General features: G+C 44.8%; 1 protein-coding gene across 1 annotated transcript; it reads left to right on the top strand.

Annotated features, from left to right (window-relative positions):
- Positions 1–31,549: 31,549 nt before the first annotated feature.
- LOC105486527 (putative uncharacterized protein encoded by LINC00299) lies at positions 31,550–61,645 on the top strand. The gene is made up of 5 exons (XM_024794326.2): positions 31,550–32,410; positions 44,128–44,249; positions 46,979–46,989; positions 57,113–57,223; positions 59,667–61,645. Exons 1-5 carry the CDS (start codon positions 32,223–32,225, stop codon positions 59,751–59,753), a joined length of 519 nt encoding a protein of 172 aa, XP_024650094.1. The 5' UTR covers positions 31,550–32,222; the 3' UTR covers positions 59,754–61,645.
- The last annotated feature ends 10,444 nt before the right edge of the window (positions 61,646–72,089 follow it).

Here is a 72,089-nt window from a genome sequence, read left to right as displayed (position 1 = left end):
AGAGAGCAGGACATCACCAGGGAGCAGGACAGGTGGATTTTTAAGTTGCAGGCGGAACCAAGCGTAATCTGCCCTTCTGCATGTAGCCTTATTCCAGGAACCTTCCCACCATGCCCTGCTCCCTAGTGGTGGTTCCCCAGGTCGGTTCTCTTCTGTTTACAGACCCGCGAATGACTCTCTGCCTAATTTGCGCCATTTTCCCTGCAATATTTGTTTTCATTTTTTTCTCCTGCAAGCAGATTTCTTCTGCCATATGCTCATTTAATCCTAATTGTGGTGCACGAACATCTTGTGTACTTAGTATCTGGGTCCCTGGAGGCTCCACGCAGCCGAGTGCCATGTGACCCGTGAAACTGTGTCAATCTCATTGGGCAGCTCCTGATAACTTAGACCTCCCATTCCTGATTAAAAATAGGGCAAGTCCAGATTTCTTTTTGTACCTTCCATAGGAATGGTACACTGTTTGATTGCTCCCAAATTACATCATACTTACACATGTGTGAGGAAAAAATATTACTGTGGTTTGAGTGTTTGTGTCCCTTTAAAATTCATGTTGAAACATAATCTCCAATGCAATGGTATTAAGAGGTGGGACCGGCCGGGCGCGGTGGCTCACGCCTGTAATCCCAGCTCTTTGGGAGACCGAGGCGGGCGGATCACGAGGTCAGGTGATGGAGACCATCCTGGCTAACACGGTGAAACCCCATCTCTACTAAAAAATAAATACAAAAAAATTAGCTGGGCGTGGCGGCAGCTGCCTGTGGTCCCGGCTGCTTGGGAGGCTGAGGCAGGAGAATGGCATCAACCCGGGAGGCGGAGCTTGCAGTGAGCTGAGATCTTGCCACTGCACTCCAGCCTGGGCCACAGAGTGAGACTCCCCCCCCCCCCCCAAAAAAAAAAAGAGGTGGGACCTTTGGGGCAGTGATTGAATAGGAGGGCTGCGCCCTCCTGAAGGGTTAATGTGCTTAGAAGAGAGGCTCTGGAGGAAGCTCCCTGTGCCTTCTTGCCCTCCTGCCCTTCTGCCCATGTGAGGACGCAGCAAGAGGTACCTCAGTGAGGCAGAGAGCAGCCCTCACCAGGAGCACACCTGCTGTCACTTTGATCTTGGACTTCCCAGTCTCCAGAACTGTGAGCAATAAATGTCTATGACTTATAAATTAGCTAGTCTAAGGTATTTTGTTATAGCAGCCTGGAACTGAGAGGGCTACGTAATGTGTTTTTAGCACTTCTGTTTCATTGAGTTCAGGCTCTAGAGTTTGAAACTGGCAAGTAAGGGCTGAAAGAAAGCATATCCAGTATCAGGAAAGTTGATTTTTAAAGTCCTCATTATGAAGAGTAGAGGTTTCTCAGGCCTAGCAGTTTGACAACATGACAACAGCATGATAAAAACAATCCTTCCCAGTAGGTCTTTTGGGGAACAGCCAAGGCACGCTTGCTTTCAAATGCACACAATGTCAATGGGAGGTTTGGCTTCCATCTGCTTGTCATCAGCCTACCTGACACTGATGGTGAAGGACGAGGAGGAGAGCCGGGCAATGAACAGATCTTCCCTGGACAGAGTTGCTGTGTTCCCTCCTCAGGGACTTTGGGGCAGAACTGTAGCATCTCTATGTGATGACCACCTTTCGTGGTCTCTATCATCGGAGGGGTTTGGTGGCACCAACTTTGGTTTTTGTCCAGCCCGAGGTGGCTGACTGAAGGCTATCAGTTCAATATGTTATGTCATTAGTTTAATGTGAGGGTGTATTTTTTAATTTATTTTGAAATAAATGAGTACCAGGCTCTTTCACACTTTTGGGATGTTCGTGGGTTCTCTGTGCCTCAAATGCTCTTCTTTCCTCTGTGTATCTGTAAAACTCCTACTTATACCTAAAAACATCCCACAGCCAGAAGCCTTCCCTGAAGGCTGTTTGTATAATCACCACCAAACACACAGAATTGATCCACAAATGGTATTTTAAAAAAATATTCTCCCTTTTCATGTACCGTTTAGTGCCTTTGCAGGCCTCAATCAGTTCAGCTTCAGTTTTCACTATTCCAGACTCTATTTTCACACAGAAGCTCCTCTAATCTTTATTATTTTGTTGCCTTTCTTCTAGTTCTCTAATCTCTTTATGTAGACATATTCACCAGGAAAAAAACGAGGCATATCATGGGGAAATTAATTCATTTACCATTTCACAAAGCTTTAATCTCATCTTTTTTCCTAAGAAGTATGGATCATCAACTCTGTAAAGGTTGATAAATGCTTTTTGCTTACATTTATGGTTATGTTTAATAGTTTGGTTTGCTGTACAGAAGGGCAGAGCACTCTGGGCTTTTATTCCTTAAAACCTTCCTTGGTTGTTAAACAACCTTCCTTCAAATCAGTCACAGTAGGAGTATTTATACCATGGGAATTGGCAAACACTTCAAATCAGGTTTTGTTTTGTTTTTTCTTTCCTTTTTAATGGTGAGCCAGTTTACTATCATACCACAGGTTATAAACAAGAGTTCTGGCAGCCATAGTTGCAGATGTGCCTTTTAGATTAACTTATAGTTCATGAAACATTGATATTCTGTGAGACCATGCTAGGTACTCATTTATAAATGGGTTTTTACGTAGTTGTGGGATAAACACAATTAAAGATGATTTTCCTAATCAAAGGACTTCTTATAGGCTTTAAAAATGATAATGTGCTTTGGGAATATTCTAGAAAGAGGGGGAGATGTTGAAAATGAGATGTTTCCTTCAATTATTTATCCAAAGAACTCTTTCCCCAGAATACCTATCTATTATTATGTCACTGGCCCCTATGAAATCCTGGCTTAGATTATTTTTCCTGAATGTATTATTTTAGATACATCCTGCTTGCTCCCTCCTTTCCTTTCCTTTTTTCTTTCTTTTTTCCTTCCCTCCTCTCCCCTCCCCTCCTTTCCCCTTCTCTCCTCTTCTCTCCTCTTCCCTCCCTTCCCTTTCCTCTTTCCTTTCCTTTTACCTTTTTACTTTCCCTTTACCCTTTTTCTTTCCTTTTTTCCCTCCCCTCCCCTCCCCTCCTTTCCCTCCCCTCCCCTCCTTTCCCTTCCCTTCCCTCCCCTCCCCTTCCCTTCCCTCCCCTCCCCTTCCCTTCCCTTCCTTTTCTCTTTTCTTCAGCTTTGTGTAAGCTTCCTGCAGACCAGAGCTCTCCATGGACTAAGGGAACTCAAAGACTTCCTGGTGTGTTTCCTCATTCATTCTGTATTCGTCTGTTCCTGTCTTTCCCAATTCTTACCCAATGTCACATTTGTGACAAAAACATTTCTATTACTAACACACAATCTTCGAGACTTTATGAAGTATCTTTTTTCAAAGTCTAATAGACTTGTAGTCTTTCTTTCTCCCCCAGGTATCTTCTTCTCTTCTCTAAAATTCTAGTTAGGTATTGCTGTAAGAAGAAGCTATGTGCACTGTTCCCCATAATTGTGCTTATCTGTTGGATGGTTCAGTCTATGTGCAATGCGCACAGCAGCTCTAATCCAAATGCAATGTAGCATGTGGCTTCTCATCACCATGACTCAGTGCCTCTGCTTGCACAAGGCTAGGACTATTAATACTGCTTAAATGGAATCAAATAATGAGGGTGATATTAAATGTTTCTTGTAAGGCAATTTTTTGTTATGTTATTAGATTCGTTTGGTGGCCCATTGATCTGAATTGTGAGAAACAGAAGCCATATTCAAATAGAATATTAAAAATTACCAAGAAAAAATTTTAATATGGAAATAAAAATGAGTGAAGACACATACATTTTCCCAAGAAGATGTGATTTACAAGGTTCTTGGGGTCTGTGCTCTGGTGAGTTCCAAGTGTCATACTGAGATCTTACCTGGGGGGAAGGGAGCTACGAGTGACCTGAGACTCCTTCTGAATGACCTAAACAAGTGACATTCCAAGTGATAGATGCCCTTGAGGTGTTAAGGATGGTGGTGACAGGATCCTGGACCTCTCACATAAATATTCATGAGCATGCAAGCTGCTACATGGAGTCAGTTTGGCAATATGTAACAACTAAAAATGGGCTTAGATCTGATGATTTCACTTTCACAAACTTAGACTAAGGAAATAACATACAGGGTGTTTCCTGCCGTACCATTTATGAATTCAAAAAGGTGGAAAGTAATGTTTAGCATTGGGGGATTTGTAAAGCACATTATGCTACATGTATAAAATAAATACTATACCAGTTATGCAAAATAATGAATAGTGATCTATATTTATGGAAATGGGAAAATATGCATTATATATTGCTAAGTTTAAAAAGCTGGTCATGAAACAGCCAGTTCATATAAATACATTTTTTGGATAAAATTTGCATATTGATATATGTAAAACCCACAAATGTATATGTGTGTGTATATATATGTGTGTGTGTGTAGGAACAATCTGAAAGTTTATATATCAGGGTGTTAATGATGGATATCACTTAGGAGAATCAATATGGGTTAGCTTTCTTCTTTGTGTTTTTGTTTATTATCTAATTTTCTAAACAACATTACTGTTATTTTAGTATATAGAAAAAAATAAGCCTAAAGCTGTTGGTTTTGTCTCTCAGGCCTGGGCTTATTTCCAAGACCCTGAAATCTCTTATTTCTCAGAACCAGGAGCCACCTTTTTCTTCCTGCTGGCCCAACTGTCTGTTCCCTGTCCCCAGGGCCTGCCTGGCTGTGGGCAGAGGCCTGCAAGCTAGATTTTCTGGGGCTCCATGTTCTGGAGCTGAGTTTACAGTAGGGCTGCTCAGTTTGCCTTTCTGGAATTCTGCCTTGTCACTGAGCCCCAATCCTAGCCCTTGATTTTTTTTTTTTAAATTGCCGATTTCTGTCTTTAAGTCCTTGCCTTGTGATCTATCAGCATCCCAGGTCTCCCAGCACCTTCTCCTCTGTTGATCTTCCCTGGTGTTGATGTGCGCCTCCCACCCAAGGTGTGGTCACAGGAACCCTGCAACCTGCTGACTGATGCTCTGCAGAGCTCCCTTCCTAGGGCCTGTCACACATAGAGATGGTCCCCTCACTGACCATCTACCATGTGCTGTGACCAGCAGACTGGACTGCCTCTCTGTCCCTACAGTGAGTTCCTGGACACATCACCACGGTGCCTACTCATGCTTACGCATCTCCTTACAGCTTAGGCCTTCCCCGGTCTGTCCAGGAATGGTGTCCATTCTCAACTATGAATCCTGGAGATTCCACCTCCTTCTAGTCTCCAGACAATTCAACCCAGGACTGTTACTAGGTAGGTGTTTGTATAACCATCAATACTTTTGGATGAATTTACCTAGTTAAGGGAATTCTGTGAGAATCAATGATATGCTGGGTGCAGGGAATCTTATTTGAGAATTGTTAGGATAGTTATTTTTTTCACATGTAGTTATTATTTTTTAAAATTCAGTAGTTTTTTGGGTACAAGTGGTTTTTGGTTACAGGGATAAGTTTTTTAGTGGTAATTTCTGAGCAGTTTACACTGTACCCGATAAGTAGTCTTTTATCCCTCATGCCTCTCCCACCCTTCCCCTGAGTCCCCAGTGTCCATTATATCATTCTTATGCCTTTGCATCCTCATAGCTTAGCTCCCACTTATAAGTGAGAACATACGATATTTGGTTTTCCATTCCTGAGTTACTTCACTTAGAATAATGGCTTCCAGCTCCATCCAAGTTGCTGCCAAGGCCGTTATTTTGTTCCGTATTATGGCTGAGTAGTGTAGAATGACGGATCTTTTTGAGAATTTGGTGAAAGGATTCGTGCCCTGGCATTTTAGGATGTGCTGAAGACTTCTGGGTCTCCCATCATTTCCCTTATCCCCGTTCCCTGTGGGGGCTGCTTTCTGATAGGGAAAAGAAGATGCTTTGTCAATGGGCTGTTACTACCTGGGAGGATTTGTCTGTGAACAGCAGGACCTCGAGATGGTGTCCCAGCCCCAATTTAGGCTGTTGTGATGGCAGGAAGGCATTTTTAGCCTAGTGCCCATTTTCACCACGTCTTCCTTATTCCCACTGTGGAATATCATCTACTCTGCTTTTCCCTGGGTTGCCTCAAAACTCAGACTTCTTCGTAAGTGCTGGCTTCAGTCTGTGAACTCCGCTTTCTTTTGGTGCTTTCTCCCCCATCCCGTCTTCATCTCTGGTGCCTTCACTGTGTGGATCCTTGTTATGGTCTGAATGTGCCTCCTCTGAAATTCAGGTGCTGCTAATGTGATGGTGTTAAGAGGTGGACCTGTGAGAGGTGACTAGGCCGTGAGGTTGCTCTGTTGTAGATGGTTGGATCAGGTCCCTTTACAAGGGGACTTGATGCGGGGAGTTTGTTTTCTCTCGCCCTCTGCCTTCTGCCACGTGAGGACACAGCAAGAAGGCCCTCGCCATATGCTGGCACCTTGATCTTCGACTTCCCAGGCCCCAGAAGTGAGGAATGAATTTCTGTTTTTCCTTCATTGCTCAGTCTCTGGGATTCTGTTCCAGCAGCCCAAACAAACAAAGAGAGTCCTTCAGCCCCCATGTCCACGAATGGCAAAGATTTATGGGGGTGGGGTCACAATTCAATCCACCCTCTCAGCCCTAAAAAAATTCATGTCTTTCTCACATGCAGAATGCATTTCTGCCCATTCTTTTTTTTTTTTTTTTTTCTTTTTTCTTTTTTGAGATGGAGTCTCACCCTATTGCCTAGGCTGGAGTGCAATGGAGTGATCTTGGCTCACTGCAACCTCCGCCTTCCAGGTTCAAATGATTCATTCTCCTTCCTCAGCTGGGATTACAGGCATGTGCCACCACACTTGGCTATTTTTTGTATTTTTAGCAGAGATGGGGTTTCACCCTGTTGGTCAGGCTGGTCTTAAATGCCCGACCTCAGGTAATCCACCCGCATTGGCCTCCCAAAGTGCTGGGATTACAGGCGTGAGCCACTGCGCCTGGCCCATTTCTACCCATTCTATTTGCTCAAACAGTCAAAAAGCCCCAGCTTACCACAGGAGGCTCTGACGGGTACCTTGTGTGCAAGGGAGGCTTTTAAAGACAGATTTACAAAATGCAGAATCCTTTTGCACCATGAACTCAGTTGATACAATTTCAAGTAGAAAAATCAGGCCTGACACAGACAGATAAGATACTAAAATAATGCTGTTTTAAAATTGAAAACAAGGCCCGACGGGCTTTGGTGAGAGGGTGAAAGTCACAGAATTTGTGGAGGAAGGAGTGGGGCTAGGTCACGAGCCCTTTTGGGCATCTGCTCCTCCCATTCTGCAACACTCATTTGTCTGTGTCTTGTCCAGCAGGAATTGATTTATTGATGTGTGGCCTCAGAGTCAATGTATTTTTTTTTCCAGTAAGATGTGTAATATGCATGGCATAGTGCGGAACAGATGAAAACAAGTAACTAAAAAATCAGAACCTGCCTAGAAATAACCATTTCTGGTTCTCATAACTGTCAGTATCTTCTTTTTTCAGACTGTTTGGAATTTGATTTCAAGGATTCCTTTGTTTTGAAATGAGCTTGAAAAGCACACGAATTATGCTTATAGAGGGGATGGAGAAGTCCCGCTTTCTGTCCAGGAGAACCTGGGAGGATGTTTTTGCTCTCTTCTCCCAGCTCACTCTGTCACTCCATTTGTGTCATGGCTGGGCCAAACAGGGCTGTAACTCCCTGTGCACAGTGGCTGCTTTTTCCTTTGGCTTGGTCGAATATCCTGATAAATAACATGCAGTCTACAGCTGTTCAAATGACGTTCCTTTTTCTAAGCAACACTTTTGTGTCCATTTCCACTATTGTAGGCTTTGCCTCAATAGGTAAATAATGTACATGAGTACAGTGGGACTAGGTGTTAGGTGAAATTGAACAAGTGGCAATGGAAAGAGATCGTGAGGTGTGAGCTGCTTTGGAGGAACTAGATTCTCTTCTTGCTGGGACCCAGATACTCTTTTGGCAGGCCTGGCATACAACTTACTTAAAATCATTTTCTCTCTCTCTTCTCATCCCTTTCCCTTCTAAAATTCATTTTGTAGATCAACACTATGTGTCCTGGGTCGAGTAATTGATACAAATGCCTTTTCTCATTTAGAGACCACTTGCAAAAGAGAAAATTATTTTTCCAATAGAAATTGGCTTTGAAACCCCGTCTCTACTAAAAATATAAAAAAATTAGCCAGGCATAGTGGCGGACGCCTGTAGTCCCAGCTACTCAGGAGGCTGAGGCAGGAGAATGGCGTGAACCCGGGAGGCGGAGCTTGCAGTGAGCCGAGATTGCGCCACTGCACTCCGGCCTGGGCGGCAGTGCGAGACTCCATCTCAAAAAAAAAAAAAAAAAAATTGCCAGGGTGTGAGCTATAGAAATGGTGCTATTAGAGTATATCCATTGTAAATTATGCAATCGCACCATTTAAAGCTTATTAAAGTCACGCTTTACTATGCAAAGCAATTTTTGGTTATCACAAATGTGACTTATTTGTTTTGCATCACTATGAGGTTTATGCTGTTGGGTGATGTTCCCTAAAGGAGTCTTGCAGTTAGACTCACAGCATGAAAGTGAACGGTGCATGGATACCTGAAGGATTCCTCTTGCAAATACAGTGTTATTTATCATCTACCAGTCAGCAGAGAGGGAAAACATAAAGGATCACCCTTGGAAATTTGGAGTAGAAAGCAGGTGCATCAAGTCCTCATCTCTATTTTTTTCACTGTCTAAATGATTCGCCCTGTCACTGGTCACTGTATTCTATCCAGCTTCCTGCCTCAGTTTCCTAATCTGCACATGTGTCGTATGATTATTGGAGGGTTAAGTGAAGTAACACATGCAGTGTTCTTGAAGCGGAGCCTGGCATGCAGTAAACACATCATAATTGTTAGGTATTATGGTTATTATAATACCATTAGCAATCCAGACTGAAATTGGATCCTACTCCTCAAAGAGAATGCTCAGCTGAACAGATATCATGAAAAAGCAGACTTTCCACGACCACCACATGCCCCTGGGACATAGGTTGCAGTGCGTAGGAATGTGGGTAACCAACAAGGAAGGACTTACAAAGTGGACATCATGCTTCTTGGAACCTGAAGACCATACAATTTGTTTGAAGAAAAACCCATTAGGAGTGGCCAGGATAGTCGGAATCAGATGCCTTCCAACATTATATGGAGAGGTGAGGTCCTGGCAGAAATTGCACGTATTTTGATCATTTAGAACAAAACCTCCCAGATTGTATGACTTGAACCTCATATGTCAATCTTATTACTAGACACACTGTCGGCTTAGTGTCACAATGCTCATGATGATGTGTTTTGACAGCAACATCTGTCACCCCTCCCGTGGCCTCTGTTTATTTGGCCGGTGTAGCTGACGTTGTGGGGATCCCCTTTCCTTCAACTCTTTCTTGTCCACTTCTCCCAGACTCCATGGACTGTCTGAGGAAATGCTGCTTCAGATGGAGGAGGAAGGACCTCTGGTGCCAGCTGGTTTTGCAGCTATGACCTCTAATCACGTGCTTAAAATCCATCTGTCAAAGAACATGGGGTTGCATTACAAACATCAAAAACTATTTGAGTATCCGTCACACACAAGGCCCTTGGGAAGAGTAAATGCACAGGATCTGTAACGAGACTCAGTTACAGTTGCAGTAAAGGTGAGAATTGCAATAAAACCCAAAGCCAAAGCTCATTTCTCTGAGAAGGTGCAGCCACCTCTCCTAACCACACTTTTACCAGCATTGTTAACAAGTCCATCTACGGGTATGTTCTGGTTTCATTTGTAGTAAGATGATGCATGAAGCTTTTCTTGTGCAACTAAGACCCATAGTTGACAACAAAATGTGTTAAGTGTTCTCATATTCTAAAGAGAGCGTTAGAAATTAATGTTGGACACCTTCCATAGGCCTTATAAACACCAGCCACCATCCTGCCACTGCCATCCCTACGAAGTCAGGTGGCTGGCGTTCTTGGGTGCATGGAGTCTGTGGTGGTGCGGGAGTCCCACAGTAGAGGGTGGTGTCTCTTTCCTTGAAGTCAAGGGCAGGACTCCAGGGGAATTATTAGGGTCCATGGAAGTGTCTGCAGCATGAGGAGCCTGGCAGCCTTCTCCCTCTGGACACTTGCTGAGCTCCAGAAGTCCTGGGGCCCGTCTTGGTGCTGCTGTCAAAATGGAATCTGGGGGAGTCTTTAGGAGAGCTTCACACAGGTTCCCTGCAGTCAGAGGATGTGCTCTGCCATAGAGGCTGTTGTCTATTTTGGGTCCAGAGATTTCTGAAGGCAGGAGGCAAGCTGAGACCACAGTGTTATATGCCTGGAGGAAAGATGCGGGTCACCCTCACCCCATTCCAGTTTTCTGAGTCCATTAGAAGGTGTAGAAGAAGTCTCAGGTTCTTGTGGCTCCATGTGGGAGAGCATGGAGGTTACTGGAGGCATGGGATCCTTGAGACTATGGTTACAGGGTGCCCAGAGGAGGCATGGCTTTCCTTGCTCAGGAGGCCAAGGTGTAGCTGAACGCCATATGCAGGAGACCACACAAACCAACCACTGGGAGGGCACCTCTTTTTCTTTCTTTGTGAGACAGAGTTTTTCTCTTTTTGCCCAGCCTGGAGTACAATGGTGTGTTCTCGGTTCACTGAAACCTCCGCCTCCCGGGTTCAAGTGATTCTCCTGCCTCAGCCTCCCAAGTAGCTGGGATTACAGGTGCCTGCCACGATGCCTGACTAATTTTTTGTATTTTTAACAGAGACAGGGTTTCACCATGTTGCCCAGGATGGTCTCGATCTCTTGACCTCATGATCCACCCGCCTCGGCCTCCCAAAGTGCTGGGATTACAGGTGTGAGCCACCGCGGGGAGGTCACCTCTTTAGCAGAGGCGCAGGCACCAGATGGTTCCCTTGGAGATGATTCTCTTGATGGCCCCTCTCCCATGGCCAGACCCTCCTCCTCATCCACTTTCAGACCTGGGTATCAGCATCCTGCTGCTAGTTCCTGGGTCTTTAAATCACCCTGTTGGTTCCCTTAACCTGCTCGCCCCTCTGGAAACAGTCTTTTCAATAAGTTCTTCAATAGCCCTTGGATGTGCCATCTTGGTCCGCCAGGACCCTGACAGATGCACCAGCCTCCTCACTCAACCTTCCTCCCTCTGACCCAGCCTTCCAGACCTGGCCACGGGCCGGCAGCATCAGCACTACCTGAGTTTGTTGGCAATGCAAAACCTCTGGCCTACCCTGTTCCAAGGGAGTCAAAATCTGTATTTTCAGAAGACCCACGTGACGTGTGCAAATTTGAAAAGTGCCTATGGGAGATGGGGAGGAGGGGTATGAAGATGAAATCACCCCCCGCCCTACATTCCACAATCTGTTCAGATACTAGCCAGGCAGACTCCCCAAACACCTGCTGCCCACGTTCTTCTTTCCTGTCTCCCATGGGCAGACACGCAGCACATCTGATCTGGACTTACACTGCCTGGGTTTGAATCTTACCTCTCCTGCTTGCTAGCTGTGCAATTCTGGGAGAGTTCTTTAACCCTGCCTGTTTCCTTGTTTGTCCAGTGGGGATACTAATTGTGGAGACGATTAAACAGCATGACACGTAAGAGGCGAGGGAACTAGCCATGTGGCTGTATGTGGGAAGAACAATCCCAGCAAGGAAGGCCAGCAAGGGAGCCCCCTGAGTGGAGGGCAGTGCCTGCCACAGCGTCCCTCAATGGCTGCTGAGGAATATTGGTAGTGGTGGTGTCATTTTGGGTAGGAGGTAATATACAGGCTGGAAAATCCACTTTTCTATTTCTATTCATAAATAGAAGACAATCACCTGAAATGATAATCACGGCAGCATTTGTATTTACTTCAGAGTCAGCGAGGCCCTTTCAGAGGCACAATACAGATACTTAGAGGATAAGAAGTAAAGCCATGGAAAGATCACTCCAGCCTGCACTCAGTCAGATGGAGCGCTTCCAGAGTCAAGTTTACTGTAAATGAATCCCTGCTTCCAAATGTAATTCTGCAGATGCACTTTGATTTCACAGCCGTTGATCAATAATTCATTTGGCTTGTGACTACCGATGACATGATTTAATATGTCCAGCTAAATTATGTTCCCATAGGAACACTCATGCATACCAAAGGAAAAAATTACAGTTATCACAGTGCTGGCCTCTAATTGAAGCAAGCCTGCATGCAGGCCTAGATTTGTTGTTTGAAGGAAAAAAAAAAGTCATGTGATCAAATCAATAGGGGACCTAAGTGCAGAGAACTCTTTATGAATCCAGGACTATGGAGGGGCCTTCTATTAATGTCACTCCCTAATCAGGAGCATCTGGATTGGGCACTGATATGGTTAGGCTTTGTGTCCCCACCCAGATCTCATCTTGAATTTTAAGTACCATAATCTCCAAGTGTCAAGGGAGAGACCAGGTGGAGGTAATTGATCATGGGGCTGGAATTTCCCCCATGCCGTTCTTGTGATAGTGAGTGAGTTCTCACGAGATCTGATGGTTTTATAAGGGGCTCTTCCCTGCTTCGCCAGGCACTTCTTCCTGCTGCCTTGTGCAGGTGCCTTGCTTTCCTTTCCGCCATGACTGTAATTTTCCTGAGGCCTCCCCAGCCATGCAGAACTGTGAGTCAATTAAACCTGTTTCCTTTATAAATTACCCAGTCTCAGGCAGTTCTTTATAGCAGTATGAAAATGAACTAATACAGGCATCGTTTATAAATACCTACCACCGAGATTAGGACTGGAAGGGCAAAGGTAACAAGCGCCCAGGAGAGTTACAATTGTTTGGAGTAATCCCTAGTACTCACTCCAACTTCCTAAGAAGCACTGTCCTCATTTTTACCTTTGATTGTGATCTCTGTTTAGTTCCCTGCAATATTCTCTTGGCCTCTCCTTGTCTAGAGGTTGTGAGAGATGTGGAGTGAAAGGGCAGAAGTAACCAGGCACAGGTTTGAGGACACCTTAATGGTGGGAATGTTACTTGATCTAAAGATATTCCAAGGCTTGGTTTCTATTAAAAAAGGGAGTCTGGTATCCAGGGGATTTTGTGTGAGACTAAATTAAACTCTGGAAAGAGCCAGAATAACACACCTCCTCTGTTTTCACTGTGTTAAACACTTTGTGTCATGTCTGACATTTTTTCCCCTACATTGGGATTTCTCTTTCTCTGCTGTCACTGTCCTTGAAAGTAACAGCAACCCCAGTATAAAGTAGTAGTTAAAAGCATTGGAATTGGCATCAGACTGTCTGGATTCAAATTGTCACTCCATTGCTCACTGGCTGTGTGATCTTGGGAAGTCACTTAACTTCTCTGTTTCAGTTTTAATATCTGTAAAACAGGCATAATTATATCATCTTGCCCCTATGGTTGTTGTGAAGAGTAAATGAGTTTTAATGGAATTCGATTCTTAGTGCAGTGCTTGGTATATATTATACTTAGGATATAATAAATATTAACAATATAAAAATATACATTTATTATTGTTATTTTTACCGGTGGTTTCCTAACTGGTCCCTCTACCTCCAGTCTTTCTATCCCAATCCACCACTGTTCACATCACTGCCAAAGTGAAATTCGTTCAGCCACATGGTAATGTGACTCTACCAACCTCCGAACCCCCGTGTCCTGTGCATTCAGCTGTCAGAGGGAAGTAGAGGGTGGCAGGGTGAATTGCAGGGGCCTGGGTCAGCAGGGGTAGAGATCAGTCTTCTATCTGGTCTATGGACCAAAGAGTCACATGGTTCTAGTTAACTTCAAGGGAGACTGGAAGTGGAGCCTCTCTATGGCACCAGGAAGAAAACAGATGAGGTTTGTGACAAGTTCTGGTCTCCGTCCCAGGCCTTGAGGCAGGAAGAACTGGACTGTTTGACGAACAGAAGGAAGGCCACTTTGCTTAGAGTTTAGCAAGCAAGGGGGTGAATGAAAACAAACGAGGGCAGAGGTTAGGCTGGAATAGCTCCTGCAGGCCACGTTAAGGAATTCTGACTTTATTCCAATATAAATTGGAAGTCTTTATAAAAAGTTTTATGCCAGGGGGTGATATGAACATATGTATGTCTTAAAGAGACCTGCTGGTGTGAAGAACTAATCAGGGAGTGGATTAGTTTCCCATTGCTGCTGTAATAAATTACCACCAGCTTGGTGGCTTAAAACAGCCCATATTTCTTCTGTTACTGTCTGGAGGTCAGAAGTAGAAATCGAAGTGTTGGCAGAGCTGTGTTTCTCCTAGAGGCTTCAGGAGACAGTCTGTCTCCTCGATTTTTCTGTTTCCTCGAGGCCTCCTGTGTTCATTGGCTCATGGTCCCTTCCTCGGTCTTCAGAGCACATCACTCCAGCCTCTCATTCTGTTGTCCCATCACCCTCACTCCCTCTGACTGTAACCGGCTGTCTCGCTCTTATATGAATCCTGTGATTACACGAGGCACACCCAGATTATTCAGAAAAATCCCCCTACCTCAACAGCCTTTATTTAATCACAGCTGTGAAGTCCCTTTTGCCAGTAAGGTAAAAAATTCAAAGAGGTTCCCGGGATCTGAAGGTGATAACATTCAGCTGGCCCAGGAACAATGATGCTGGCAAGACGACTGGTTAAAATATCGTCATCATTGTCCTAAACCATGAGGGGATAAAGAGAAGGGCATGGCCTTGAAAGCGATTTAGGAGGCAGGATCCACAGGTATTGGTCCTTGACTGGTCCTGGGAGATAATAAAGAAGGAAAAACAAAGAAAAAGCCCAGGCCTCTTGCTTGCATGTAATTCATGAAATAATGAATGGAATCATTCGAAGAGTCTATTCGGCAGCTAATGATGAGTGAAAATTCTGAAATTGTCTGTAATTTATAAGGTTTATGACAAGGAAGGAACTCATAATTATAAACTGGTTATCACTGGATATTATACACTGATTTTGCCTGAATCATTAATTAGCAAATGAATCAACAGCTGCTGATATCTCATAAACAAGCTATTCTAAATTATTCTTTAAAAAGTACCATGCAGTAAAAGGAAGACCTATTGAGGTGAAGATTGAGAAATATTCCTTAGAGTTATTTTTATGTTTCAGGACATATTTTAAAAACTATATTTGTAGATTATCAACTTTCACTCAAAAAGCCAAAGTAAAGGTTGAGTTACAACAAATTCAACACCTTAATTTAAAAATTGATGTGGAATAAAAGTTGTCTGTTTTCCAATGTCTCAAGGCCATTTTGTGATTCTTGTTACCCTCCAATGGTTATGGGCCTTAGCTTTGATTTCACTTTTCCTCCTCTTCTTTTTTCAGTTCTGTTCCAGTGATCTATTGCTGCATAGTAAACTACCCCGCATGGATTAGTCTGTTCTCATTCTACTATGAAGACATACTCTAGACTGGGTAATTTACAAGGGAAAGAGGTTTAATGGGCTCACAGTTCCACATGGCTGGGGAGGCCTCACAATCATGGCAGAAGGTGAAGGAGGAGCAAAGGCACATATTACATGGTGGCAGGCAAGACAGTGTGTGCAGGAGAACTGCCCTTTATAACACCGTCAGATCTCAGAGACTTATTCACTATCACAAGAGCAGCATGGGAAAATCCTGCCCCCATGATTCAATTAACTCCCGTGGGTTCTTCCCACGACTCACAAAGATTATGGGAACTGCAATTCCAGATGAGATTTGGGTGGGGACATAGCCAAACCATATCACCACAATGTAGTGACTAAATACAATAACCATTCTTTAAATTTTTTGAGATGGAGTCTCACTCTGTTGCCAGGCTGGAGTGCAGTGGCGTGATCTCAGCTCATCAAACCTCCACCTCCAGGTTTCAAACCATTCTTCTGCCTCAGTCTCCTCAGTAGCTGGGACCACAGGCACATCCCACCACACCCAGCTACACTTTATATTTTTAGTAGAGACGGGGTTTCACCATGTTGGCCAGGATGGTCTCGATCTCTTGACCTCATGATCCACCCGTTTCAGCCTCCCAAAGTGCTGGGATTAGTCCTGAGCCACCGTGCCTGACCAATAACCATTTTATCATGCTTTATGATGTTGTGGATAAGGGTTTCAGGAAGGGAATAACTGATGATCCTTCTGTTTCACTTGGTGTGGACCAGGACTGCTCAGTGGAGTTCACTGGGGGCTGGTCTGAATCATCCCAGACAGCTTCATTCCCATACTTAGAGTCTTGGCAGGGTGGGCTGCAGGGTTGGGCTCAATGGGACCCTCCCTACCTCCATGTGCCTTCAAGTTTTCTTCACACAGTCTCTCCAGCAAGGCAATAGAGACTCCTTACATGAGAGCTCAGGGCTCCAAGGGGCCAAGGTGAAAGCTTCACGTTCTCCTAAAGGCAAGTCTTGGAACTGGCCTACAGTAGGGTTGCCAGCTTTAGCAAATATGAGACAATGCCCAGTTCAGTTTGAATTCCAGATAAATAACACTAATTATTAGTATAAGAGTGTCTCAAATATTGCATGGAACATACTCATGCAGAAATTGTAATTTATCTGAAATTCAAATGGGGCTGGGTGTTCTGTATTTTTTTCTGACAGCCGTAGCCTGGAGTCACTTTCATGATCCTCTGTTTGTCAAAGCGGCCCCTGGTCAGCCCAGATCCAAGTGGAGGGAAAATAGAACTCATCTCTCCGTGAGAGAAGTGTCAAAGAATGTGTGGCTTTCTTTAATTTGCCACCCCCACTGAAGTTCTCCTGAGATTTACTCACTGTTTGGGACTTAGAAACTCTAAATGCTGATGCTTTCTGTGCCTTCATATGTGGTCTTGGGTGCTTCGTGACTCAAGGTCACTATTTGCCTCAAGTCACAATAACTTTAACAGAGCAGGCAGCATGGCACCCATGGAAAGTTCCAGATAGATCTGCATGGGAATCCTGCGTTACCTGAGGCAAGTACCTTAATCTCTTGGAGACTCAGTTTTCCCCACTTGTTTCATGGTTATCAAAATGACCACACAGGTTACAGCAAGGATTTGTACCTTTAAAAAGGATCTTTACTTTTAAAAAGAGGTTAAAAAAAGAAATAAAAAACAAAGCACCCAATAACAAAACATTTTTTCCATCAAAGGGGCTCCTATTCCTATTACTTTTTAGCAAGTAGAAGAGATATGAAATCGAGAGAGGTGGATACTAATAAATAGTATCATTAGAATACTAGTGATAATAAAATTTATGAGTTGAGAAAACTATTTGAACCCCACAGACTTCTGGCTCCCTTGCAGTGTTGAAAATGCCAAATTGTTGAGTGGGTTTAGCATGAAAGTGAATGCAACTCTTCCAGCCTCTCACCACAGAGTCTCTTCAGGAACAATATTTTAAATGTTTGAATATTTTTAAACCAGTGTCGATGACTGTGGAAAGGAAGGATTCAATGGGGCAGTCACCTTTCAGAGGACATCGATTTTCTGTAACCCCAACAATAGCCTTTCAATGTATCCTAACTTGCTATAAATATTAAATTATTTATCTTTTTAACATTTTGGATGATTTTATCTTGTCCATCATACTGCTGTTTATAGCCTGCAAATTAAAAATGGTAAAAGGCCATTTATGTGCACAAAAGTGCATTTCCACATGGTTGCTTTGGTTGTGATTGCAAAGCTCATGGATGTACCATGGACCTGACTTACACCTGCCTATTCTGTTCTTACATGGTCAAGCTCTGTATACAGTGAGTGCTCTTCAGATCCTTGGGAGGAGAACTGGGGAAGGACAGCCGGATTTATTTGGAGTCTAAACATTCATTCATTAGAGGCCAAATATTTGACAAAATGCATTTTGAAAAATAAAAATGAGTTTTAGGACCTGTCATAGCCAATAAAATTCACTTAGATGAAAGACCCGATGTGTAATAAAAATGTCTCATTTAAGAAATTAAATGATCCTGTCATTTGTAACAAGGATTAATAGAATTTTAAAATGGAATGAGCTCAAGTGAAGCTCGGTGAGTCACAGTGGCCTTTCACATTTGCAATATTCCTAAGATAATTATTAATTAACACACCAGAAACGATTTTAATATAACATTATGGTGCAGATTTAAACACCCAAATGGAAAATGCTTCTTATTAAGGTTTCTCATCCTTTCTTAGAATTAAAATGCTAAACTAATTAAAACCAAAGGTACTTTAAAAACAGTTTGCTTCCAAACAGATTTTTAATATATGCCAAGCCGAGTATCAGCCTAGAGCTATTTTTTTGATAGAATCAGAAATCTATTAAAAATGAAATTTCTAATAGATGTCCTAATAACCTCTACTCTATCTCCATGTAATCTGTGTGGCATTCACGCCATTAAAGAAGAACTTGGGGCTAGAATTTGGAATGGTGTATTTAAGAGTATTTGTCAAAACTTTCTGAAAGATAAATCACACTTTCTGACTACTTTGCTTGAAATATCTCCATGAACTTCTATTGCCCCTAGCATCAATTTCAATATCTTCAATATGACCTAGAAATCTCTATGGGATCTGACCTCTACCTGTTTTTTCTCCTTCATCTCATTTTGGATGTTTTTGTCATTGTATTTCAGACATTTTAGACTTACAGTTTTGTTTTGTTTTTCCATGTACCTAGCTTATTCCTGTCCCAAAGCATTCTTGTATTTTCAATTCCTCCTGGAATATTCTTCCAAAACTTGTCATGCAGCCTGTTACCTTCTCCCCATTCTGGTTCTAGGCTGTACTATGTAGTATAATTCCAGTCTAACTCATTACCTCTGTTATTTTCTGCCCCTTAACACTAGAATGCAAGTTCCATGCAGGCAAGGCGCTTTTCCACCTGCTCAAACTCAGGTCCTAGGTACCTACAAAAAAGTTGGATAAACATTTGTGGAATGAACAAAGGCACCTATGCCCTCCGGAAATTGTAACAAGAAATGATTACACAAGAGCTGGCTAAGAAAAAGACATCAGTTCTTATAGAAGTTGCTGGTGTCTCATTGTGAGACCTTGAAGAAATTTAGATAAAAGTGTGTGGTCAGGAAGTGGGAAACATACATATAATATGCTGGGCTAATCTCTGAATCAGAGAAAGAACAAGCAAAAAGCATGACATTGAAATGCACAGCTCAGAGCAACGCCAGGCTTGAGTGATTGGCGATAGGAACTGCTTGGTTGACTCGTCTCTTTCTTCTGCTTCTTTTTTTAAAGGCCCAATTAATTTTATTTCTAGGTTTGAACGTGTTGGAAAAATGCTTGTTGAATGGTTATTTGGGAGTCTGAATTTTCTGTGTTTTTTTTTTTTTTTAATTGCTCATGGTTAATGTTGGTTCACATTAGCTCACGGTTGTGAATAAAGGACTTATTTATAAGTTGACAAGATTGCTCTATTTTGCCCTGTCCCCCTCTCTTTCATGAGAGAGTCACTCTAGCCTCACCCCATCACCTCTACTCAATCCAGCTTTCTGATCGGCAGCGTCTGGTACCCAGTGTGTGGATGAACCTCATGCTTTTGTGGAAGCTGGCTGGAGTTCTGGAGGAACATTCTACAGAAAAACGTGTCTTAGAAATTTTGGTGAAATTGTAATTTTTTATATTCTAGGATAATGATTGCCCTTTTTCATCCTCTGTCTGAATTGCTCATCCATATATATCCTTAAATTATGCTTCTTTACTAATTTATAAGAAAGGTCTAAACCAGTAACATGTAGTACATGTCATCATAAGTAAGTTAAAATGGGACTAACATGTTTAAAAAAGGGCTCAATATATGGTACCTGTTAATAATAATAAATGCAAATAAAATGCCTAAAGGAAAAAGAAAATTTCATTATGGTTTTATAATTTTTCCATTGGCCTTACCAGATTAACAGCAATTATTATAGTTTTCCTTGAGTGTTATTCTAATATAATTTGAAAAAAAATAAATTCTAATCAAAGAGAATCTGTTTATCTATATATGTATATATTCTACATATAATAGGTATACTTAATAGGCAATTCAACAAATGTATGTTGAGCATCTCTGTGAGCCAGGACCATACCAGACCCTGGGGACACGCGAATGAGTAACAATTCCAGCCCCTGGGAAGGTCAGCCCTGTCCAAGAATATACATTAATAGAAATTAGCTCTACCACTTCTGAAATCTTAAAAATGCAATTTCTGATTCTCAAAACATTGAGTGACCACTCTCTGTTCACCGTTAATCAAATTTTTTGTCAAGAAGGCAAACCACCAAAGAAAGAATTTATAAGAGTAGCCTGCTGTGAACATTCTCATATTGTTCATTTCTGAACAACAGGGGCAGGGATCCGGGGACCTGAAATAAAGAAATGATCTATTTTAGGAAAACAGCTTGATCTGTGGAGACAGCAAGGATTTTGGAAATATGAATGACCCCACTGGAGTCCCTCTCCAGCCTCTAGGAGCTGTTTGATGCTAGTTAAGTGAATCTCATCGACTCTCCTTTACAGTTTCTGATAAGCAGAAGTAATATGGATCCTTGCGGTGTTAGGAGAATCGTTCAAGGTGATGTACATAAAATGCCAAGCACAGTGCCACTCCCTATGCTGAACTGCTCAGCTCTCGGAAGTGATCACCATTAGACAGGGTACTGATTTGTTCGCAGGCGTGTGTCTAGACCCTTCACCTGGCACCTGTGGTTGGTCTGTACTCTACGGCTTGTTCCAGGTTTCCTCTGCACCTCCTGGTGACTGCCATACAGCTTCGTTCTGTACACATTTTACCTGCGGGAAGCTTGGTTGAACAGTGAACATTTAGCTCTCAATTTCTAGTGACTTAATGGGTAGGCCGTTTTAATTATTTATGCAGTGAACATTGAGAGCCCTCATAAACAAAAGCTCTTTGGAATTCTCAATTGTTAGGAGTGCAAAGGAATCCTGAGACCAAAAAGTTTGAGAACTGCTCATCTGTTGGATCAGGTTTAAGCCGAACTGGCTCTGTAGAATGAAGATTCTTTCCTCTCATTCATTTATTAAGTTATTTCACCAACCCTAACTGAGCGTCTACTTTATGCAAATTATTTGACTATGTTTCGGGGAGGGATAACATCGAGCAATGGATAACCCATTCTTCCTGCCTTTGAGAAACTGACTACGAGTCGATCTGGATGGTTGGACACGTATGTTGTGCTCTGCATGTTAGGAGAATGGTTGCTGGACCACTTTGCAGGACAGCGTGCTGTGCACAGCGCTGGTGGACAAGCTTTTGGTGTTTCTGGGCAGGTGTGTCTGCACAGCAGTTGAGGTGGTGATGCTGGTGACACGCAGGACAGCAGCTGCTGTTTCTGCTTTTCTCGTCATGGGCAGGCCAGGTGTTCCTGAGGCTCCTGGCAGTGGCCTTAGGGTTAGCAGTCCCGTGTGCAGAGCCGTGAGCGTGCAGCCCTGGACGCTGACCGCTGACCACACTCCCAGCAGATAACTGCCTCAAGCCTGGCTGCCGGCAGCTCTGCTTGTGGCCAGGGCTCTGGACAGAGTTTGGGTTTGGCAGCCTTAGACGGTTAACTGCTTTTCTAAATTCTGCTCCTCTTTGAAACAGTGTTCCCATTCTTGACTCTAAAATATAATTGCCCCTTAGACTGAGTTCTGTGCACTTCTCACCACTCAGTGTCGGAGGCCACATACGCTACCGGGAAACTTCCCTTTTCACCCTCCGCTTGTTTTGCGGCCTGGTTCATTCTTCTGTTGAATGCATGACCCCCTTTTCTTTCCTTTAAATTGGTAGCAAAGGAGAATAAGAACAAAAGAGCATTTTAAATAATTTTATGAGGAAATTCAGGACCAAGTGAAACTTCCCATTGGATTAGCCCATGGGAAATCTCATCTTTTGTTAGTTTACACTGGATTTTCCAAATAATTTTCAGGGCTTTAACTTTTGTTTGACCATTTGATGAATGAAAACATTTTCTCCGAAGTCGTTATGTAAAAGAAATGAGCGCAGAGACAGATATGTTCTTTGGGCTAGTTTTTACTTTTCTTAATATCCTTTCTCAGGTAGGAGTCTTGTCTGATAAACGTATCATTTATATTGTTATAATTTACCCTCCTCTCCAATCCCCATGAAAATAATGATAATAATACTAATAGTTGCATTTAGGGTTTCTGCAGTTTGCACTTATGGTCTTAGAAACATTTTATTTTATTTTAATTTAAAACTAGTATTTAAAAGATAGCAAACCACAGAGCACTCTGCTGTGGCAGTCCTGCTAAGGCACTTTTTAAAAAATACATTTAAATTTTTAAGTGTATTTTTAAAGTGTATCCTAAATTTTTAAGTGTATCTTAAATTTTTAAGTGTATCCTACACATGTGCAGGATGTGTAGGTTTGTTATATAGGTAAATGTGTGCCATGGTGGTTTGCTGCACCTATCAACCCATCACCTAGGTATTAAGCCCAGCATGCATTAGCTATTTATCCTGATGCTCTCTCTCCCACCACCCTACCTGCCAACTGGCCCCCAGCGTGTGACGTTCCCCTCCCTGTGTCCATGTGTTCTCATTGTTCAACTTCCACTTATGAGTGAGAACATGCAGTGTTTGGTTTTCTGCTCCTGTGTTAGTCTGCTGAGGGTAATGGCTTCCAGCTCCATCCATGTCCCTGCGAAAGACATGATCTCATTCCTTTTTATGGCTGCATAGTATTCCATGGTGTAGATTACCACATTTTGTTTATCCAGCCTATCGTTGATGGGCACTTTACCAACAATAATTCATTTAATGCTCACGGCAACCCTGTGAGATAGAGATCAGTCTCCCCCATTTTACAAAGGAGAAGACCCAGGCTGCAGGGGTTAAAGGACTTGGGTAGGGTCGGGCGGCTGCTGCAGTGGCAGAGCAAGATTCCATTCTACTGTGTTCCTCTGAAGCTGACAGTTGTAACTAGAAAGTGCCCTGGAGGACCACCTGGCGGATCAGAGCACCTGGAGGACCACCTGGCGGATCAGAGCACCTGGAGGACCACCTGGCGGATCAGAGCACCTGGAGGACCACCTGGCGGATCAGAGCACCTGGAGGACCACCTGGCGGGTCAGAGCACCTGGAGGACCACAGATCATCCAGTGAACCAAGATCACCAGCAGATCCCAGTCACCTGCTGGGTCACCAAGTGCCAGTGCAGCCGTCCTGCAGGGTTAAACATTCACTGGGTGTCCACGGCCAGGATATTTACTTGTTTTCAGGATCCTTCTCTCTCACATATACTGGAATCCTTCCCTGCTCATTTCTGAGATTAAAATTGCTGAAAAAATTAGTTCCATCAAGACAGATTGGGTGGAGACAAGAAGATGGAAGGTTCCCAGGGAACAAGAATGTTGGACAGGGTGATTCCCAACTTCTCCCACTAGTCCCTCTGCACGGTCACAGGCTCCATGGTCACTGGCTCTGTAAGAACACTTGCTCCAGAGCCTCGCCTGGGGCCCTGTGTGCCAGGCCTGAGTTGGGCACCGAGGACTTGCTAGGGTCACTAGATGGGGGCCGTTCCTACAGGGCTCTGTGTTGGGAGTCAAAGGTAAGATTTTCCTTTCCATCCTCCCACCTAATAGTAGAGAAAAGAGCATGTACTGCCATTGGGAACCCTTGTGCCTATTTTCTTTAAAACATTTTATATATCTAAAGGTTGCAATAAATGTCATTTCCTGTGTAAACCAGAGCTGGGGACCGTGGGGTGGACTTGCTCGAGGGTGCACCATAGGACAGTTAGGGTGAGTGGTCACCTGCAAGGGGTGGGGTGGGGTGTGTGGGGGTGTAGGGGCGAGGGTGTGTAGGGGCAAGGAGTCTGGGGGTGCAGGGGCAGGCCTGCACAGCTGGGGCTGCCTTTGCTCGGAGCCTCTCTGTCTGCACAGATGTTCCCGTGGCCTACATTGCCGTGGTTTGTGGCCAGCTCTGCTCTTGATGCATCATTTATGGGCTACCCAGATTCCAGGGCCACATGGCAGCCCGCCTGTCTCCCAGCCAGAGCCCCAGCTGTCTGGGGGCATTTCTGACAACCGTATTGCCACAAGCAAGCCAGCTTTGCACTGTCGCTTAGAGTGCTTGTGACGGCTCCTCTAGTGCCCACCCCACTCTTTTTGTTTATTTCAGCACTCACTCACTTATTTCTTTTGAATCTGTGAACCTTGGTCAAGTGGCATCTAGCAATGTCTGAATGTTTTCTACCCCAATGCTGGGGCCAGGATGCCATCCAACTCATAGTATTTATCGAATACCTGTTACCTGCCAGGTGTGGTGTTATGTGCTTTACATAATTATTTCATTCCATCCTCACAGCAACCCTCTGAGGAATGCAGAATGCTCCTCACTTTTAGAGATGAGGAAATCAAGGTCAGCAGAGGCTGTAACTTAGGTCTGGCCCTACAGCTGGTAGTACAGCGGCAGAGTGAGGCTTCTCAGAAACCCAGAGCAGCTGGCTCTATAGGAATCAGATAAACAGATGAACAAATAAACATGTTCACAGTCTCATGGCTGCTGGTGGTGGCACTGGTCACTGCCTGGAGATGGTCCCTGCCTGGGTCCTGTGGTGGGTGCTCCCAAGGCCACCCCATGGTTGGGGAGAAAGCAAGGTACATTACAGAACTGAAGTCAAACTCTAAAATGTGCATTTGTCCAACTAGTAGCTCTTTTTTTTTTTTTTTTCCTCAGCTGTATAAGCATCACCTAGTTTGATTCAAGCCACTGGGAACCAGGTACTCAAAGGCCTCCTGGGAGAGCTTGAAAAATCCTGGGCCTGGCCTTGCTCAGTGGAGTGGAGGCCACAGAGCCTCCCAGTTGTTGAATCTCCCATGTTGGGCCCCCACAGGCTGCAGGAAGTGACCAGGAGAACTCAGTGGTCACATTCATGAAAAGCAAAGCTGGCCTCTCGCCTGGTCCCAGTGAAAGTGCTCTTACAGCGCAGATGTGGCTGGTGGGGGGGCCCTTGGAGAGCAGGGCTTGGAGGTGGGGGCCGTGGGGAAGGTGCTGCCCCACTGCTCCTTGACCCGCGGGCTCACTGTGCTGCTTCCTGGCACCACACTCCCCTGCCTCCTTGCACTGCGCTATGTCCAAGTGTTTATTTTCAGAAAAAGGATCCCTGTAAGATGCACCTGAGTCTGTGAAGTACGCAGACAGGGGAAGCGAAGGGAGAACTGGAAACTGGGGTACGGGAACATGCCTGGAGCTCACTGGTGGTTCCCAAAAGGGAGAACTGATGATGTCTGGTTGATCTTCAACAAACGGGTGTCTAATTCCCCTTTGGTGCCAGAGAGGGTGACCCCCATGGGTAGCTTCGAGCCTTTTTGAGATGCCAATAAGAGCTATGGACACTCTTGTAGAGAAAGGAGTACACATACCCAGTTTCAGGGGCGCTAAAGGCCCCCTGGCTCCATCTGGCTTTAGAAACTTTGCATTTGAAAGAAGAAAAGGGGTTGTCACCTGTCATGCAAAATGAACCACATCAAGGGCATCCAACACTGTCAACTTGTTGTCTTTTAAATATTTGTCTCGTTTAAGAAATTATGACATTTACCATTAAAAATAACCCCAAGAATACCACTACTTTCCATGTGTCTATCAATTCTTTATCCGTTTGACAGAACAAAAGGTGCTTGGAAAAATAATTCTATACCCTTCAAACATAAAGAACGTGAAAAGCCAGGAAAAGGTTTCTTTTGTGTTAGGTGAGATTCCTGCGGAGTGAGACAAACTTCTTTTAACATCATGAAAGAGGTTTTCACCTTCATTAATGTTTTTTAAATTGTTCCAGAAATACTCCCTGGTATTGCTGCTAAAATTATCATAAAGAACTACTACTACTTACTGCCGCGCCGAGATATTTACATGCACGGTTGAGATTCTTCTAAGCTCCCATAAGTAACTTGAGGCTCCCATAAGTAACTCACCCAAGCCAGGATTTGAACATGGAACTTCCTGAAATCCCCCATGAAGCCTGTCCTGTCCTAGTCCTGCCTTTGGTATTTTCTTTAATCAACATGTAATAATTGTATGTATTTAAGGGGTACAGAGTGATATTTTGATACATGGATCCAATGGGTAATGATCAATTCAGGGTCATTAACATATCCATCACCTCAAACATCTGTCATTTCCGTGTGTTGGGAACATTCAAAATCCTCTCTTCTAGCTGTTTCAAAATATACACTCAATTATTGTTAAGTAGCCTTTGGTATTTTTTAATCGAATGAAGTTGCTTGTGAGGCTTTCAGGCAGCAGGAGGCAGCCAGGAAGCAGAGCCTGTGGCCTGGCCTCAGGTCTAGGAGCTGGGTCTTGGATTGAAGGGGAGCCAGGGCTGCTGGGGGCGGGGGACCTTGCAGAGAGAGCAGGGACTGACCCTTGTAGGGGCGTTGGCTTGGCAGCAGTCTCCCTCCCACAACTGCCTCCTCTTTTGGGAGGCTCCTGCGGTCAGCCGTGGCCCGAGATCAGGGCAGTGGGCGGGCCTGTGGGAACGCCGGCTGTGTGAGCACACCTGTGCCGTCCTCCCAGCTGTGTGCTTCACAACAGGGCTGCTGTCAGCAATGGCCAAGTGTTGCACACCACCCACCCACTCTCCATGGCTCTGTCACATCTGCTGGCACCCCCATCTGGGTTGAACTGTTTTATTTATTTTTATTTAAAAAGGGACACCAGAATTCTTTATGTCTGGGAATGAGCCAAACTGGCCCAGTGTTGAGTGCAGAAATATTCCATCTTCCTTCTGTGCCCAGAATTATTTTTGTTTTCTTCGATACCCAACCTAGATACGGCTACAGCAAGGAAATCGTTTGATTTTCAAAACCAAAACTCCTTTCCTGTTTATCTGTGTTGAAAAAAAAAAATCCACCATCGTTGATCATGAGGCCAGTTTATCTCTGTGGGTGGTGTTCAATCCGTTTGCTTTTTCATCTGGTGCCTGCTCCTAATGTTGTACCAGAGGAAGCAGCCATTATAGTTTGGAGCCAAGAGGGGCTAATTGATACTGTTCTTGTAATTAATGCTAGTCCTGACTCAGGAGGGACCTGGTGGTAGAAAGCCTTTGAGACCTTTGACCTCAGCACCATCTGAGTGGGAATCCCAGCCTAGTCACTTAGGAGTTAGGGGCCACAGGGAGCCTCACAGGGCTTCATTGTCCACCATGTGAAGTGCTGTGGGCCAGGTCCCCAGCTGTGGGCAGTCACTGCGGGTGCACAGGCACGGGGTGCTGGTGGCCCTTCCTGATGCTCTGTTCATCTCATGTGCTCACCGGCTGCTGTGAGTCTTTGTCCACCAAGATAGAAGCTCATGAGGGCAGGGGCTCCTGCCGGTGTTGTTCATTGCACTATCTCCAGTGTGGCCTGGCACAGAAGGAGATACTCAAGCGCTTGTTGAATAAAGGAATGAATAAGTGAATGAATGGATAGCAGGGAATATTTTGGATGGCAGCCTTTTCAAAGGACGTTCCTTTCATGATCAAGGCAAGGTGATTGCCTTAGAACAGATGCCTGCAGACCAGAAGGGAGTATCCAGGTTTTAGGAGAACACTGCACCCTGGGGCTATGAGGTTTGGGGCAGCAGAAGGTGGAAGGTGCTGGAAGGAGGCTGAGTAAAAGGACAGCTCCTGAACATGTGCAGGTCCCCAGAGCAAGCGTTCAAATGGGGCCCACGTGGTAAAAGATCTTCATATTTAAAAAATGACACATTTTGCTTATACATTGTTGAGTAAAATGGTTTCTCTCCTACTACCTTGACCTCGATGGCTAGGTTTGAATTTGGAATTCAGACTCCTTGAGACTTCGGGCCAGCAGAAGGCCTTGGAGAAAGCTGCTTCCAGCCCCTGCTGCCCTCAGCTTCCCCTCCCCCTCTCACATCTCCTCTCCTCCCTCCCTGGGCTGCCCTCGGCCTCTCCTCCCTCCTCACATCTCCTCTCTTCCCTCCCTGAACTTCATTCTTCCCTGCCAGGGTGCTCCACCCACAGGGGTGGACCTTGGGCCTCCCCAGGTTCTGGGATGTCCAGGGGATCAGACTTGGGCGCTGGAAGTAGGTTTGGTGACATCTGGGCTAGGAATTCTGGGGGCTTGGGTACAAGGCGTGGGTGGGGTCAGGTCTCTCTAGGAAGGCTCGCGCCCTGCCCCATCAACTCTCCTGTCCCTCTCTTCGTGATAGGAGTGCTGGACCCAGGACAGGGGCCCCCTGGTCCCATCAAAGGGCTGTGCTGGTTCAGGGAATACCCTTCCCCTTATGGGCTGTGACAAACAAAATCATCTTAAGGGGAAGCCCCTCGTCATGGGGCAGGAAGCGGGCTGCACAGGGCAGTCTCTGCTTCCCTCCGATAGGAAGGGTTGGGCTGACACTGAGCTAGGGCGGCCATGCCTCGCTCTGACCTCAGGCTGATGGGCCCGGTGGACCAGCAGGGGCACGCGGGACAGTCCTGCAGGGCAGGGCAGTAGGGTTTCCATTGGCGAAACCCTGTGATCGTCACAGTAGCCCCAGGAGTTGGACCAGCCTGGACCCTTACCCCATTTTACAGGTGAGGAGACAGAGACTCCAGAGGCTGGCAGGGCCCGGCTAGGACTGCTTTTGCAGAGAAGAGGTTCAAGGCCTCATCCAAGGGTGTGCAGCTAGCAGGAGGCCGGGTGCGTCATGAATTGGCAACTTCTCATTCCGAGTCCAGGAGCCTCTTCCTGACACCAGCCCTCGGGAAGAGTGGCCCTTCCCAGGCCGGTGGTCAAAATGGTTCCTGCATGCCGGGCGCGGTGGCTCACGCCTGTAATCCCAGCACTTTGGGAGGCCGAGGCGGGCAGATCACAAGGTCAGGAGATCGAGACCACGGTGAAACCCCGTCTCTACTAAAAATACAATAAATTAGCCGGGCGCGGTTGTGGGCGCCTGTAGTCCCAGCTACTCGGGAGGCTGAGGCAGGAGAATGGCGTGAACCCGGGAGGCGGAGCTTGCAGTGAGCCGAGATCGCGCCACTGCACTCCAGCCTGGGCGACAGAGCGAGACTCCGTCTCAAAAAAAAAAAAAAAAAAAAAAAATGGTTCCTGCTTGGCCCTGGGGGCGGCCTGAGCTCTGGTCCATCAGTCTTAAGAGTGGGGACAGCCATGTGAGCTGCCCTAGCTGGCCTGACTCTATGGCTCTGGGTGCCCAGGAAGCTCATATTCTTGGATGAAACCCCTCCAAGCCCCTAGACTTGTGAGTTAGCCCAGGACTGTAGCTTGGCATGGCCTCCTGTGCCTGGCCCGTAACTTCTCAGAGGGACTCCAGGTCCTGTTTAGGCACAATTTTAAGGCCCCCTTGGGTTCATGAGTTCTCTGGGCCTCACTTGTCTCCAGGAGACTTGAGCTCTTACTTGTGAAGCACCCAGGTGGCTGCTACCCTCCTATACCCCCGATCCCTGGGAGGCGAGGACGGACTCCGAATGGCCACTCTCACACTCTGGTGGTTGAGGCTGCACTAGGCCTGGGGGGTCTCTGACCCCTGCCCCTCCCAAGCCAGGGTGAAATGCCTCAGAGCGGGATCTGTGTCACCTCTAGCTACCTGGAGAAGCTAGATGACCCCCTGGGAAGTATGGGTGTCACTGCCTGTGGGGTGATTGTGACTAATAGGAGGCAGGAGATGAGGGAGCTGGCAGACCACTTCCTCCCCTGGCCCCCTGGGCAGGCTGCTCTAGGGCAAGTCTCTGTGCAGCCCGTTTCTAGGAGCCCCACGTGGCCCAGGGACCCTTAAATCTCTTGGTGGCTTGGGAAGCAACGACCACGTGTTTACACCCCGACCTTGTGCTTGCTTTCAGTCCTTCCCTTTCCTCTCATTGTTTCTGCCCGGGGATTGGATCTTTCAATAAAACATTAGCATGTAAGTCAGCCTCAGTTTCTGTTTGGTGGGGAATCTGGGCTAAGTCAAGTCTGCACGTGGCTGCTGCCACCTGGGTTTTCTCATTCTACAGACAATTCTCCACTCCGCTCTTCCTCTGGCACTTTTTAATTTTTCCCAGCATTCATAAACAGTTGTCAGCTTTTCTTCTTCTCTGACCTCCCTGGTGAAAAACAACAGCAGTGAGCCATGGAATGGTAGATCCTCAAATGGAAACCCTGAGCCTCACCAGCTTCTGTGGAGGGGTTGGAGATGTCCTGGTGTTTAAGAGAATGGCTTCTGTTGGAGGACTGTCTGTGTTTGCATCACAGTATTGACTGTGTGACTTTGGGGAAGCTACTTAATCCTTCTGGGTTTTACATTCGTCTTCTGGAAAATGCAGATGTTGACAATATTTGCATCATAGGATTATTGAGCGGAGTAAATGAAATAAGAGTAAATGAGATAAGATCAAAGCCAAATACACAGTAAGTGTGTGATAAATGTCAGCTGTCACTTGGAGCTACTCAGTGGAAGTCTACCCTCCTTGACTTAATTTCTCTTGAAATATTTAATAATTGTTAACATTTATTATCTTCCATGTGCCCATAACTTTGCCCGAGCTCTTTCCCTTGACTCTTTGGCATTTAACAGTGAGGAAACTGAGGGTTAAGGTCCCCTGGATGGTGAATGACTTGAGTTGGAAGCCGTACCCAGGTTTGCCTGATGCAGAAACCCATATTCTTTCCACTCCGTGACACTGAAACAGGTCTTCATTCTTCCCTTTCTCCCAGGAACACCAGCCCGATCTTTTCACCATGAAGTTTCCAGAAACGACCTTTGAAGTATAAAGAAAAAGATCAGATGTTGGGCCACAGTAGAGGGCTTCCACCAAAGGAGGGGTTTGGGGGTGAAGCAGGCCAACAGGCAAGCTCCAGGCAGGGGCTGAGGGCAAGCAGGCTTCTCTCGATGGGGACAACAGTGCCGTAAAGCTAACAGAGTTGGCTTCATTTGAAGGTGTGAAAAGAACAGCCTGACTCTGAGAGGCAAGTCCACCAAGCCCAGGACCCCAGGGGAACTGGTTCTCACCATGCATGCAATGCCGCAGCCACTTCCCAAGTCAGGAGGGCAGCTGAAGTCCTGCACTGGGGACAGTTGGATCAACTGTGTCTGTCAGACATCCCCTGATGACACAGAATGCCTCTCTCCTCTGAGAGCAGGACACTGTGTTTAGACAGTCCCTGGTAAATGTGAGCAGCCACGAGAAAGGCAGCCTTAAGTGGGTCAAATTAATCTCTTCTATGGATGCAGAGTTGAGCTCCATCATTCGCTGCCCACGAGAGAAAGATTGCCATGGCCTTAAGAAGTGGAAGCAGAACTGTTAATATTATTTTTAAGTTGATGCAAAAAAGGACTTCTATCTCCACTTTGAATATGTTGTCATCTTGGGTGAGGCATGAGGACCATGTAAGGTGGTGACCACCACTGTTGGCTTTTTTTGGGAGAGCATTGGCTGGTTCCATCCACTACTCTGGGGTGACAGGATGGGAAAAACCAGGGTTTACCAGGCAGGTGTTGGGATTGAGATAGACTTTCATTTTTGAAGCACTTTGCAGTCACAAGTGCTCACCCCTAATTCTCTTCTAGATTGAGCTTGGCCATGGTCTCCCCATGCCTCCCCTGCTTCTTCTCTGAGTCTGAAGGAACATGCTCTCACTGGCAGATGTAAGAACATCTTGTGCTTTATATATATATTTAAACCTTACTGGGTTGCTTGTCTAACTCACCCCTCCAGTAGCTCCAGTAGTCTCCAGTAGTCTCCAGTAGTCTCCAGTGAGACTAATGCCTCCTTCTAAACTGTGATAACCAAGAGATACTTTCCAGGCAGATGCGAATGGGGCTTTAAGGGCTGTGAGGCAGGATGACGAGATCTTGGGTGAGTTTCAGGTTTTACAAAGAACCTTTTGATTTCCTTTTCAGAGGAAACGTAGAAGGGCTTTATCGGCGTAGGTAACACTATAGAGCTGAGTGAAATGTAAATGAAATTCCCAGTTTTCATTTTCCGTCTTCATTTGATATTTGTGGGTTTTAGAAGTAGGACCAGCTGGATTCATCTGCAGAAAGCACCACGTGACTGTGGAGCTCCTTCCGTTGTTAAGAAGTGTGCCTTTGTGCGAAGGGGAAATGTTCTGAAGGCAGATCTGGATGTGAATTTTGGTTCAGACATTTATTAACAGTGGGACCCTAGGCAAGCTAGTTTCTGAGCTTTGATTTCCTCATCTGTAAAAGGAGGATAATAAAGGATGCCTCAAAGAGTTGTAAAGATCAGAAGTAAAATACATGCAAAGAAGTAGAGAGGGCTGTTTCAAGTCACTTACTTTTACTTTAACATACTGCTGGTGGGCCAGGAAAGAGTGAAGACAAAGCCATTGGCTAGTGAGAGGATAGAGGGTGCTCCACGGATGTGAGCTGCATCTGTATGTTTACGTAGACGGGAGAGCGAAGGAGCAAATGTGGGCAACAGCTGTCAGTGACACTGACAGCCAACATTTCCCCAACAGTCACAAACAAGATAAGAGCCTTGCAGGGGCCCTTAACTGCTGGGTTCTGATGGTTCAGAGAGAAAAAGCACATGATGACTTTGAAGGAGGCTGCCTGGCTGAGCTGATCGGATCACCTAGAGACTGGAAATGCTTTCTGGATAGGTACATACATCTCTACTACCCATCTCCCAATCCAGAACTGAGCATCGCAGATGAAAGATACCTCCTGTTGATTTTTTTTTTCTTAGCTGATTGTTTCGCCCTCTGTAGAGTTTAAGTAAGGTGAGGACATGGGATTGTGATAGAGAGCTGCCAGTGTCATTCTTGGCTCTTCCAAAGTGTGGTACTGCAGCCACTGGGTTTGAGTTTTGCACCTGCAGGCGAGGGTTTGATTGGGTGATGCTTTGAGTGTCTTTCTGCTCTAGGAGTCGACTTGTCTATGATCCCTGGGCTGTCTCTCACTTCACTGACACTCACTTACCTAAGTCCTGCCATTCAAATGCATCCATTTTAAACCTTGTTACTAAACAATTGCCAAAGTGAAGGAATTAGCATCAATTCACACACAAATTCAAAAAATATAAATAAATCAGAAAACATTGGAAGGGAAGAATTCATTCATCTTTTTTCTCTAATAGCCTTAGAGATGAAGTAAGGGATTCCTAGTTATCTTATGCTGGCTTCAGAGCTTGGCTAATATCAAACACATACAATATTTGATGAAACAAATGAAGATTTCCATTTTTCTGCAAGCTGAAGATAAGAATAGCTGTTTCAGAGTTGGACATAGATTTATCATAAGCAGGATCATGGATCTTTGAAAATTTGGGCTAGATTGCAAACAATAAAAATCCTAAAAATTCAAAGTAAAATTCCCTAAAATTTGCTCATGGCTTTCAACTGTTTTAGTACTGTCACAAAGATGATCTCATTGCATTCTCTCTTTTATAATCTCTTCCACTTACCTCATAAGGTTAACAGACCAGGAGTTATATGCATTTTATAGAATGTGGGTCCCTGTAGTTAAAAAACAAAACAAAACAAAAAACACATGTCTATTTTATTCCCTATTTTATCTGCAGTGGTTAGCATAATAAACATGAACATGAACATGAAAAGAACTTAAAAAAATGTATGTGAGTGACTGATTTATCAAATGAATGAATAAGAAAACTGAAGTACACACAGCAAGTTAAGCGATACACCCGATATCATTTTGTATAAGTGCCAAGATTTTAATGAAAGAGACAAAAATGCTGTCTTCTGAAGTCAAAGCTCAGAAGATTCCATGATCCTATTGCAACAGCTGTTGGTTTAACAGAACAGTTAAAGAGTTCTGCCATTGTATGAGTCTACGATTTCCCTGAGAACGCTGTGTAACAAACAAGTTTGAATTCTCAGTGTCTTGTAATGAATGTTTATGTTTCTTAGCTAGCCGTGCATCTGTGGTTTGGCTGAGGTTCTGCTAATCTTATTGGGCTTGGTCGGGCTTGGTTCCAAGTTCAGTTCAGGTTCAGAGCTGCTCCAGGGGGCTTATTCTGGGGCCCACACTAAAAGGGAAGGGGATCTCTGGGCCATATTCTTCTCACGCTGGATTACAGGAGTGCAAGAGGACACACCAGCCACGAGAGCACATTTAAAACCTTTGCTCCTATCAGGTTTGCTTACATTTCCTAGACTAGAACAAGACACTGGCCAATCCCCTCAATAGTCAGTGGGGCAGCAAAGTGTATTCTATTCCAAAGAGAGAGGGAGGGACTGTTTGCTAGATAATAATTCCATTTATCACCACCAGCCTGAAGGGAAGAAATTTAATTGACAAATTCTCAAGCTCTCTGTCAGCTTTGTGATTCTTTAGTTCTTGTATAACACGTTAAAGGGAGCTTAGTCCTTTGTCAGTGGAAACTGTCTAGTCATACCCTGATCAGAATTCAAGGCCAAGCAGGGACCATTATTTGAGCTGTGGATTCTGCTGTTTGGTATTCACACGTCCCTAATCATCTTGGAAAGTATAATGTTTTCTAACAGCTGTAAAGACAAGAGATTCTAACATTACAAACTATACATAATATCCATGAAATTACATTGAATAATGTAATGATGTGTTATGCTGTCATTAACACATTATGAATACCTAATTTGAGAGGTTAATGAAATTGACAAACATATGAACACTGTGGGTATCATCAATACCACTTAATGACAAACCTCTTGTTTTCATTTACAGAATCATCTGAAATGAGAAGATTCCATCTTTCTAGCTACATTTTCTTGGTCATAAATTAAGAAGAGTCTGCACGATATGTTTTGTTTTAACATGGAGTGTGAGGTTAGAAAGTATTTTACATTGCAGGTTTATGTAGTAATAATATTTAGAATAAATAAATTCGTGATTATTTGACATGACCATTTGTAGTTTTTTTCTGAAAAGGATTGAACGTGCTAAGGGTAAATATATTTTAGTTGGACAGATTGAAGAGGAAAGTGTCAGGACCAAGGAAAACTGCCCAGGGGAAAATAATTCTCAACAGTATGTTGTATTCTAGTGAAGGAGCCCCCATCCAGTCTGGACTCAACAGTCTATAGTTTTTCATCTTAAAACTGGGAAGATTGATACGAGGAGGCTGTTTTCTTACTCTCTACATCACTGGTTAAGCTTTTTGTTTGACCAATTGTATTTTAAAGCAGTTCAACCTGTATCCATAGATAAATGAATATCAGTAAAACTCAACCATATTAGAAGGGGCCCGTGTTATTTTCATCTCCAATGTAATATTCCTAAAATAATGGATATAATGGATGTCAACATTTTCATATAAAGTAAAAAATGTGAATATGTTTTTCCTTGAGTGTTCATGTTTTCTGTCCATAAATGATAATAATAATACAGAAATAATAACAGGGAGGCCTTTTATATTGCAGAAAGCACGTTATATACATGATCAGATTTGACTTTTTTAGAAATGCAATGGAGTTATAGAGAAGACATCGTGATTCCATTTTGCCAATGATGAAATGAGGTCTGGAGAGGCAAAGGGACTTGGCCAAGGTATAATGGCCCTGACGTGGCAAGGTCATGATGTGGTAATTCTGTGGTTTTCTCATTACACTCCACAGCTTCTGCACCATCAGCCTTCCAGAAGTCATGGCTTTCCACTAGCCGTTTGTAGTGACACATCATTCCGATTATCTTTTCTGATTGTTAAAATCACAAGTATTCATTGAAGAAAATTTGAAAATATAGAAGAGTGTAAGGAAGAAAATAATAACCGCTCTACTTCTGGAATTTAACCGTGCAAAAATAACACACTTTTAACTCATTTTTTTTTCTCTCTCTCTCTCTCACTCTTGCTCTCGCTCTTGCTCTGCCTCTGTCTCTCTTGTTCTCTCTCTCTCTGTGTGTGTGTGTGTGTGTGTGTGCCCGTGTGCCATATACATACTTATCATGTGTTCTTGGCACTTTGCACATATTCAATCAATGCCGTGAAGTCGATACTATTACTATTTCTATTTTATGGATGAAAAAAATTGAGGCTCAGAAAGTCTATGTAACTTGCCCAGGGTCATGTGAGTAGGTCTTTCTTCATGTAAAATATGATTAAGCCTCTTCATGGACTCCAAATCTAAGTGCACATGTGCTGCATTTGAGACTTTTAAGGTAAGAATCAAGCAAGACATAATTCCCTCTGGGTTTTATTATAAAAGAAGTTTCTCGTCTTTGACAGCTTCAGCCCTGCAAAGATGACTGCACTTCCCCACTCAAGGATTAAAAGAAAGTCATATGCTTCTGTGTGAGGCTACCATAATTGGCCTCTGCTCCACTCCCAGAGGCAAGCACTGTACCAGGATAAGTCTGTGGTGAACTATGCGATGTTATTGAGGACGAACAGACCAATGCTTAGGGACTTCTGAAGGCATAGCCTTCATCAAATGGATAATGAAGAAGAGAGATCCCAAGTCAGTGCTGGAAATCACTTGGAAGTTTTGGAATCTTGTCCCTTTTTCAAATCGCCTTACTTGGTGGTCTTTTAGAGCCATATGTTGCGAATTTTCATCTCCATGCAAATCTCATGGAGATCTCATTAAATACAGGTTCTGACTCATCGGTTTGAGTGGAACCTACTGGGTTGTGAGTTTCTAACTAACTGGCAGGTGGGGCTGACACTGCCGGTCCATGGGCTATCTCTTTGAGAAGCAAGTGTCTGAAGCACCCCGTCTTGGAATAGTAGAAATACCATTGCTTGGCTGCCACTGCAGCCATTTGGAAACTTTAATTAAGTAAATTATTTATGCTTGCCACAGAACTCTTTCATTAAATGAAATCTCAAGTGGTACCTGGGTGTGAAGATGAGTCCTTTGGTTGCAGACTTGCCTTGCACCTGTGTTTGCATAGCAAGCATCCTGTTTCTCATTAGTGGATGTGTTCATTTGTGGTGATTGGGTAAGAAATTGTGTAAGTCCTGAGAAGGCAGAGCTAAAGGCCACCTCGAAGCCCTTCTGTGACCCTCTGCTCTGTCACTGCCTTCACAGAATCCCAAGACAGAAAGAAGAGCTGCTCTGTTTGAAGAACAATTGGGAGCCCCAGGACCTGCCGCTGTGCCCACCTCTTGTTTTCCCACCCACAGATATGGTCCCTGAAGTATCCCATGGAAGGAGAGGTGCTGGTGGGTCAATCTGATGCCTCCTGGGTTTCAGCTCAGCTTCACCCCATGTTATCTGTGTGACCTTGGTCAAGTGATGGAATCATTCATGGAATTCCAGAGAAAGTTAAAAAGATAAAGTGTCTAAAATGCTCAACAGAGTGGCTGGTCCATATTAAGTACTCAACACATGTGAGCTATTACCATGGCTGTTAGGATCATTATTATTACTGTTGTTGTTAGTTCGGGGTCTCTGTGGGCCACTGTTTGAAAGCCTTCAGTGTAGGAGCAAGAATGCAAGATGCTTAATCAGAGGACCTGGGCTCAAGTACCTGTAGCTTGGGCAAGTAGCTCATGTGAGGTTGCAGAGCCCTAGTTCTTGCATCTATAAAATGGGGATAATAGCAGCTACCCTGAGAGCTGTTGAAGGATTAACTGAGATAATATAGGTAAAAAGCACATCAAAAGAAATAATGTATCCTCCTAGTCAGTTGTTGGTTTCTAAATAGATGAATTCCTAAAGAACCATTTACTCTGAAATATTAAACTTTGTATTGGTGCCCATTTATGCATCATGTTGATGAGCTCATTTTGAATGATACATAGATCTGTTTCCCAGAATGATTGCAACATCTTTCAGGAACCTTTAAAGGCAGGTCTTAGCAACTTGGAATGATTTAGTCTCCACTATGTAAGCCTGGAGACAGGTGTATGCTTGGGTGGGTTCATGGAGGGGTTCGGCTTTTTGTGTGATGAACATGGCTATCTCCACCACTGTATGTCCCTCTGGCTGGCTACATAACGGAAAATTTCTCAGTCACTAAAGCAGGAGGCTTTCTTCTATTCTCTGGTCTTGAATTTTTTCTACCCACAGGCTTTATGCTTTTAATATTGTCTCCTTCTTTCTAATGTTTTCAAAAACTCTTCCAGCTCATTAGGGAGAGAAAGTTTCTACCACAGAAAACCTGGGACGAAGAGTCAGGTGTGGACTGTCACTCTTTGATTGGCAGTAGGAAATTAGAATGTCAGAAAATGCAGAATTTTAGAATCTAAGAATTCTGGGAAAATCAGAATACTCTTATGTCAAAATCTTCATTGTCACCTCCAAAAATATTTCAGCACAGTGCATAGAATTAGGTGTTTTACAGAGCAGGTTAAAAACAAACAGTCTTTAATGTTTTTGGAGAGCGTTTTTAGTCTACAAAAGCAGCCAAACCCTTTTATTCAACACAGTCTCAAAGATAAACCAAATATGATAAATTAATCAGAGACTCTTGCTCTGGCTGAGGTTGGGGGGAAGGGGAATGCTTGAAAAGGATGCTTGATGCCCCAAGTCTGCCCCTGAGAGGAGCCCCCAGAGCCCTGGATGCTTCATTGAGTAGTGGAACTGAAGACTCTGCAGATTTCCAAGCAAACAGCAGTGAGTGATAAGATATGAGGCCGCTGTAGACTAGTGGTTTCTAGAGTCCACCTCAAATTGATACTATTCTTGTCCTAAATCAGCACCCATTCTGCAGGTCTGAGCAGGTCTAGCAGGCAGCCCTGAGTCTTTTTCTTTTTTTTTTTTTTTGAGACAGGGTCTTGCTCTGTTGCCCAGGCTGGAGTGCAGTGGCAGATGATGGCTCACAATAACCTCTACCTCCTGGGCTTAAGCAATCCTCCCTCCTTAGCCTCCCGAGTAGCTGGGACTAAAGGTATGCACCACCATGCCTGGCTAATTACTGTATTTTTGCCATGTTGCCCAGGCTGGTCTCGAACTCCTGGGCTCTAGTGATCCACCCAACTCAGCTTCCCGAAGTGCTGGGATTACAGGCATGAGCTACCATGCCCGGCCTGCCCTGAGTCTTTGGAGACAGTCTTATCTGCATTCATTCCTTCTGGTCAAGGTCTCTCTTCCTGACTTGCATTTCTGTAGCTTCTTTTCATTCCTGACCTTGTCCCAACTGCATATCATCATGGATTGAACAGTCTCATCTCTGATCTAGGAAGATATTCCTTTTAATTTATTCCCATTTTTGGTATCAATAAACTCTACCCTTCTTTGCCCTAGGTTCTGTTAGGTGACTGGGTGTGCACAATGAGGACTCTGAAGAACACCAGGTCAGAAGACTGATCCCACTTCTGAGCCTTACAGAATCTGGAGGTAGAAGAGATAAGGTGTCAGAATTACTTTACAACATCCCAGGAAAATGTTCTTCTAACTCCTGCCTAAAAGCTTCAGTGATGGGAGGCTCACGGCTTGTGCAGCCACCTGCCCTTCTGATGATTGTCTCTCGTTGTTCAAGGCCACACATTTCCTCTTGTCCTTCAGGCTTTCAGAGTCCACTTCATAACCAATGTCCAGTGATGTCACTCCTCTTGGCCTCACTGTCTTCACTGATCACGTGGTGAGAGGAGCACTGGGTTAATTAGCATGTGTGAAAAACCCTGAACGCCATCAGACCCCCAGCTCATTCTCGTTAGTGTCAATCAGGTTGCTGCTATGGTTGTTGCTATTAGGATAATTGTCACGGCCACTCTTTCACCTTCTGCCTGGCTCCTTTGGCACCGCTTGGCTTCATTAGACCACTTGCTGGTTCTCAGACACACCATGCACCCACACAGCACCCCGGTCCTACAGTGGCTCCTCTACAGAATGCCCAGGGCACCCTCCTTCCCAGCATTCCTGACCTCACCATGTTCCCTCTCTCCTGAAAACCTTGACTCACCCTCTGGAGCTCAGCTACAACCCAAGTTGCCCAGGACACCCCTAACCTCATGTGGGAATCTGATGCCTGGGGCTCAGGGGCAGCCTCTGCTACTAGCAACTCTCTGATATTGAAAAATGTACTCACCTTCCCTAAGCCTCCATGTCCTTATTCTTAAAACAGAGATAATGCGTTTATTGCAGGTTGTTGTAAATATGAAATGAAATGAGATATTTAAGTTGTGTGTTGGGTAACACATCAGCCATTCCCTCTTTCAAACACATTTTTCTACCTGATCCTCACAGCAGCCTGGAAGGCAGGGATCTTTGCAGGTGAAAACACTCAGCTTTGGGAGTGGCTGATGCAGGGCTACCCAGTTCCTAAGTGCTTCATTCAAACTTGAACCTAGGACTTTGGAATTTACATCTTTTGTGTTAGCCACTGAAAATTTGCAAAATTATTGCTGATGGATCGAGTAGGGTCTCAAAAAATTCTCAAATCAATTAGATCAAACAGAACTCTGTGATATTCTGATTTTTAATTTTTATTTATTTACTTGCATTTATGTTGGGTTTTGATTGCAAGATTCTCTGGAGAAATCAACTAAAATTTTATTATGAAGTGATATGGTTTGGCTCTGTGTCCCCACCCAAATCTCATCCGGAATTGTAATCCCCACATGTCAAGGGAGGGGCCTGGTGGGAGGTGATTGAATCGTGTGGGCAGTTGGCTCCATGCTGTTCTCGTAGTGAGGAAGTTCCCACGTGATCTGATGGTTTTCATGAGTTCTCATGAGATCTGATGGTTTTAAAGTGGCAGTTTCCCCTGCTCACTCCCTCTCTTTCCTGCTGCCACGTAAGACATACCTTGCTCCCTCTTCTGCCGTGATGGTAAGTTTTCCGAGGTCTCCCCAGCCAAGTGGAACTGTGAATCAATGAAACCTCTTTAGTTTAGAAATTACCCAGTCTCAGGCGTTTCTTTATAGCGGTGTGAAAATGGACTAATGCATGGAGGAATAGATGGATATAGAATAGAAGTTGCTTTCTTGTTGCTGGGCACCAAAATGGGTTTTCTAGGTTGTTTGGCTTTTGGGGGGCCTGAGAGCCCCCCTAAACACAGGAATTTAAAAGCCTAAAAGCCAAGTAGCCTCTTCTGACATAGTTATGATGGTTTCTCTCACCCAGGATCTGCGTATGGGAGTAACAATACATAGCTCACGTTGAAAAAGTGCTTGAGGGTACACAGGATGTTTTTTTCAGCCCCACACTTTGGTTGATGCAAGCCAGCCAGCAGCCCTGTGAGGCTGTGTGAGTGTGAGACTTACTACCTCCAGCCCAGCCTGCCCATGCTGGCTGTCCTGCTAAGCCCAGCGGGAGTGGCCTGTGCCTGGGTCTGCTGCTGTTCCTCACCCCTCACTTCCAAAGCCACATCAGGCGTGCTTGTATCTTGAAGACTGCAGATCCGCCTTGAACAGGAGCCAGCTCTCATCGCGTCATTCCTGACAGATTTCTTAATTAATCTGTTCAGATTGTCAATAATGTAATTCACTGTTGATTTAGAAACTAGTTATATGAGGACTGCTAGGGCCATTGTGGGAAAACATCTGAATAATTCAGCTAATAGATGGGAAACTCACCCAGATTGCCAGGGCACAGGGAGGGAGCAGCTAATTCGAACGGGATGAGCTCAAGTAGGGTGATTCCGGCAAATTCCAGGGAGCAGGGAGAGGTTGTCATATTGCTGGGGGCAGCAGCTGCCTGGTTTAATTATTGTCATTTTGGTTTTTGGAAAAAAGCACATGGGCCCACACTTGCAGGCAGAGGCCATTAACACACTCTTGAAAAAGAGTGGAGTTTCAGTGTAAAGTACACGATGTGGCTGATTCTGCCTCCGAGCTGTGCTCACATGTTAGTGGGGCTTCTTCTAGGCATGTTGTATTTATAATTTCAAATAATGTGACTATAATTTGAAATTTGTGAATTTAGTAATAGGTAACATAAGAGAACTATCAAAATGACCTTTCCCCCACTGGGAGATTCATAGTTGTTTGGGTTTGTCCCAGGATTGTGTAGATGTCTTGAGATGACGGTAATCATCCTTTTTATACTTGGGGCCATGGTAGAAAATGCAGTTTTTAGATGGGTGAGTCTAATGATGTGAAGAGTCTTACATAAACATAAAAACCCAATTCTATTTAGTTATATACTTAACATTTTGTTTTTATTGGAAATAATAAAATTATATGGAGTTGAGCTATACTAAATTTTTTGCTATGGTGGCTAGAGTTTTCACAACCCTTAAGTGCAGATAAGTTAGTGTTTAGATGTAAATGTTAAGAATTATGGGACTTTGGGAGGAAATATTAATTTGGTTGCATTTATCTGCAGTGTCATATGCTTTTCTTCTGTTTCTCTATCTTGCCTTCTCTATCTTCCAACATCCTCACATGCACAAGAGCACATGTATGCACACACACACACACGCACACACGCATTGCCCTGTTGGCCACCTCTCTCCCAAATTTCTATCCTGAAGATCTTCAAAGAGAAAGAAAGACTAGCCATATCCAATTCCAATATTTTGACACTAGTACAATTCTCGCACAGGAGAGTCGTCCTGCTTGAGATATCTTGCCTTATATCTTAACAACATAATGGTTGATTTTATGTCTGAACTAGATTGGGAACCTTAGGGGAGAGAATTGGCTTTTGAAAGCTTAGCAAACAGAGCTTCAGCAAATAATTTGTCTGTGAATCAATGAAAGAATCACAAATACACTGTCTGTAAATGAGCTCTGGGTTTCCGATGAATGCGCCTGCTACCGACCCTAGCGTGACATGTGCATGGCAGCCCTGAGGATCAGGTGCGGGTGCACATCACAGAACACCCCACGGACAGACGCTCCAGTGACACAAAGGCTAGTTCACTCTCTCTGTGAACTCAAGTTGTGGATGGCTGGGTGACCGTGGCATGGTCACCCCCACTCAGGCCCCTCCTGTCTTATTCTTCCACTATGCTAGCTCATGGCTTGCTTAAATCTCAAGGTTATCTCATGGTCAAGATATTTGTGGGTGTTCTAGATATCACATCCATATTTCAGAGAGGAGAAAAGAGGAAGAGGGAAAAGAGTGCCACTCCCTTCCCTTCTGCTTTTAAGAGGCAGCCTTTCTGAAAGCCCCCCCGCCTTGCCATTTCACCCCCACATACACCCCCACATACACCCCCACATACACATTTCATCTTGCACAGCCTCTGCCAGAGCTCAGACGGCCACACCCAGCCAGAGAGAGGGTGGTAAATGTAGTCTTTCTAGTGGAACATCCATAACATTGAGTAACATATGCTGTGTTCTAGGGAGGCGGAGGGACTGGCTATTTGAAGATATTTTGCAGGATATGTCATAATACCTAACCTATTCCTAGCAATAGTACATGCTTGAAAACAAGCAATTATAACTTTAATGAAACCACAAATAAATAATTCCCGTATTTTATAGAGTGCCCGAGTATTTTGAATTGAGAAAATAATTTGCAAAAAAGTATTGTGTAATGATACCCTAAGACTAGAGAGCATCTATCTGTCACTGTCCCTGTGTGCATTCTCAGCTGCACTCAGGAAGACTAAGTGGTGATAAGACTCTCAGTTGTGGGCTGGTGCGGTGGCAGGTCCCTGAGTTTTCTAACATTGGCTACTGGGTGAATGGTTTATCTTTTATTGAACAATAGTTTGTTGTGATTTAAGGGTGTCATGCTTACATTTTCTGATCATGTATTCCCTGGCAATCTAATTTGTAAATAATTACTTGACAGAAACTGAACTGGCTGGAAAATTCTGAGTATGTAGAGGCAGAGGCAGGCCCCGCGGAGGCGACTTCAGCTGAAAGGCTGAGCACCTGAATGGTCTGACCATAATTTCTCATCTCAGCAGTTAACAGCGAATAAGGTCCCCTGTTTTTTAAAAAAACAAATGCTCAGGCTCCAGAAGCAATGGACACCCTTAGCTGGTCATTAGCAGCCGTGGCTGGAGCAGCTGGCTTAGGTGGAGTGCTGATGAGATGCTTTTCCCCTTTCACCTCTCCACACCAGAGAATGCGGGGAGCACAGTGTTGTTCTTTCTGTGTACAGAGCCAGGGGGGTCTAGGGCAAGAGGTTGCTATGGACTGAATGTTTGTGTCTCTGCAATTCCTATGCTAAAGCCTTAACCTCCTGTGTGGCTGTATTTGGAGATGGGGCCTCTAAGGAAGTCATTAAGGTTAAATGAGTCATAAGGGTGGGGCCTTGACTTAATCATATGTGTGTCTTTACAAGAAGAGACAGCAGAGAGCTCCTTGCCTCTCAGTTTACGAGCACACTTCTGGCCATGTGGAGACATAGCCAGCAGGTGGCCGTCACCAGAAACCAACCCTGCTGGACTTTGACCTTGGACTTCCAACCTCCAAAACTGTGAGGAATAATAAGTTTCTGGCCTCCTCACCTGCTCTCTCTCAGCAGGCGGGCCCATGTCTTCTGCCTTCCGTGGGCCACTCATTCTCTGGATTTTCCATTTCAGCAGTGCCTGAGCCTCTACTGGGTGTTCCACACTGGCTGCACTTATGGAAACCACAGACAAAAGATGGAAACAGCCTCCACCAGCATGGGGATCAGGTGTGGGGCAAACACAGGAGACAAAGCCGGTATTAGTTAACTCGTATTTAGTACTGACCATACACCCATGGTCAAGGCACTCAATCCACGTGAAATCATTCAGGGCTCAAAATAACCCTCTGAGGGAGGAGGGAGAGGCTGCTGTTATCCTCATTCTACAGGGAAAGAAAGAGGCTTAGGGGCGTGACATGGCTTTTCCAAGGACACAAAGCCAGTGAGTGGCAGAGCCAGGGGTCACACCCGGACCGTCTGCATCAGGCCTCGCGCTCAGCCAGGTGCCATAAAACCATCTCACCAACATCCACCTGACAGGTGCTTCTGTGGCTAGAGCCCAGGACCCCACCAGCGCACAGAGGAGGCACCGCCTCTGCTCTCAGGGACCAGCGAAAATCTCCCAGGGGAAGTCAAATCTAAGTGAAGATCTGAAAGGACAGGCAGGAGCTTGCTGTCATGAAGAACGAGAGAAGGGGCTTCCAGACATCTGGGGCAGGGGAGTCCTGGGGTCCTGTGAATGTAGAGAGCAGGAGGTGGGGCTGAAAGGACTCGGCATGGGCAGGGGTCCTGTGAATGTAGAGAGCAGGAGGTGGGGCTGAAAGGACTCAGGGCATGGGCAGGGGTCCACACCACAGGGAGAATGAAAAAACACCGAGAACCATCAGAGGGTTCAATCAGGGGGATGGCAGGGTCACACTCCACTCTGCAGCTACCCTGTGGAGCATAGGTTGGAAGCGGGGTACAATGGGAGGAGTAGCCACTGCTTTTGAGGCAGGGAGACCGAGCAGAAGGATAGAACCGCATTCCTGCAGGTGCAATGGTAGCTCAGACCACAGCTGTAGAGGTGAGTGAAGAAATAGCCCGGAGTGTGTGAGCTGGCTTGTGTCAGTTCATGAGAGCTAATTGTTACACTTTGAGGAATCTGGGGAGCTGGTTATTAAACACAGCCATTATTAAACATTAAATTTAAAAAATTTACAACAAAACAAATGGTAGCAAAAGCAAAGGTGATAAATACTCAAATTAATCACTTCCTAATTATTTTGCTATGATCTGTTTTCCTGAAGGTATCTATGCCCCTCCCATCTATAGGGTGGCATACTGTATCATGGTGGCCACTGCCTGTCTCTGCCCAACTCTGCGTTCAGTGAAGTCATGTTGGTCTCCACTGGTAACTTAAAATTTGCCATTCTTAGGTGGGAGTGTTTACAATAAGGAAATTGGCAAACATTGAAAATCAAGTTTTATTTTTTTCAACTGAGCACACCTCTGGATAAACCACTGCATTCTAGAGATAGAGCACATGAAAGAACCCCATTTATCCTTCCAGATTCATCCCAGAAACCTCCTCTAGCCACAGCCAACAGCCTCTCTGCCCTCCGGAGCCTCCTAACCTGTCCTGAGCTTCCCTCTCATCACTGTGGCTGGTGTCAGCCTTTCCTTTCATTCTTCAGGGTTCTTCTTGATGGCAGGATCTGTGCCTCATTCATTTCTAGAATAGAGGTAGTACAGATTTGGGCTCCTTATGCCTCTTTGAAGTGAGTGGGCAAATGAGCAAGGGAGTGAGATGGCTTTGCTTTTCGACCTTTGTCTCTGTTCTGCCTTTTTGGGAACCCTCTCTCACTTACTGGGTAGGATACTTAGATCATGATAAACCTCATGCAGCTTTTGGCCTCTGAAGCAGCCTGGTGGCTGATGTGATATTTTACTTAAACGTCTGTACAGCTTGATGCCAAAATGTCTACTGAGAAACTACTTCAAAGGGGCTACTTTTGAAAGAAACTACTTTGAAAACGACTTGATAGTTAGCTGGGCCAAGGAAAATGGACCCACTAGCAAGGACCAGTACTTCAAAGGCATTCTGAAGGACAATTTAAAAGGAGCATCACGTGTCCGGATCACCTTGGGGGAAGTTGTCTTTGAAACTGATCTAAATCAAGGGCAATAGGGCACAAGGACATCAGATTTGTTTGAAGACAACAGCATCCTGTTAGTCTTGGAAAATAATTGCACAAAGCCACCGAAGTGCCACTTCCTCCCTTCCTCCCACACACCCTCCCGCCACACAAGCCTCTCTGCATCAGAGATCTTTCCAGGCCCGCTTCTGCCTTGGGTGTCACTTTGGTTAACCATTTGAGGGCAAATACTCGGAACGTTGATAAGAGGGTTAGTTAGAAAGACACCCCACTTCTCCTGTTTACTTGTGGGGTGCCCCCCTTCTCTGGGGCCCATTCCCCCAGGCTTGCCTTGGTAATTTTTCTAGACCCCAGAGGTCAAGAGATCTGAGCTCAAGGACAGGTCACTCACTCCCATGAGAGCCAAGCCTTTGCCGCCATCTGTAAAGTTAAGCTGCTCAGTCCGCTTGCCTGTCTCTCGGAGCTGCCGAGAAGTCGGAGGAGTAAATCGTGAGAAGCCACCAGGGTGCTGAGCTGGGGTGCTAGTCTTTCTCCACGCCACTTCTAGTTTAAGTATCCTTGTATTTTAAAGGAGGAACCCCAGGCCCAGCCACAGTGGGCGGCTTGACCAGGCCACACACAGGCACTTTACTGCAGGACTCGGGAGTGGGATCCTGTGCCCTCCTGCTCTAAACTACATCTGCCTTTCTCACCAACTCTTAATTATTAGCCCTGTCAGGTAAGTAATCTAACAACAGGAAATGATTGCCACCCATTTCGTTATAAATTTCCATCCAGGGAATGCACACATACCCAGCCACCCCCACCCCATCGCCACCACATGCCCTCTGCCACTTGGTTTCAGATGGAGTAAAAGTCCCCCTCTCCTAACATAACCATGTTAACCAGGTGATTGTTCTCTCCCTGTCATCATTTAGTATACAGCACTATAAAATCAGAGTGCATATACATGCATAACTCTATGTTAATATATAAATAATATTAACAATCATGATAACAACAACATACATAGCACTGACTATGTGCCAGGGCTTATTCAAAGTGACTTGCATATGTTACCTCTTATAATCCTGACAATTCTGTTAGGTACATACTATGATTATCCCATTTTCATGTGAGGAAACTGAGATAAAGAGAGGTTAAGTAATTTGCCCAAGGTCTCATAGCTAGTAATTGACAGAGCCAGAGCTTGAACCCAAGCAGTCCAGTTTCAAAATCTAGGTATGTGTGGACACATATGATTTACAGTGTGAAATATTCAAGACCACGTGTGTCCTGGATGTTAGGATGAAAGAAAGGATTGTCAGGGTTCTGATGTGCTAACTTCAGACTCTATCCCATTGTACTGTCATACGCCTGACCTCAGACCCGGTAAGTTGTCCCAGGAGGCTGGAACAAGACAGAGCAGATCAGGCACCGACATCCTGCCCTGGCCGCGGCCAAGGCTTCAGTCCCCAGCCGGGCCTCCCCACCTCCTGGGTTCCTACTGCAGCTTCTTCCTTCACGCTCTGGCCATCGCTGCAGCTGTGCCAATGTCCTGTTCCCTCTGCACACTGAGCATGCCGGATCCTCTTGGCTGTCCTAGAGGGTCTGGCCTGATACAGATCGCAGCTTTCCTATTTAGAACACTGCTGCCTTCTCCCGGGTCGCCAGTCTTGGTCAGCTTCTCAGCTCTTTCCCAGGGGAAGCTGATCATTTACAGGACAGGATCTTCCGAAGCATGTCCTGGAGGACCAGAAGTGACCAGAAGGGACCCTCATCAGCACTTGCTGCCTTGTTTCCATGCTGGGTCATTTAGCTCGGGGACCAAAGACATGGACACAGAACTCAGAATTGCAATGCACTCCAGAAAGTACCGAGAAGTGTACCTGCCTCTTGAGAGGGGGCAAAATTTGAGAACATCCCTGTCTTCCCGCCATCCTGTGAGTCCCACTGTCCCCTCAGTCTAGCAACAGAGTTGGCCCTCAGTAAGAGTTTATTGGATAAATGTGTTCCTGGGTTATCCCCACCTTCCCAGTTTTGCTCATTCGTTTCTTCAGTCATTCAGTTAGTCTTTCACTGAACTTGTATTGTGTGCCAACTGTGTGCTAACTACAGAAAGTACAGACACCAACTTTTAGCCTCAGAGAAACTTCATTCCAATAGGAGAGACGGAAATGTACACAGATCATCATCTGTGAGGTGAACGCAGCAATGGAGACAAGACAGGCATTCAGGAGAGCCAGGCCTGGTGGCAGGGAAGGGCATGGTATGTGGGGGGTAGAGGCGGGGTCAGGGAAGACCCTGCCAGGAGGAGAGAGAACTGAGAAGTCACCCTGAGGTAGAAGAGCCAGAGAGCAGGGCCCTGCGGTCGGCAGGAGATGCACCCTGAGTCTGCAGGCCGCCTTTCCATGACCGTAATGCCTCTAAAAGCACTGATTTCCCGCCAAAGCTTCTTGCTTTGGCTTCTGGGAGATCATTTGGGATCACTCGGACGAGGGAGAATAGACCTCTGGAAGTTGACCACCTGCATCCCTTCCTTTCTACCTTCTCCCTTCTTTCTACCTTTCTTTTCACTTGTCGGCAACATTCAAGTGGGCTCAGGAAAGTGGAGCTGCTTCTCCACCCAGAGCCCCCCAGAGCCCGTGTACCAATTATGTAATGGATTCTAAAGGCTTCCCCAGATAGGAGCCATTTCACTACCCGTGGGCTTTGATAAGCGCAGGTTCTTCCTGAGGCAACGTGGGCCTTTAGTGCAAGTTTCAAATGTAATCCTCAGATAAGACCATTTTCAAAGGGCTTTAAAATGCAGTTGGCGCCAGAATAGGTTTCAGGCTCCATGTAAATCAGAAGCCACCGGAAACAGGGAAGCCAGCCTCCATACACCCACCCACACGCCGCCAAGATGCAGAGCCAGCACGTAAGCCTGAAGGGCTGCCTGTGTCTTTATACTTCGATTACTTGGATGGGCAGGAGCCCAGGTGAGTCGCTTCTGAAGCTGGGTTCTTGGGTAACAATCCCACATAGAAGATAAAACCAAATTGGACTTGGATTTCACGCTTGATCCAAACTCTTGATTTTATTAAGGAAGCTGAGGCTGGGGGAAGTTAAAAGTTCCGAAGTTAAAGCACCTAGTGAGTGGTAAAATGAGGACTCAGTGCCTTGCCTCGCAGCCAGTGTTTTTGCCACTACCTTACGTTCAGTGGCCTCAGAGAGAACCTTTTTTTTTTTTGAGACGGAGTCTCGATCTGTCACCAGGCTGCGGTGCAGTGGCGTGATCTCAGCTCACTACAACCTCCGCCTCCCGGGTTCAAGCAATTTTCCTGCCTCAGCCTCCTGAATAGCTGGGATTACAGGTGCCCGCCATCACACCCAGCTAATTTTTGTACTTTTAGTAGAGACAGGGTTTCACCATGTTGGCCAGGCTGGTCTCGAACTCCTGACCTCAGGTGATTCGCCTCCCAAAGGGTTGGAATTACAGGCGTGAGCCACCACGCCTGGCCCAGAACGAACTTTTAATGTAATTTACCAACACTTACGATTACCTATGTGCCAAGCATCACACTAGGTGTTGTGGGGCTACACCTATGTGCCAATCATCATACTAGGTGTTGTGGAGCTACACCAACAAGGAGTGTAGGGCCCTGGCATGTAAGTGTATTACTACAGTTTAGTGGGGGACGAAGGTTCCCATGTATTAAATTGACATGCAGTGCTGAGTGGCATCATCACTAAACAGACAGGTATAGGTAGCCGCACACTCCAAAATGTTCCTTTGAAAAAGAGAATTGAAGCCAGGGCAAACATACCATGCTGAGTGATGGATGCAGAGGGAGTAGGGAGTTCCTGGTAAACACTGTCTCTGGAAATATACCAGAATGAATCACTCTTTTAATATCATGATTCCAGCGATAACTTTGACAATTATTCTTAAATTTTGTTGCTAAATCAAACAAAAGTTTTGAGTTGCTTTTTCTTCTTCTTTCTCATTTTCTTAGAAGGAGCGGTGCTGCCTAAAATGGTGAGTGTGCACACACGCGCACACACACACACACGCACACACACACACACGCATTTGGAGTTTTCTTTTCAACGGAGAGAATTCTGTGCTATAAACTCTCCTTCAGTTAGATTATACACAAGTGTTGACTTTCAATTCATACCTCTGATATGAGTCATTGAGTGCTCTGATTCTTAGTTTATTTGTGCTGTTTTCAGTAAAATGGATTGAATGTGGGGTTATCCAACCATGGTGTGGTGCCTTGCTGCCTCTGACACGGGACTGATGAGATCTGAGTGCTTGGCACTATCTTACAGAAATGTCAAAATCGGATTTGGTCGGTAGCCAGCTTTCTACCTTCTCTGGAACATGGACAGAGCATCTGGGAAGATTCTCAACTTATTACCCAGAGCCCCAGACATTCCCATGCCACCTCATCTCTCAAACCTGACTCCACACTGTTAACTGGCCTTATGTACCGCTTACATAGCTGACCATGGTTACGAACCTGCTTTAACGTCTCATCTTTGTCTTAGAGGCATTACACAGAATCGTGGCTCAATTCTTCAGAGCTCACAACAAAATCATGATATCTATTTCTAAATTAAAATTTCAGATTTCCAGACTTCCCTAGCTACTGTATCTTCTGCCTCTCTTTTGGAGAAATTGTCTTTCAACATCTCCTCCAGAGTCGAGAGTTTTAAACCCATCCTCCGAGACAGGCTTCAGGGGTCCTCTGAATCCTCTTTCACTCTGTGTAAACTTCTCGTGTTTATGAGCCATTGTCTATATTTCCGGAGATAAGACCCACGTGTTTATCAGATACTCATAGTGACCCAAGGCCTCAGATGGGTTAAAAAATCTGTTACAGAGATTTCCTATGATTTTGAAAGTAGAAAGGATCTGAGATAGTGCTTAATTGAAACTCTCATTTCACATATGGGGAAACTGAGGCCCATAGAGATACAATTCTTTTTCTCAGGCCAATCATAGCATGGGAGTCCAGAAGCAAAAATTTGATTTTTTTAAACTTGTAAGTACCTTCCATTGTTCTTTATCTCGCCTAAGATTGACTTCTGGGAAGCCTGGTAATCTGTGCACAGGGAGTAAGGATGTTAGATGACTGTCTTTGGAAGAACTGTTTTTCTCCTTTGCTTTTTGGTAATTTACTCTGGCAGTGGGTAGGTATTTTATCCCCAGACTTGTTCAGAAAATCCTGTTCACGCTGTTAAAGTCTTTGCCCATGCAAATACCCAGTGCTGTTCTTGGCCATCAGGAACCGTCACACTGGGGCATTGCTCCATTGTGCGTGTGTGCACGTTTGCAGGCACGTGCGCAAGTGTGCACTTACTAATGGAATTGCAAAGCAAACTGCAAATGCCCATAATAGGGAATCAAGAGAAAAGTCTCAAGTTAAACTTTTGTTTAACACTTGGCTTCCTAGAGGTTTGTAAAGAAGGTGTCTATTTGGGGAAAGCCTTATTAAGCCTGGATGGTTGCCCTTAGCAAATGAAAGTGTTGACTAAACCTTGCTCTCTGTTGTGAAATGTAAGTCTAGTGAAATTCAAACACATTGTAAATTTACTAATCAGCTGTAATCAAAGCAGAGGGATATAAATACTCCCAGAGGGTGGCTCCCCGTGAGGACAACTGATGAGGTGACTTGAGAGGCCCTGGGTGGCTCTTAGGAGAGTTAAGGACGTCCATGGCCATCCCTGCTCCAGCATGAGCCCGCGTTTGTATGAAAGCACTGGCTCCAAAACAGCCTGGAAGATAGCTGAGAGAACACCTAGAGTGAAACTTGTATTTTACCAGCAAACTAAACCAAGGTCCCTAGAGAAATGGCTTTGCTCAGGCTTCACACTGTGGCTTAATGGCAGGTCAGAGACGAGGACCCCACACGTCGGTGTCTAGCCAGGGATCTGGCCCTGGCACTGTGTTGCTGAGTCATGTCTGGCTGCCTAGGGGATATCGCAGAAGGAGCCCCTGGAGGACACACACGTTCATCATCTGCTCAAAACTGCACAGCAGGTGAATGGCGACATTGACGCTCTCATAAAAACAACAGACTGCATGGAGGGCAGTGTGCTCAGCACTTAATAGGAATTATCTTAGTAAGTCTTTACGACACTGTGATGAAGTAGGTAGCATTCTTATAACTGTCATTTTACAGACGCGGACACTGAGGTTCTGGGGGGTTAAGAAACTTGCCCAAATGATGTCATTAGTAGGTGGCCAAGCTGGAATTCCAAAGCGAGGATTTGTAAAGATTATGCTCATCAAAACTCCCACTGCCCTTGTCTGTTTTTGTTTTTCCCCTAAAGCATACCTAAGTTTTCTTGTCTCAGAGAATAGGATGTGTGAAGGACTTTGGTTCTCACTGGCCAGAGACGCCGAGTCCATCTCAGTCCGAAGTCCTGGGGTCTGAGGTTCCCTGAGTGTGTGGAGTCCCTGCTAGGCAGGATGCAGTTTGACTGACAAGTTCCTTTTCCTTTATTTTCTCCTATTTAGCCACCTGCTTTTCCTGATATCCTCTTTTAGGAGGTTGTTGGGCCCCTGGGCCAGAGGCCTTTTACAGCAACCCGAAAATTGCCTTGTAGCAATCTGACAATAATTTTTACAATAATTTGCGTATTATTTCTAAATACAGTAACAATTTGAGGTCTTTTGTGTTATTTTTGTGTTTTGGCTCACCATCATTAGTTTGGATTTGTTGTGTGAAGTTCCCCAACTCCTGGCCTATTTCCATCCACCCTTTTATTCATGGGACAAACAGTAACTGTGTACCTACCCCCAGAACCTCCTATGACAAGGCACCCTGGGGCTCAGAGTAAGTTGTCCTTCCTTTTTTTTTTTTTTTTTTACTGTTAATAACACAAATAAATCTGCAATAACTATCTTGGTTGACACACAACTTTCCAAATGCTTGTCGATAGCTCTCTGGTGTACGACCTTAGTCTCTACTGCGTCCCTGCCTCGCCCGCCCATCCTGCCCTCAAGGGGACACAGGGCTCCTCTCTGGGAAGATCGAGGGTTGGCAGAAAGGAAAGATTTCCTTCTGCCTTGTGATATGGCCTCTGTGCCAGGCTCTGTTCTAAGCCCTGGGGATGGAGTGGGGAGTGAGGCTCAGCCCTGTCCTCTGGACAGCCTGGACTGGCTGTCTGCATCTTACAATTGATTTTTAACAACAGTAGGAGGGGACGAATGCTGGAGAGGAACAGAAACCAGAGATCTGGGCTTGCAGCCCTCCCTGTTAACCTCGACACGGCCCCCCGTGTCCTCTTGGTTTCCTGTCCCTCACCACAAGAAGCAGTGTTCAAATCGGTTTCTAGATGGCTCCGATGTAGCCACGTTTGGGTGGGTCTGGTGCATGTTGGCTCAGCTGGGAACGTGCCAGTGTTTGGGGGTTGTTGTTGTGCTAAGCCTGAGGGCCTGCTCACTGCACAAGGTCAGGGTGTCCTGGTGGGCCTTTTTCTGCTTTGTGATGACAGTGGCCCTCAGAGACGGTCAAGCCTGACCATATAAATTACCATATAAATAACCGTGATGGGTATGAATGACTCACTTCATAATTTCGTTTCTTACTTTCACACCTTTTGGTGCTACCATGCTATGCCTTGAGGGTCCAGGATGTGGAAGGCACTAGTACAGCACCTGAGATATTTTTGAGTGGTGGGGCAGAGAATGTGGTACAAAAAGATAAATGAGGTTGGATGCAGTGGCTCACGCCTGTAATCACAGTGCTTTGGGAGGCTGAGGGGGCAGGATCGCTTGAGGCCAGGAATTTGAGACCAGTCTGGTCAACATAGCAAGATTCCGTTTCTTACATTAAAAACAACAACAACATCAACAACAACAACCCATGAACAAGATCTAAGGAGTGCAGGGAAGGGAGTGGGTGCCTCTCAGCACACTTTGATGCTGGTGCGCTGAGAGGTTCTCCTCATTGGGATTTCTTTGTTCCCTTTGTATTCCTCCCATTCAAGCAACCCTTCCTCTGCTCTTCCTAGGTAAGGGGTGTGAGAGCAGAAAGACAAGCAGTTCTGTTTCGGCTGCAGTGACCACTGGGGTGCTCTGCCCAGGCCTCCCTGCTTGCTGCGGTGACAGTTGATGATGGCCATGGCAGAGCGTGAACTGGATGCCCCCTCCTGCTGCAGGGAATGGCCTCATTTCAGGTCATGTCCCCCAGGTTCTGAAACTGACTGAGGAAGGAATACAAAGGCTCGGCCGTCTTGCCTCAACTTGGGACAACTCTGATGGGCCGTCCCAGCTCGAGAGCTCCACTTAGGATTGGTTGGGGGTGGTTCCGAGTGCAACCTCATTGCTGCCAGCTTCAACTTCTGCAGCATCCTACCTTTCTCACTTCCTTACAGGAGAATCTCCCAAGAACATCCCCTGATCAGTGCCCTGCATGCAATTTCCATCTCAGACTCTGTTTCTAGGAAGCCTTTCAGGCAGCTGACACTGGACGTGGTTGTGAGTCGCAGACCCTAATGAAAAATTGGAGAGGAAGCAGGTGGCCGGCTGATGAAATGATAACCAGAAGGCCTGTGGGCTTGGGTGGCTGAGGCTACTGAGTGTTGAAGAGAGAGAGGCAGAGGCACAGATGACTCATCACGGATTTCAGGCAAACTGTGAAACCAGAACACTTCCTTGGCAGCATTTAAGAAAGCCCCGATGATCTGCAGCTGGAAGGCAGGTTGGCTGGAGGACCAGTCTGAACCCTGAGTAGGTTAAGTTCTCAGTCCTTCAGGCACAGGGCTCTAATGGGAAAGAGGTGAGACCCTGACACTTAGGACGGGAGCCCTGGACAGTTGGGAACCTTGAACACTTACATGTCCCTGAGTTCCCTGGGCCTGCAGAAACAGCCTACTTCTCATGTCATGTAGAAGACTGTAGACTGCTTGAACCCGGGAGGTGGGGCTTGCAGTGAGCTGAGATTGCGCCATTGCACTCCAGCCTGGGCAACAGAACGAGACTCAGTAAAAAAATAAAAAAAATAAAAAAAAAGGAGGACTCTCCTTTTTTGAAGATCATACAGAGTTCTCAAATGAGGTAGGTATCAAACAAGACATTGCTTGACCCATCAGGATCTACCCTCGTCTTTCCTGTTGGCAAAACCAGCTGAAGAACAAGAACCAAATATCAGCACAGCCCGACTGGGGATGAGCTGGGCTGGCTTGGCCAAAAGGGTATATCCGGTGAAGCAGCTGTGGGATCAAGCTAGTATGTCCCAGAGGACCTGGGAATATATTCATGGGATTGGATCCGAGTGTAGATATAAAATAAAATAAGGTTGAGTTTATTGAGAGGGAGCACTCTAGGTGGCACAGGATTAAACATCTTGGTCAAGATCCCTGGAGAGAATGCTAAGACTCAATTCAGATGATGCTTAAAAGCCTAGAGAAAGCAGTGACCCACACTCAGGCAGATGGTGGAGGGAAGGATCAAATGGCTCAGAGAAGTGGGCATGCTGGAGTGGATGTGCTAGTATCCACGGCACTGATTATCTTCCTGAGATGGTCTGGAGGACTTCCCATGTACAAAGGAATGCACTGGTGAGAGTGGCCCCAAAGCCACTCAGCTCAGGAATGGCTGTGCTCTACGTGCCAGAGCTGATGACAGATGAAATCAGAGAACTGGCTCCTGGTAGCAACAGGGATGATGAGATCCTGGGATTACAAAGGCCAAGTGGTGTGCTCATCATTGGATGAAAGGCAGAGGCCATGATCACAATGAGAGGCGAGATCAGCGGGGCACCCAGGGGGTTCCTGCCCTGCAGAGAGCTCTCAGTAGGCTCATTGTTTTAGAAGTGAAATAAATGGGCATCCAACAAGGGCAATGCTTAATTTCTATAAGAAAGGAAGTGTGGATTACCAGGAGGTACAATAGTCAGGATCTCTTGCCTAGTTTCTTGAATGGAGCTAATTCTCAGCCCCAGAATCTGTTGACTGAAGAAGCAGAGCTCCTCCCAGGAAGGACAGTACCACATTACAGCAGGTGCTTTCAGCAATAATTCCCCCAGTTCTCACCTAAAGGTATCTAGGACATTTATTCAAGCAAATGCACGCTGGGGAAAGAGGAATGCCTTAGCTTTTCAAGGACTATTAAACTAACATTGATATTTGAGACCCAAGATGCTACCATAACCCTCCTATTAGACTGGAGACCAGGAAGGCACATAATAAATTGAATCTTGGTTCAAGCCTAGCTCACATTCTTCATTTCCCTGGTTCTCTAGTATAATAGGAGTGAATGGCAGGTTCATTGGCAGAACCTGTGCATTGACTCCTTGGCCTAGAAGAAAAGATGTTGTAGTGAGGTAGGCCTCTTCCCCTATGAGATTGTAAACCACAGACACGACCACATCTTGTGTTGATGGCAGGAATGTCAGAGATGAGTGTTACCCTCAAAGACTTAAAGGATTCAGGGGCTGTGGTCCTTGCCATAGCCTCATTTAATTCACCAGGCTGTCCTGCACACAGACCTGGTGGGCCATGATGGGGGACACTAAATATCCATACAGTGAGTCAAGTCATATCTCCACCTGCAGTGGCTGTGCCAAGCGTGGCACTTTTGCTAGAGAAGATTAAGCGGAGTCTTTGGCCTCTCTAGGGAAGCTATTGACTTGGTGAACTGTTATTTTTCATCCTTGAACATAGGAGGGTCGGAGGCAGTTTGCATCAACCCAGAACAGGAACAGACAAATAATACTTTTATGGTCCTACTCCAGATCCACGTGAACTCTCTCACTTTTGTTGCTTAAAAAAGTTCTTATTTATGGTTTATTTTTTGTTTCTAAAACAGACTCCTCATATAAATGAAATCATAATATTTTGATAATGGTAGAGATTAAATCATGTATTGTAGTTGTTGGTTTTATATTTTTAAATGCATCTTTAGTTTTTAAATGAGGCACATTTCGGTTGTCTCTGAGGAGCTTAGAATTACCCAGTTATTTTTTAAGCATGCTAACTTTTGTTGTTTTTTATTCTGAAGTCACCTGCCCTGTCTGGACATTCCATAGACTACCATTTTTACCCACGACTTCGATGTGGTACGCTCATTGGACCAGATGAGCAAGCAGTGGCCAGTGGGTTGGAGGTCTTGGTAAGCCACATGCACAGCGAGGCTGGGAGGTCAGCCCTGTGAAGACTTAGAGGGCTTCCACATTGGTGGAGTTTTTAGGGACTTAACAGGGGAGTCCCTCCAAAGTAAAGAGAGATTGCATTTCATACCTCCTCCCATTAAAGAAGCAGCACAGTGCTGAGGGGCCTCTTTAGCTTTTGGAGGAAGCATAGTTGGCCCTTGCAAACACAGCTTGAACCCATTTTCTGGGTGATGTGGAAGGCTGTCATCTTTGATTGGGACCCAGAAAGGAAAGCATTCTTAGTAGGTCCAAGTGATGATGGTGCAAGTAACCTTGTCATTTGTGCCATACGGCCTGGACAACTGTTTGGTACTCTGTGGCATTTATGGTGTGGTGTGGCAGAACTTGACGGCACTACGTGCACGTATGATGCATCACAGAGGTATGGAAAGGACATCGTGTGGAGCTCATGGCAAGCCCTGGGAGAATTACTGAACTCCTGGCATTCTGGAGAAAGGCCATGCCATCAGCACCAGAGAATACATAATTTGAGAAGTGGCTCCTGGTGTGCTTCTCAGCCTTGATAGAGATGAAGCATGTCATCATGGGAGGTTGAGTAACCACATGGCTGGGCTGGTTTCTGTCAGACTCAATTGCTTCTACACTTGAGTGGGCCCAACAGAAGGGGAAGTAGGATATCTAGGACTGCACATGAGCAGGGTCAGAGAGAACAAGGAAGTTGCACAAATGGTTTGCTTGGCCCTCAGGTCATCCCCTACTCTTGTTCTGGTTCTTCTCCATCTGCTTACACTGACTGCCTTCTCTCAGGCCAGGATGACTTGTTTCACTGGTGCGTGTGCATTTAACATGGATTTCAGGCAACACCACTCAGGGATGGCCTTGGGAGACAGCAGTGAGGGGAAATCTTCTGATGCATTTCTATCTGGGGAGGTCCTCTGGTCATCCACGTTGTAGGGAAAGTGAGGTGGCCTGAGGTAAGCATATGTGCCCTGTGACATTTATGACAAAGCTCACAGGCCGTAGGATGTTAGAAAAAGAGAAAGATTGGAACACGAGAGACAGAAAAGTCTGGGGAAGGGGCCTGTGGATGGATCTATCGGGGTGAGTGCAGAGTGTGAAGATCTGGGTGTCACATGGTGACCACCAGCAAAGATCACTCCTGTGGAAGGGGCAGAAACAACCAAATCAGCAGGGCGACTTGGCTGGTGGACATTAGTAAGCCTGTCATTGCCTCACCCAGTGCAGGAACAACGGATGCCCTAGTTGCAGAAATGAGGCCGTGCAAGAACCCATCAGCACAGGCTCCCACTCTCTGTGGCTCTTCTACATGCTGCTGCTGCTGAATGTCTAATCTGTTAGCAGCAGAGACTAGAAACACCACGTCCCCACATTAGTCTTTTAAACAGACTAATCAACTATTTGGTAGTAAGTTGGCTCTGTGGACCTTTTCTGCCATGCAGGGGATACAGACTCCTCTCGACTTGGGTCATCAGATAGTCTTGGCATAAGTTTACCTTTCCTGCCTCCAGCGCCTACGCCAGCATCACCATCCACCAACATGGGATTCCACCTAACAGTGCTTTAGGTCAAGAAACCTGTTTTATCACAATGGAAATTCAGCAGTAGGCACATGACCATGGGTTCCACTCTCCCCATCACATATGACGTCACCCAGAAGCTCCCTGCTTGACAGAGAGGTGGACGAGCCTTCTATAAATAGTTAAGGGCCCAAATTAGAGATGATACCCTATGAGGATGGGCCACTGTCCTCCAGGACAGTGCACATACTACATCAATGCTGCGGTATCCCAAATAGGTTGGAACCAAAGGAAAGAATAGTAGTAGGAGCCGCCTTACCATCACCCCCAGTGACCTACTTAGGGAATGTGTGCTTTCTTTCTCTAACGTATGAGGTTCTGTGGGTGTAGAAATCCTGGCTTGCAGAGCAAGAATGCCTCTGTAGGAGGACACAGCAAAAGTCCCAATGAACTTTAATTTACACCAGTCACTTGGTCACTTAGAGTCTCTCATGACAAGGATCAGCCATAAAGGAAGGGAGATATCATCCTGGTGGGCACAGTTGACCAGGGGAAGTGGGGCTGAAGATGCACAGGGGCCAGGGAAGAATGATTGTTGCTCGGAGGATGCACTGGAGTGTCTCTTGGTGCTCCCAGGCTCAGTTTTAACTACAAGTGTCCAGGTACAGATGTCATAGCTCGCAAAGGGGATGATAACTAGAGGTGCAGACCCGTGAGAGATGATGGTCTGAACTGCCCCACCAGACAAGCTACGTAAACCAGCAGAGGTGCAAATTGAGGATGGGGGGAATCTCCAACCAAGGGTGAAGGAGGAGAATGATGAATATTGGTTATAGCCTTGAGATCAACTGCAGCAATGGGGGTTGAAATTTATTCTACTAATAATCCCCTGTAAATTTCCAAGGTAACCAGTCTAACCAAAATCCTTGGAGAGCTGTTCCCCAATGCAGCACGCTTCCTAGAAGAAGCAAGTGAATTTAAAGGCGGGTGAACTATAGGGAAGTTCATCACCAAATCTGTGGTTCTTTCCCCAGATCTTTCTTCAGGGCCAACGCATCCATTGCTCAGCTGTGATAGACAGGAGTTGCAGGGGGCTCACCTCTCTCACTGGGAATTGCTCTCAGCAGTAGGGAACTCATTCAGGGTTAAGGCGTCTCCTTGAGGATGGCCCCTGTTCAATTACTGGCTGACACAGGAATATGAAGGCCTGGTCCTTGTCTCAGCTTGGAACAAATCTGAAGGCCCATCACAGCTTCAGAGATCCTTGGAGAAGGCTGAGGTCTCTACTACAACCTTACTGGAGAGTTGTCTTCTCTCTGCCCAACTCCCCTTTCCTTCCTTAAGGTTTCTTTGAGAGCACTTCTTGTATTAGTCCATTCTCATGCTGCTAATAAAGACATACCCTAGACTGGGTAATTTATAAAGCAAAGAGGTTTAATGGACTCATAGTTCCACATGGCTTGGGAGGCCTCACCATCATAGCAGAAGGTGAATGAGGAGCAAAGTCACGTCTTACTTACATTGTAGCAGGGAAGAGAGGGGGTGTGCAGGGAACTCCCCTTCATACAATCATCAGATCTCTTGAGATGTATTCACTATCACGAGAACAGCGTGAAAAAGAGCCGCTCCCACGTTTCAGTTACCTCCCACTAAATTCCTCCTAAGACACGTGGGGATTATGCCAGCTACAATTCAAGATAAGATTTGGGTGGGGACACAGCTAAACCATATCACTTCTCAATAACCTTTTTCATGCAATTTCAGGCTGTTTCCTGTAAGCTGGATTTTAGAACATCCTAGGCCTTTTGGATATTAGGCTTTATGGAATATGTCAGGTTCTAGAAAAAACGATCATGAGCAAGAGTAACAATGACGCCTCACTAAACAAAAACAAAATATAACAAAACAAAAAAATGAGACTTAGGACAAAAGTTTCTCAGTGAATTTTCTTTTATTATGATGCTGTGACTGTGACTCTCTTTATCCCTATGGATGTTTTGCTTTGAAATTTATTTTTGTCTGATATTTATAGAGCTAATTTGATTTTATTGGTAGTAATATTTGCTGGAAAGTCCAAAAATCTTCGAGCTATGAGTTTTGTTTTAGTTAATGCAAATTTGCATTGATTTGAGTAGAAAGCCCATCTTTCATTGTAAATTCTCAAAGCCTTCTCGTGTTCTCAGTCCAGTCTCTCAGCACCAAGGTGGTCCCAATGTGTCTGTGGGCGTGGGGTTTACTTCCCCTATACCCTCACAATGAGGATATAATATTTTGGGATCCCAGATTTATGGAAGAAGCCTCTCCTATTGGACTGTCCACTTTTTCATGGGACCGGGGCTTTTTCATAAAGGCTGTGAAAATGAAAGTTCACCAGATTTGCTTTCAAGGCAAAAATTATTTCATTGCTCTTATTTCTCGTTACCAACTTTCCTTTAGATTTTGACCTGATAACTCCTTATTGTGTAACACAAATGTTTTTAAGAATTTTAGAACATTTTAATTCAGAATTTTTAGTGTTTGATCAAAATACTCAGCCTTGCATGTTACTGGAAACAGAAGTCCTAGAGGCAATTTTTTAAACAAAGAAAATTTCGATAATGGTGAAATGTTATCATCTACTCACGCTGCACATGCAGGGAACTGGTTTAACTGGTATGATGCAAATACACACTTTGAAATTGGCGTGATGTGCTATAGGATCCTGAGGCTGCATCGTGTTCATTTTAGTTCACTTTATGAGAGACAGAGAGAGAGAGAGACTGTTTCACATTTATTGGATGGTGTTTCTGAACAATTTCAACAATTGATTCGCATTATACAGTCGAGACAATAAAATTGAAAATAAATTAAAGCCACTTAAACAACTGTTTTGTGGAATAAATATGTAAAATTTGAATATTTATGATGGTAAATCAGATTAAGTTGCTGAATACTTTTTTCTAATCTTTCATCAATGATGCAAAGCTCTCAGGAGTAAGTTTATCAAGTTTTTGTAGTGTGTTTTGATTAAATATAAATAAACTAATCACATTTTTATGGTTACAAAATAGTTCATTAAATGGGGAGGCATGATAGCAGACTTTTCCTCTGGAAACACACGGTTAGCAATGTAGATTTGCATTCCACAAAGGCTAAGAAATAACAGGTTGTATATAGCTGATGAGAAAGCTTCATGTTGACTTTTAATAACCATTACACTGAACACTAAGTTTTAATATTTTGAACTTGTTCCAGAGAACCTCAAGTTGTTGTACTCATTAATTCTTTGGGACCAGCTTACTGATGTTCAAGTTCATGAAACAGGCTTTGCCTTTAAGATTTGTTTTCCTCAAAATACAAGGTATGACATTTGGGAGAATTTGTAAGTTTTTTACTAAGGAATATAAGAGTAAACTCATGATTTCTTTTAGTGTCCTTTCACCTTGGACTATTGATTCTTCAGTTTTGAAGCGGATTCTGCACTCAAGAAACATACCATTGAAGAATGGGACTGGTGGGAAGGTGAGGAAATGGAAACTCTGCCGTTAAGTAACTTGTCCTTGGTCTTTTACCTGATAAATGGTGGGACACTTTTCTGCTCTGCCAAATGACACCTTCACTTCTTGGATCCCCTCCAACCTCCTAGACCCCTTCCCTTCCCTTCCTTTCTCCTCCATCTCACGTCCTTAAGCGGAGAGAGGCAACCAGGTAACGACTTCATCTTTTCACCCATGTCTTCCTACACACATTCCATACTTGAGATCAATTGCAGCAGTGGTGGTTGAAATTTATTCCTCTAATCTTCTCTTGTAAATTTCCCAGGTAACCAGTCCAACCAAGATCCTGGCAGAGCTGTTCCCTGATGGGGCACACTTATTAGAAGCAGCAAGTGAATGTAAAGGAGGGTGGACTTAGAGGAGACTGTGGTGCTCTACCCAGATCTTTCTTCAGGGCCAACACATCCATTGTTGAGTTGTGACAGACAGGAGCTGCAGGTGGCTTGCCTCTCGCTCTGGGAATTGCCCTCAGTCATAGGGAGCTGCCTTACTCAAGGGTCAGTCACCTTCCGAAGGTTGGCTCATGTTCAATTCCTGGCTGATACGGGAATACGGACCAGTCCTTGTCTCAGCTTGGGACAAATCTGAAGGCCCATCACAACTTCAGAGATGAAGGGTGGGAGCTGCCTCCACTGCCGCGTTTCCTCCTGTAGCTTCTTTTCATGGCCATTGTCTTGGAGTGTGCCCTGCACTCCATCCTCCCAGCACTCCTTGGCCTTGCCTCTGTGTGAAGATCTGTTCTTCAGTTTCTGCTGCACTTTCCCATCAGCATTCAGACTCCTCTAAAGTAAACCCAGGACCCTTGTTTGACCTCCCGTGCCTCTCAAGTTCCTTACAGGAGACCTCTGCTGAGATGCCTCTCTCTCTAATCCTCTTCAGTCAACGCAGGTTGGGAGCCTATACTTGATGAAGCTGCTCCACCAAGGTTCCCTCTACCTTAACAAATCCTGTGCAAAGTTCTTTCTCTACATCAATGGAATCTTTCAGCAAAGTCTGGCACAGAGCTCTGCTCCTTTCTTTTAGAAATAGTTTCCCCGACGGATTTGTGGGACACAAACAATCTCATGGCTGCTGTTCTCCCCGGGTTCCCTGGCCACTCTTTCTCTCGTAGTGACTCCCTGCATTAATTTCCTGTTCTGCTGTGAAAAATCACCACAAACTTAGTGGCTTCAAACAATGTGGATTTGATATTTTACCCTTTTGTAGGTTAGAAGTTCAACAAGGATCTTTCTGGGCTAACACCAAGGGGGTGGCAGGGCTGTGTTCCTGCTGGTGGTTATAAGGGAGAAATTCTTTCCTTGCTTTTTCCAGATCCTAGAGGCCACCTGCAGTCCTTGGCTTGTGACCTCTTCCTCTATCTTCAAAGCTAAGAGCCTAGCGTCTTCTCTCCTCTTTGGCCTCTGCTTCCATCTTACATCTTCTTTCCCTGCTTTGAACTCTTCTGCCTCCTCTTCTAAGGGCCCTTGTCAAACAGGCGCCCACCCAGGTGATCCAGGATAATTCTCCCCATTGCAGCATCCTGAGCTCATCTGCAAGGTCCCTTTTCCCACATAATAGAATGACTCACAGGTGCTGGGAATGAGGACGTGGACACGCCTTGGAGGGGCCATTATTCAGCAGACTACAATCCCTCTCCCTAAATTCACCTCTTAATTTTGGGGCATCCTAAATTTGGTTCTCTGCTCACTTCTCTTCTCCATCCATACTCTCTGAGAAGAGCTCGCCAAGGACCATGGCCGTAAATGCGTTCTTTGAGCTGGCGTTTTTCAAATTGTATCTCCACTCCGGACCTCGTCCCTGAGTTCCAGGTTTGTATTCATATCCACCTGTGTGCATTATCTACCCAACAATTCATGTGGATGTTTAATAATGATCTCAAACTCAAATATCTACAAAAGCCTCTGAATTTCTCCCCCAAATCTGTTTTTCTGCACTCTTCCTCTCGCTGTTAATGACTCCACCATCCACTTTGTTACCTGAAGAAAAAACTCAGGAATCTTCTGGATTATTCTAATTTACTTTATCTACCTCCCACATCTAATCTATGGGCAAAGTATCGCAGCTGCCATCACTGATTCCACGCTTCCTTCACCTCCTGCCTGGGCTTGGGAAGCAGCTACTCAGCTGCTCTCTTTGCTTCTGCTCTTCCCGTCTGAGGTCTACCTTTCACCCAAGATTGAGGTTTTTGTTGTTGTTGTTGTTGTTGTTGTTGTTGTTATTGTTGTTTTGAGATGGAATCTTGCTCTGTTGCCTGGGCTGGAGTGCAGTGGCGCAATCTCAGCTCACTGCAACTTCTGCCTCCCAGGTTCAAGCAATTCTATCTCAGCCTCCTGAGTAGCTGGGATTACAGGTGCCCACCACCACACCCAACTAATTTTTGTGTTTTTAGTAGAGATGGGGTTTCACCATATTAGCCACGCTGGTCTCGATCTCCCAGCTTCAAGTGATCCACCCACACTGGCCTCCCAAAGTACTAGGATTACAGGCATGGCTCATCCTGCCTGAACCCAAGAGTGATTTTTTAGTAACCACTTTTACTAGCAAGAATTTCAAACCTTCCAAACAATACAGAGAACGATGAAGTGAGCATCCAGGTATTTATCACCTAGATTTAATGTTGTTAACATTTTATTTTATATCACTATCTTTTTAAACAAAGAAATGATCACATGCTTGTGAAGTCTCTACTTGTTCCTCCTTAATCCCATCCCCAGCTCTCAGCAAGGTAGATGGCATTGTGTGATATGTTTTTACACTTTACATAAGTGTTTTGTATTCGATGTTTCTGGCACTTAATTTTTTGAGAATTATATTTGAAGTATATACATGTTAATATACATAGATTGGCTTCATTCATCTTAATAACTGTTTATCATTATATAAACATAGGACAACATAGTTAATAATTTTCCTTTTGTTAGGCATTTAGTGATAAAATTCACTGCACACCACTACAGTGAACATCTATGTGCCTAAATCTTTGTGCACAAGTGTGAGAAACAGTAGAACAATTTGAAATTTTAATGTAGCTAAGTTTATCAATCTTTTTCTAAAATGTTAGTGCTTTCGTAACTTGTTTAGGAAAGCTCTTCCCAACTCTATGAAGGCATTCAATTAAATCTTCTAAAATTTTACTTTCTAAATTGAGGTCTAATCATTCTGGAATGTGTGTGTATGTGTGTGTCTGTGTGAGTTAGATATGGTTAGCCAATTGTTCATCACAATTTAATGAATATTCTAGTTTTTACCCACTGAATTTTAAGGCTGCTTCTGTAGAGTACCATGTTTCTAAAAGACATGGTACAGCAGCGGTCGTGGAGGCATACAGCCTGGCTCCAAAATCTGGCTCTGTGACTGATGAGGAGGTAGGTGTGCCATCTTTGACTGCTTACACACACTGTCTGCATCTCTGCCCCAGTTCCCCCCATTTGTAAAAGGAGAAACTATGAGTAACTACTTTTTGAGTATTAAATGAGCAATACTGCACTTTGATTTCTTCATGCAGAACCTGGCACTAATACTCCGTGAATGTTAACTATCATATTTAAAATATTATACTTTTTATTTTATGTAAGTCTGCTTTTGGGTTCTCTATTTTGTATCATTGGTTTAGTATACCATACCTATATCGATGATGAGCAATTCAATTACTGTAGCTTTATAGTAATCTTGATATCTGAGAGTAAACATAGCAAACATTGCTATTTTTCTGCTTGCTCTGAGAAAAGCAATATTAAGATTTTGATTGCAATACTATTGAATTTATAGATTATTTTGAGAGAATTGCATAGATTATTGAGTCTTTCCACATGTAAACATACACTTCTCAACTTACTTTGTCTTCATGCCTTTGAAAAATGCTCTCTATTGTTCTTCATAAATGTCTTACCCACTTTTTGTTAGATTATTTCCAGGCAACTTACAGTTTGTTGCTACTGAATAATTTTTATGTTGTTACTTAAACATTATTTTATTTTGTTTATTTTAACTTAAAAATCGTGTTGTTTTTTACTGCTGTTGATTTTTTGTTTTGTTTTGTTTTATTTTTGAGATGGAGTTTTGCTCTTATTGCCCAAGCTGGAGTGCAATGGCGTGATCTCAGCTCACCACAACCTCTATCTCCCGGGTTCAAGTGAGTCTCCTGCCTCAGTTTCCCAAGTAGCTGGCATTACAGGCATGCACCACCATGCCTGGCTAATTTTGTATTTTTAGTAGAGATGGGGTTTCTCCATGTTGGTCAGGCTGGTCTTGAACTCCTGACCTCGGTGATCGCCTGCCTCGGCCTCTTAAAGTGCTGGGATTACAGGTGTGAGCCACTGCACCCAGCCTATTACTGCTGTTGATTTTTAAAATTGGTTTTGTACTCCAGCAACTTTATATTTAATAATTTATTTGTGGTTTTCTCATACTTTTTCTAACATTTTTCTCGATTGCTTTCTACTTGTTTATATTTTTAATGTATAACTGTACAATAATAATTATAAACGTTTATAGAGTTTTTTTAAGTGCTAGATACTCTTCTCAACACTTTGCATGCATTACCTCTTTTCATCCTTGTGATAACTCTATGAGGTATGTTATATTGTTATTCCTATTTTGTTGGTAGTGGTAAAGAGAAAATAATTCAGACATTTGTTAAGACAGTAAGGAAGACTTTATTTGGGATGATACAAATAGGTGTCAAGACTGTGGCAATCAGGAGAGAGATGAGGCTCAACTGTGAATACAGCAAGGCAATTGGGGCTTTCTGGCCAAGGAGCAGAGTGGGAGTGGGGTGGGGTGTAGATGGAGAATGACTAAGAGGAGACATCAAGAGTAGGGCATTCTTGCTGAAGGTAGGTCAAAGACTCAGACATCACAGGTGGAAGATCAGGAATTAATCACATATGGAGGGTGATCAGATATCAAGGCAGGGATGTCCAATAAACTGACTTAGTGGAATTCTTGCTATGACTGGAAGATGCAGGCTAAAAGCAGGGCCCAAGGATGAGGCTTAATTGAAAAGAGGGCTCAGAGGAGCTTGACTGAAGTTTGGTGGAGGAGAGAGTCTACTAGGAAGCAACTGAGGTGCATAGAATTTAAATCTTGCCTGAGATGACACAATAGTAAGACCCCAGCTAAGTTTGAAATCCTGACAGTTTGGCTTTAGGGTCAGTGTTTCCCACCCCTCTCATGTGAGTAGCAGTGGCATCTGTAGGGACTATTGCTATATGACATGGTTGGGCTGTGTCCCCACCCAAATGTCATCTTGAATTGTAGCTTCTGTAATTCCTACATGTTGTGGGAGGGAGGAGGGAGACAATTGAATCATGGGGGCGGTTTCCCCCATATTGTTCTCGTGGTAGTGAATAAGTCTCATGAGATCTTATGGTTTTATAAGGGGAAACCCCTTTTGCCTGGCTCTCATTCTCTCTTGCTTGCTGCCATGTAAGACGTGCCTTTCACCTTCTGCCATGATTGTGAGGCCTCCCCAGACATGTAGATCTGTGAGACTATGAAACCTCTTTGCTTGAGACGGAGTCTCGCTCTGTCGCCCAGGCTGGAGTGCAGTGCCACTATTTCAGCTCACTGCAAGCTCTGCCTCCTGGGTTCACACCATTCTCCTGCCTCAGCCTCCCGAGTAGCTGAGACTACAGGTGCCCACCACCACGCCTGGCTAATTTTTTTTGTATTTTTAGTAGAAACAGGGTTTAACCATGTTAGCCAGGATGGTCTCGATCTCCTGACCTCGTGATCCACATGCCTTGGCCTCCCAAAGTGCTGGGATTACAGGTGTGAGCCACCACGCCTGGCCCCATTAAACTTCTTCTTCTTTTTTTTTTTTAAACAAAGTACCCAGTCTTAGGTATGTCTTTATCAGCAGCCTGAGAATGGACTAATATACTTTGTTACTGATATTGATGGGAAGGAGGTCAGTTTGTGCTATTTAGGATGATATTGTGGAAAGTTTGGCTAAATACTATTTCCGTAGCTGAAGAAATTCTTATGTATTGCTCAGAAGCTTTTTTTCTTAATCTTAAAGGAATTTTGAAATTTATTGAATGCTTTTTCTGCATCGATTGAGCTAATCTTATAACTTTTCCCCTTAAATCTGTTAATGTGGTGAATTCCACTGATATATATTTTTATATTGAACCATCCCTGTATACCTAGGAAAAATCATAATAAGTCAAAGTAGAAATAAATTTATTCTAAATATTAAATATCTTACTTTAGCTTTAACGTTGGAAACATAGTTACAAGATTTTTGCTTGTTTTTTCCTTCAAAAGAATCCTTGAAAAGCTGTTGACCAAGTATCTTTGTGAATACAAAGCGCTCAATTCTCATTAATAATAATAATGATAATTAGCATTATCCATTACTTAGAAACAAAGAACAGAAGTCAGTGATTATTTGCAATGTAAAGTTAACATAATGTTTAGTTAATCGATGTTGATTTTGCATTTTATCGTCAAAACGCTGAGTAAAGGGGAAAGAGCTTTCCTCTAATGTTTCATGGTGTGTTGAATTAGTTCCAATGTCTACTGACCATAATGTGGAAACTATAAAGGGTGCTCTTGTTGTTTCTTTTCTTTCATGGAAATTGTACCAGCTTTCTGGGTGTGTAGGTCTTGGTGATACAATAATCAGCTGACGGGACAAGTTGCTGTGTGCTTGGGGTTTAGAAGACCTGAATAGGAGGCATCTCTCTGCTGTAACTACTACTATTTGTAGTGTGTGCTTGGCTGTAAAGTAGGGGTGACCACGCCACCACCCAGCCCCACCTGCAGCTTGTGTGAAGATTGAATGAGATCAGGCATTAATATCCCTTCGAAACACTCTCCAAATGGGATACGTCCCCCTTGCCCTGGGGGTAATGAGGACTAGGGAGGAAAGCCAGCAGCTTCGTGGCTGAGGACAATTAGACCCAGGGGTGCTTCCATCCACACTCCGACCGTGACTTCTCTCAGCAGCTCCCCCTCTGCACAGTCTCTGCTCCTGATCAGGCAGGGACTGAGCCATGCCATATCACTCATTTTGCAAAACAGGTTCTGAGACTCAAGTCCTGGTCAGGCCATACTTGCTCCTTTGGTTGGGGTCAAATCCTGTGAGTTTTCCATGCTCTGTGATGATCTCTCTGCTTTCTCCCTGCTCTTCTTCTCCTCTCCCTCTAAAGTGCATTTGCCAGTGCAACTGTGGCAGGGTGTCCTTGTGTCAGGAGTGCCACCTTTGAGCTGCCCCCGTGCTTCGGGGCCCCGGCCCTTCCTGGGCCCGATTCCTGTCACTCTGACAATGTTCCATTCTCATTTGGCAGCTGGGATTCTTATAAAGGGGGTCAATTGCATTAATGCCCATGTTCTGGTTTTGTTTGTTCAAAGGGAAAAAAACTAAAAGGAAACACATTTTCTAGTTGCACATCATGATCAGGCACAGAGTCCAGATACACTTGGTGTAGCAAGCATCCATCCTTGTGGAGATGCACATGAACCAGGACTCTCTGCACCCACCCCTCTCAAGTTTTATTTTCCGATGGCTGGAATGTTCCAGGACACCTGCCATGATGGAAGGTTATCCAGGACCTGGTGGATACCTGCTACCTGTGAGCTTCCTCCCAATTGTTTTATTATAGTTTTTGTCATTACAGGATTAATTTGTTTTAATGGGGACATTTGTCTTCTCGCTGTTTGTGTGCGTCATAAATCTGAAGGGGAAAATACAGAAACAGAAGGGCGTGTGTCTTTACAAGTGTGTTTGGAGGCAAACCAAATGGCGCATTTCTTTTCAGATGCTTTCTGCTTCGCTTTCTGATTTTTGGTCCAGGACTTTTGGGATAAAAATAGGATGCCTTCTTGTTATAAGGACTGCTAGTGTGGCTCCTCCACGGGCTGACTGCGTGTGTACAAAAGCCGGCTCCTGGGCTTGGGCGTGTTGACTCATGAGCCACTAAGGGATTTATGCCTTGGCCCTAAAGAATAACGTAACACAGGTTTAATTACAGTGAAAGCTTAACGTTGATGTTAATTAACAGTACAGTCAACTTTCAGTTATCCATGCTGCTGAAAGATGGGGTGGCATGGATCATTACAATTAATGAATGACCTGGATTATTCTTTTCCCTTCAATTCATCAGACTTGCTGCTCTAATTTTGCTACAAGGGACTAATGTTGAAATGATCATGAAAGTCGATTTCTGGGAAAGCAGGTAGGAAAGTCATAGTGTGCCATGGTAGCTGTCCTGTAGCTGTGCCCCTGTAGCTGTCCGAGGCGAGTTGCTAAGACTCAGTGGAATAAGTGATTCTCCTGGCTCGGTCTAACCCAGGTGTTATGCAGAAGAAAATAAAAAGTTTTAATGCAGACTTCAACTGCAATGTGTTGTGGTTAAGAGAACAGTGTAAATTCTCTTCAGAGTATTTGCTGTTTTCTTTTTAAGCAAAATTCCTGCTTGGGATGAAAGGTATAGTTTGGAAGAAAACCATAAATGGAGATAAAAGTACCCTATTTTGCATGAAGAAATGAGTAATTGAGGGTGGAGATGGGAAGGAGAGGCCTGTGGAGGTGAGCAAACATCTTTTCTTACAGAGTTGATGGGACTCTTGAGAACAAGGGCATCTAAAAGTCAAGGTACGTGTCCCTGGCAGTGAAGGCCTCTGATGTAACAAAACCCCTTTACTCCAACTCTTTGGCCAAGTGTGCTGTGAACAAAACCTTAGCATTCATTGGTGTGATAGTGTTTGGGGACAGGTCAGCTGGGAGCTGCCATGGGTTTGTTGTGAGACAGAGGAACGAGAGTCCCTGATGGGGTCAGATGAGGTGAGGTGTGGGCAAGAACCACCCCTGGCAATGTCAGTGACTCAAATTAACAGGCATCTGGGGAGGACTTGGAGCTGCTCCCTGGGCATGGAGGAGGGAGGTCAAAGCGATTTCATGCAAGTCATCAAGGACAGGGTGAAGTCTGTGGATTTATGCCTTACATAGTCTAGACAGTCAAACAATAGGACTGGTGGCCAGTTAGTTATTCACTGACTTTTAGCCTGGCTGCTATGCAGATGTCTAATGAATCCTAGAAGCTTTTAGTCAAAGTGTGGTCCCTGGGCCAAGGCAGAGGCACCACCTGGGAGCTCATTAGAAGAGTGGAATCTCAACTGGGCCCGGTGGCTCATGCCTGTAATCCTAGCACTTTGGGAGGCCGAGGCGGGCTGATCACCTGAGGTCGGGAGTTTGAGACCAGCCTGACCAACATGGAGAATCCCCGTTTCTACTAAAAATACCAAATTAGCCGGGCATGTCGCACATGCCTGGAATCCCAGCTACTCGGGAGGCTGAGGCAGGAGAATCGCTTGAACGTGGGAGGTGGAGGTTGCGGTGAGCTGAGATTGTGCCATTGCACTCCAGCCTGGGCAATAAGAGAAGCTCAGTCTCAAACAGAAAAAAAAAAAAAAGTATGGAATCTCAAACCTTTGGAGCCCTGGCTTCATGTAAACAAGCCGCCAGCCCATCTCTGGGGACTCTAGCCACACGTGTGAGCCTGAGAAAGGCTGACCCGGAACATACCACACGTGGTGCTGGGGAGAGGTCGATGTGGAAGGGGGAAATGAAGGTCACCCTGGGGCAGTTAAATCAGGATTTTCCAATGTTTTCCTGGTATTCTGAGTGGCTCCCCTCTCCCCATGTGCTGAGACCCTGGCCTCCAGACCAATGCCCCTCATGCGCATCCAATCCTGTCCCGGATTCCTCGGTTCCTCTAGCTCCTCTCTAGAGGTCCAGCCTGCAGGGGGAGATAGTTGTTCTCTTTCCTCTTTCTTTTCCTCCC

Source organism: Macaca nemestrina, chromosome 13, assembly GCF_043159975.1.
Source record: "Macaca nemestrina isolate mMacNem1 chromosome 13, mMacNem.hap1, whole genome shotgun sequence".
In the NCBI taxonomy this organism is placed as follows: domain Eukaryota; kingdom Metazoa; phylum Chordata; class Mammalia; order Primates; family Cercopithecidae; genus Macaca; species Macaca nemestrina.
Note: the sequence above shows the minus strand (reverse complement) of the source record. Positions and strands in the feature narration are given on the sequence as shown.

Coding starts and splice junctions, on each gene's coding strand:
- LOC105486527 (XM_024794326.2), top strand. CDS start 32,223: ATGTGGGCAACAGCTGTCAGTGACACTGACAGCCAACATTTCCCCAAC. Junction 32,411..44,127: donor AGAGACTGGAAATGCTTTCT/GGATAGGTACAT, acceptor ATTTTCCATTTC/AGCAGTGCCTGAGCCTCTAC. Junction 57,224..59,666: donor CCAGTGGGTTGGAGGTCTTG/GTAAGCCACATG, acceptor TAAATTTCCAAG/GTAACCAGTCTAACCAAAAT.